General features: G+C 43.2%; 1 protein-coding gene across 3 annotated transcripts; it reads left to right on the forward strand.

Annotated features, from left to right (window-relative positions):
* The first annotated feature begins 25,683 nt into the window (after positions 1 to 25,683).
* LOC118374014 (scavenger receptor class F member 2-like) lies at positions 25,684 to 59,436 on the forward strand. 3 transcript variants are annotated; one of them, XM_052479154.1, is made up of 12 exons: positions 25,684 to 26,191; positions 26,452 to 26,533; positions 34,815 to 34,873; positions 35,033 to 35,134; positions 35,402 to 35,921; positions 38,927 to 39,145; positions 39,800 to 39,928; positions 40,537 to 40,640; positions 47,168 to 47,282; positions 47,902 to 48,026; positions 52,422 to 52,580; positions 54,048 to 59,436. In XM_052479154.1, the coding sequence occupies exons 1-12, from the start codon at positions 26,074 to 26,076 to the stop codon at positions 55,280 to 55,282; spliced, it is 2,967 nt and encodes a 988-aa protein (XP_052335114.1). In that variant the 5' UTR covers positions 25,684 to 26,073; the 3' UTR covers positions 55,283 to 59,436. The 3 variants fall into 3 exon arrangements, with proteins under 3 accessions (XP_052335114.1, XP_052335115.1, XP_052335116.1); XM_052479155.1 differs by having other exon boundaries at positions 52,425 to 52,580; XM_052479156.1 differs by having other exon boundaries at positions 47,929 to 48,026.
* The last annotated feature ends 12,653 nt before the right edge of the window (positions 59,437 to 72,089 follow it).

Consider the following 72,089-nt stretch of genomic DNA (forward strand, 5'->3'; position numbering starts at 1 on the left):
GCCATTTAAATCAAGCCTGTTATGTTTTTATTATTGCTGTCCTTCTCCAGGATAAATAGAGAGATAAAGCAGCGAGCGGCGGGTGGACTGTGCCAGCCCAACATTTTAGGGAGTCCTTTTGGAATAGTAAAGATGCCTGTATGATGTATGCGGGGCTCTGAGGTTGCTGAGAGGACACAAAGAGGAACGCTTACAGAGAGAAAATTAAAAGGAGTGGGAGAGAGACGAAGAGAGAGACAGAGGGAGGGAGAAAGATAGCTAAGGGGAAGAGGGTGAGATAAACAGTGGAAGAGGCTTAGACCGAGACGAAGCGAGAGACAGTTAGCTAGCTGTGATTTCATAGTGCCGGCTCAAGTTGAGGCCTGTAGAAGACCTGTCCAAAGGCCAACCTGCGTTTCAGCTTTATCCACAGCAGCTCTCTCTCCCTCTGGGAACCCTTCATGAAGCCCCTGTTGTCCTCGGCTAGACGGCACAGGTATGGGATCACTACGTTCACAGGCCCATAGCGAGCACACTTATACACAGAGAAACCTGCCTGGCCTGGAGGGAGGAGACGGGTAGGATAATAGAGAACAGACACAAAGGTCACAGGGACATTTTGTAGAGTAACACAAAGCTATACGATGCAGTAGTAACAGGGATTTCACTAGCTAGAACAAAAAGAAGAAGACAACAATAAACATGTCGTCCCCCCTAAATGATGCAGTGCCCCCTTTGGGCCAATTGAGATATTGCATGTAACTTACAGATTTCAGTTAATTACTATAGCTCCCGCATTGGGCAAATCAGAGTAATTTTGTAGATGCCAGATCTCTATGGCAAGACTCATTCACCCAGGTTTCGTCAAAATCGTCACAGTGCTGTCTCAGATATTGTGTGTGACTAACGCATGACAGAACGAACGTACGGATGGAGACAGATCCAGTCCCCTCTCCGATTTCATCGTGGGGGACAATTAAAGAAATATTGAGGAGTTCAGAAGTGGAAAGTTATGGACAAAATGTGCTGTTTCTGTGATGCGTTGGAACAAAAGCCTGCATACCATGTGGAGTTGAACAAGTTTGATTGACAAACTTGTGTCTGTGAGAAGAATTCCAAAAATGTGTCATTTTTTTTGTCATTTTGTGATGTGTTATTGTTCAGAAAGAAAACACTGCATAGAAATATGTTTAATCCTTTATTGAGCAATGAATTATGCAAGTCTTGGCAATATGGAATCAGGCCCAACTGCGTGTCAATGTTCACAAACAAGAAAAGTAAAAATAGGTTAAAAGCACTTATAGTTTGAGAAAATCAATATTTTTATAGAAATGTAATGTCCATGTGCTGGTATGTGTGAGCAGTCAGTGTAGAGCAGTCAGTGTAGGGAGCCATCATCTTCAGAGCAGTCAGGGTAGGGAGCCATCCTCCTCAGAGCAGTCAGGGTAGGGAGCCATCCCCCTCAGAGCAGTCAGGGTAGGGAGCCATCCTCTTCAGAGCAGTCAGGGTAGGGAGCCATCCTCCTCAGAGCAGTCAGGGTAGGGAGCCATCCTCCTCAGAGCAGTCAGGGTAGGAGCCATCCTCCTCAGAGCAGTCAGGGTAGGGAGCCATCCTCCTCAGAGCAGTCAGGGTAGGGAGCCATCCTCTTCAGAGCAGTCAGGGTAGGGAGCCATCCTCCTCAGAGCAGTCAGGGTAGGGAGCCATCCTCCTCAGAGCAGTCAGGGTAGGGAGCCATCCTCCTCAGAGCAGTCAGGGTAGGGAGCCATCCCCCTCAGAGCAGTCAGGGTAGGGAGCCATCCTCCTCAGAGCAGTCAGGGTAGGGAGCCATCCTCCTCAGAGCAGTCAGGGTAGGGAGCCATCCTCCTCAGAGCAGTCAGGGTAGGGAGCCATCCTCCTCAGAGCAGTCAGGGTAGGGAGCCATCCTCCTCAGAGCAGTCAGGGTAGGGAGCCATCCCCTCAGAGCAGTCAGGGTAGGGAGCCATCCTCCTCAGAGCAGTCAGGGTAGGGAGCCATCCTCCTCAGAGCAGTCAGGGTAGGGAGCCATCCTCTTCAGAGCAGTCAGGGTAGGGAGCCATCCTCCTCAGAGCAGTCAGGGTAGGGAGCCATCCTCCTCAGAGCAGTCAGGGTAGGGAGCCATCCTCCTCAGAGCAATCAATGTATGGAGCCATCCTCCTCAGAGCAGTCAGGGTATGGAGCCATCCTCCTCAGAGCAGTCATGGTATGGAGCCATCCTCCTCAGAGCAGTCAGGGTAGGGAGCCATCCTCCTCAGAGCAGTCAGGGTATGGAGCCATCCTCCTCAGAGCAGTCAGGGTATGGAGCCATCCTCCTCAGAGCAGTCAGGGTATGGAGCCATCCTCCTCAGAGCAGTCAGGGTAGGGAGCCATCCTCCTCAGAGCAGTCAGGGTAGGGAGCCATCCTCCTCAGAGCAGTCAGGGTAGGGAGCCATCCTCCTCAGAGCAGTCAGTGATCTATGCCAGGCCTTGGCAGAGCAGTCAGGGTATGGAGCCATCCTTGAGCAGTCAGGGTAGGGAGCCATCCTGATGGTGCCATGCTTCACTGTGTCCTCGAGCAGTCAGGGAAGCCATCCTCCTGAGCAGTCAAGGTATTTCTGAGCAGTCAGGGGTAAGCCATCCTCCTCAATGAGCAGTCAAGGTAGGAGCATCCTCCTCAGAGCAGTCAGGGTAGACATGACAGACAATGTAAACCATCCTCCTCAGAGCAGTCAGTTACACAGCCATCCTCCTCAAGCAGCAATGTCTGGAATGTCACCCTAGAGCATCCTATAAGGCCAGTCCTTTTGTGTCAGAAGAGCTATGCCAGGCTGCAGTAGATTAGATTATGGAGATTTGCCTCTGATAAGTGTGCACTGTGTCCTTTGGTCAGAACAGAGCTATAAGTGGTACTTTTGGTCAGATCAGATCATAAGAATGGAGTCAGACACCTTGTAGTCAGATGACAGAGCAATTAAACCAGTACTTTTGGTCCCTGACAGAGTTATAAGCTGCAAAGTAATGTTTATCACCCTACATCCTATAAGTGCAGTACTTTTGGTCAGAAGAGCTATAACTGCAGTACTTTTGGTCAGATCAGAGCTATAACTGCAGTACTTTTGGTCAGATCAGAGCTATAACTGCAGTACTTTTGGTCAGATCAGAGCTATAAGTGCAGTACTTTGGTCAGAACAGAGCTATAAGTGCAGTACTTTTGGTCAGATCAGAGCTGTAAGTGCAGTACTTTTGGTCAGATCAGAGCTGTAAGTGCAGTACTTTTGGTCAGATCAGAGCTATAAGTGCAGTACTTTTGGTCAGATCAGAGCTGTAAGTGCAGTACTTTTGGTCAGATCAGAGCTGTAAGTGCAGTACTTTTGGTCAGATCAGAGCTATAAGTACTTTTGGTCAGATCAGAGCTATAAGCAGTACTTTTGGTCAGATCAGAGCTATAAGTGCAGTACTTTTGGTCAGATCAGAGCTGTAAGTGCAGTACTTTTGGTCAGATCAGAGCTGTAAGTGCAGTACTTTTGGTCAGATCAGAGCTGTAAGTGCAGTACTTTTGGTCAGATCAGAGCTATAAGTGCAGTACTTTTGGTCAGATCAGAGCTGTAAGTGCAGTACTTTTGGTCAGATCAGAGCTATAAGTGCAGTACTTTTGGTCAGATCAGAGCTATAAGTGCAGTACTTTTGGTCAGATCAGAGCTATAAGTGCAGTACTTTTGGTCAGATCAGAGCTATAAGTGCAGTACTTTTGGTCAGATCAGAGCTATAAGTGCAGTACTTTTGGTCAGATCAGAGCTATAAGTGCAGTACTTTTGGTCAGATCAGAGCTATAAGTGCAGTACTTTTGGTCAGATCAGAGCTATAAGTGCTGTACTGGTGGTCAGATCGGAGATACAGTTTAGTTATTCAACACTATTTAAACTTTTTTTCAACTATAACTATGTGTTAAGTATGTTTTCATGTATTCAGTGTCTGTTAGTATAAATAGATTCATCCTTTACCTGTGGTACATCATTTTAGTGGTCCCACAGTCAGGGTCAACAAGGTCCTCGTATCCAATCTCTTCCCCCTGCTACATGTAGGCTCCATGCACAAGCCCTCCCTTCTCGACAACTCAACATCTATGGTCATGTTATTATAGGCCTCCTATAATGGAAGAGAGAGGAGAGGATGACAACTCAACATCTATGGTCATGTCATTATAGGCCTCCTACAATGGAAGAGAGAGGAGAGGATGACAACTCAACATCTATGGTCATGTCATTATAGGCCTCCTACAATGGAAGAGAGAGGAGAGGATGACAACTCAACATCTATGGTCATGTTATTATAGGCCTCCTACAATGGAAGAGAGAGGAGAGGATGACAACTCAACATCTATGGTCATGTTATTATAGGCCTCCTACAATGGAAGAGAGAGGAGAGGATGACAACTCAACATCTATGGTCACGTTATTATAGGCCTCCTACAATGGAAGAGAGAGGAGAGGATGACAACTCAACATCCATGGTCACGTTATTATAGGCCTCCTACAATGGAAGAGAGAGGAGAGGATGACAACTCAACATCCATGGTCACGTTATTATAGGCCTCCTACAATGGAAGAGAGAGGAGAGGATGACAACTCAACATCCATGGTCACGTTATTATAGGCCTCCTACAATGGAAGAGAGAGGAGAGGATGACAACTCAACATCTATGGTCATGTTATTATAGGCCTCCTACAATGGAAGAGAGAGGAGAGGATGACAACTCAACATCCATGGTCACGTTATTATAGGCCTCCTACAATGGAAGAGAGAGGAGAGGATGACAACTCAACATCTATGGTCACGTTATTATAGGCCTCCTACAATGGAAGAGAGAGGAGAGGATGACAACTCAACATCCATGGTCACGTTATTATAGGCCTCCTACAATGGAAGAGAGAGGAGAGGATGACAACTCAACATCCATGGTCACGTTATTATAGGCCTCCTACAATGGAAGAGAGAGGAGAGGATGACAACTCAACATCTATGGTCACGTCATTATAGGCCTCCTACAATGGAAGAGAGAGGAGAGGATGACAACTCAACATCCATGGTCATGTTATTATAGGCCTCCTACAATGGAAGAGAGAGGAGAGGATGACAACTCAACATCTATGGTCATGTTATTATAGGCCTCCTACAATGGAAGAGAGAGGAGAGGATGACAACTCAACATCCATGGTCACGTTATTATAGGCCTCCTACAATGGAAGAGAGAGGAGAGGATGACAACTCAACATCTATGGTCATGTTATTATAGGCCTCCTACAATGGAAGAGAGAGGAGAGGATGACAACTCAACATCCATGGTCACGTTATTATAGGCCTCCTACAATGGAAGAGAGAGGAGAGGATGACAACTCAACATCTATGGTCACGTTATTATAGGCCTCCTACAATGGAAGAGAGAGGAGAGGATGACAACTCAACATCTATGGTCACGTCATTATAGGCCTCCTATGGCAATGTGTGACTACGGGGTCACTAACCTTGAGGTAACACTGGAAGGAGGGCAACGCGTGACTACAGGGTCACTAACCTTGAGGTAACACTGGAAGGAGGGCAACGCGTGACTACAGGGTCACTAACCTTGAGGTAACACTGGAAGGAAGGCAACGCGTGACTACAGGGTCTCTAACCTTGAGGTAACACTGGAAGGAAGGCAACGCGTGACTACAGGGTCACTAACCTTGAGGTAACACTGGAAGGAAGGCAATGCGTGACTACAGGCTCACTGAGGTAACACTGGAAGGAGGGCAACGCGTGACTACAGGGTCACTAACCTTGAGGTAACACTGGAAGGAAGGCAATGCGTGACTACAGGCTCACTAACCTTGAGGTAACACTGGAAGGAAGGCAACGCGTGACTACAGGGTCTCTAACCTTGAGGTAACACTGGAAGGAAGGCAACGCGTGACTACAGGGTCACTAACCTTGAGGTAACACTGGAAGGAAGGCAACGCGTGACTACAGGGTCACTAACCTTGAGGTAACACTGGAAGGAGGGCAACGCGTGACTACAGGGTCACTAACCTTGAGGTAACACTGGAAGGAAGGCAACGCGTGACTACAGGGTCTCTAACCTTGAGGTAACACTGGAAGGAAGGCAACGCGTGACTACAGGGTCTCTAACCTTGAGGTAACACTGGAAGGAAGGCAACGCGTGACTACAGGGTCTCTAACCTTGAGGTAACACTGGAAGGAAGGCAACGCGTGACTACAGGGTCAACCTTGAGGTAACACTGGAAGGAGGGCAACACGTGACTACAGGGTCACTAACCTTGAGGTAACACTGGAAGGAGGGCAACGCGTGACTACAGGGTCACTAACCTTGAGGTAACACTGAAGGAGGGCAACGCGTGACTACAGGGTCTCTAACCTGAGGTAACACTGGAAGGAAGGCAACGTGTGACTACAGGGTCACTAACCTTGAGGTAACACTGGAAGGAGGGCAACGCGTGACTACAGGGTCTCTAACCTTGAGGTAACACTGGAAGGAAGGCAACGCGTGACTACAGGGTCTCTAACCTTGAGGTAACACTGGAAGGTGATGAAGATGGGAGGTTTCAGACGAACACTGTGCTCCTCTGCATGCTGCAACACAGAGGAACCAGGTTCTAGTCAACAACGATTAGTTCTACTTCAATACAGACACATAAGCTACATGCTTTTCTCAAGAATCAAAGGAAACATAACTTTTAGAAAGCAGTAGTGTGATTACATTACATCACATAGCATAGCATAGCATAGCATAGTATAGCTATGGCTGTGTCCACAGCAGGCATTTTGGATATGCGCAAATATAACGTTTTTTAGTATATTACATGAAGTATGCTTTAAATGCCAGCATGTCATACTCATTGTGACTTTTCACATAGTAAAATTCGTTGCACACTATTGAGGAAGGGAATCATTTGTTTGACAACAGAAGGTAATGCACTGTACCAAAATTAACAATGGCGGGAATCAATGGAATTCTGCATTAAATGCCGCGTTCTCAGTAGGATGAGCCTAGTATGTTGATAGTAGTTGCCATACTGCATTAGTGTTTACTAAACAGTGCGTTCTTAATAATAAAGTATATAGTATGATTAGTACACAGTATGTAGTTTTAGTAAGTAGCAGGCAAGACTGATTTCGGCCAATGACTTTATATAGCCCTTTAACGTGTTTACCTTGGCCAGGTCAACCTCTGCAGCATTCTGTTAATCTGTTTCTCCCCCCTCCTCAGTGAAGTCACTGAGCAGCTGTTCCAGCTGACCTGTCTAAGCAAACAGAATATGTTTACCTGTCTGTGGCACAGTGAATCACGCTGTCTCAGCAAACACAGGAGACAGGGCCCTCTCAACCATTAAATCTTGTTAAGTCTGGCACTGGAGATAGTGTGTCACACAGCCAGAGAGGACAAGAAAGACTTTATCTGAGGCCCACCGAGACACTTTCCAATTGATGCAACTCCTTTCAAGCACCCATTATTTTCTAAATCCTGGGATCAACTCAAAAATGTCAATCTTACCAATTTAATAGTGCAAACAATTGAACAAGTCAATTGAAACGTACTGCAGGGTTTGGCAGTGTTTTCAGAATGACTTGAGTGTGATACAAATTCATATTGTGTCTGTCTAGGCTTATCTCCTACAGTATTTCCATTGGCTTGCATTGCTTACCTCTATCAGTCTATGCAAATCCCTGACTGTCACTCAGAAACTTATTCCAGTGTCTGCCTGCCAGTGTGTGTGTAAACTCTCCTCCCCCTCTGAAGTATAGTCTACTGATGTAATGTAACAGAATAACTTTAAACCGTCCCCTCGCCGGGCGCGAACCAGGGACCTTCTGCACACATCAACAACAGTCACCCACGAAGCATCGTTACCCATCGCTCCACAAAAGCCACGGCCCTTGCAGAGCAAGGGGAACTACTACTTCAAGGTCTCAGAGCAAGTGACGTAACCGATTGAAACGATATTTAGCGCACACCGCTAACTAAGCTAGCCGTTTCACATCCGTTACAGTAACAAGCATGATTCAGAAATTAGGAAGAGAATGGATTCACTTTTTCAAAGCTAGTAAATTATACTATAGATATGATGTTTCACATTGGATTTATTAACTACAAAATATAAATAAAACTAAACTAAACTATAAAATAAAGATTTTTTAAAAAAAAAGTTGAGTAACTGGAGCATCAAGTGAACATGATTGGAGCATCCAAGTGAACATGATTATATTATGCTACAGTGTATGTTGTATATACCTGTAGAAGATCCATCTCTAGCCTTCTCTCTGATGCCTCCATGCCCTCCTTCCCCTGCTGTGCCTCCAGGAAGCTGAAGAAACACCTCTATTTCATCAGAACCTCAGAGAACCGGAGCTATAGAGAGAGAAGTAGAGAGTAATAACAAGCACTAGAGCACTTTACGAGAGAGTCAAACCCCTCGGCTTAGTGGGTGCAACATTTGGTGGTGGATAAGGTGAGTTTCCCCCTTAATAAGTAAAGCACTTTGATCATCTTGAAAAAGCTTTATATAAATCCAATCAACTATTATAAATGGATATTCTGATCCCTTCCTAACCCAACCTACCAGGAACTGAGGTCGGTCCAGTGCAGTCATCTTGATAGCAGAGAAGCCATCCATTGAGCTCCCACCAAGACAGGTCAAATGTGCTTAGTGTGTAAGCCACAGTAATATCAATCCAAAATGTAGTACAAATATAAACATTTCACTCAGTGTTCATTCCATGACATAGATTGACCAGGTGAATTAATGTGAAAGCTATGATTCCTTATTGACGTCTCCTGTTAAATTCGTTTCAATCAGAGTAGATGAATGGGAGGAGAAAGGTTAAAGAAGGATTTTTAAGCCTCGACACAATTGAGACGTGGATTGTGTATGTGTGCTGTTCAGAAGGTGAATGGACAAGAAAAAAAGATTTAAGTGCCTTTGAACAGGGTATGGTAGTAGGTGCCAGGCGCACCGGTTTGAGTGTGTCAAGAATTGCAACGCTGCTGGGTTTTTCACGCTCAACAGTTTCCCGTGTGTATTAAGAATGGTCCACCACCCAAAGGACATCCAGCCAACTTGATACAACTGTGGGAAGTATTGGAGGCAACATGGGCCAGCATCTCTGTTTCAAGCTTTCGACACCTTGTAGAGCCCATGCCCTGACGAATTGAGGCAAAAGGGTGTACAAACCTATTCCCCCTCAGGAGACTTGATTTGGCTAGAGTCCTCAGATCCTCAAAAGGTTTTACAGCTGCACCATCGAGAGCATCCTGACAGGTTGCATCACTGCCTGTTATGGCAACTGCTCGGCCTCCGACCGCAAGGCACTACAGAGAGTAGTGCGTACGGCCCTGTGCATAAGGTTACGTAAAGGAGTATTTTCCTAAGTATTGTAATAATTATGGTCTTGAAGTTGTGAGTGAGACTATCATAATCCCAAGAAACTACAAAAAAGTACATGATAATTACTGTTATACTGCACAGAAAAAGTACTGTAACTGAACTGTAACTGAATTTAAAAAGACTCTCTAACCCCACAACCACCCAGTCTTCCTCTCTGTATTGTGTCTTTCTGCAGGCATACCAGATGCTTTGATACACTTGAGGAAGGACTCCATGTTTTGATCACATTTAGCCTCGTCTGCTTTGAAATATGTCTTGGCTCCGGCCCCTCCCCCTTGGGCGGTCCGCGAACTGTCGGTGAGCATTGTACTTATTTTCTCTGCGGTCATCGCCTACGGGGGAGGGGAGGGGGCAACAAACACACCAGCATCCCTCCCTATTGCAACCATTTGCATCATACACTACCGGTCAAAGGTTTTAGAACATTGACTCATTCAAGGGTTCTTCTTCATTTTTGCTATTTTCTACATTGTAAAATAATAGTGAAGACATCAAAACTATGAAACAACACATATAGAATCATGTAGTAACCAAAAAAGTGTTAAACAAATCAAAATATATGTTATATTCTTCAAATAGCAACTCCAAATGTATTATTTCATAGTTTTGATGTCTTCACTATTATTCTACAATGTAGAAAATAGTACAAATAAAGAAAAAACCTTGAATGAGTAGGCGTGTCCAAACTTTTGACTGGTAGTGTGTACAGTGGCTAGTGAAAGTATTCACCCCCTTGGCTTTTTTCCTATTTTGTTGCCTTACAACCTGGAATTAAAAAAGATTTTGGGGGTTTGTATCATTTGATTTACACAACATGCCTATCACTTAGATGATGCAAAATATTTGTTCTAATGAAACAAACAAGAAATAAAACAAAAAAAACAGAACTTGAGCATGTATAACTATTCACCCCCCAAAGTCAATACTTTGTAGAGCCACCTTTTCCAGCAATTACAGCTGCAAGTCTCTTGGGGTATGTCTCTATAAACTTGGCACATCTAGCCACTGTGATATTTGGCAATTATTCAAGGAAAAACTGCTCCAGCTCCTTCAAGTTGGATGTGTTCTGCAATCTTTTTTTAAGTGGTGGATCAGCTTAAAACCTCTCTGGGATATGTGGGACATGTCCCACCTGGCCAAAAGCCAGGGAAAATGCAGAGCGCCAAATTCAAATAAATTACTATAAAAATCTGACTTTCATTAAATCACAAATGCAAGATAGCAAATTAAAGCTACACGTGTTGTGAATCCAGCCAACATGTCAGATTACAAAAAGGCTATTCGGCGAAAGCAAAAGATGCTATTATCTGAGGATAGCACCCCAGTAAACAAAGAGAGAGAAGCATATTTCAACCCTGCAGGCGCGACACAAAACACAGAAATAAAAATATAATTCATGCCTTACTTTTGAGAAGCTTTTGTTGGCACTCCAATATGTCCCATAAACATCAGAAATTGCCCTTTTGTTCGATGAATTCCGGCAATATATATCCAAAATATCAATTTATTTGGCGCTTTTGATCCAGAAAAACACTGGTTCCAACTTGTGCAAAATATCTCAAAAGTTTCCTGTAAACTTTGTCAAAACATTTCAAACTACTTTTGTAATACAACTTTAGGTATTTTGTAACGTACATAATCGATAAAATTGAAGACAGGATGTTCTGTGTTCAATACAGGAGGAAAACAAACTGCAGCTAGCTTTCTGGTCACGCGCCTCTATCTAACAGTACACTTCAAGTGACCCTCGTTCAAGATGGCCGTACTTCTTCATTACACAAAGGAATAACCTCAACCAATTTCTAAAGACTGTTGACATCCAGTGGAAGTGGTAGTTACTGCAAGAAGGTCCCTTAAAAAGCTGGATTCCCAATGAAACCTCATTGAAAGGAGAGTGACCTCAAAAAAATTGGAATGGTTTGTCAAATCAAATCAAATCAAATGTTATTTGTCACATACACATGGTTAGCAGATGTTAATGCGAGTGTAGCGAAATGCTTGTGCTGCTAGTTCCGACAATGCAGTAATAACCAACGAGTAATCTAGCTAACAATTCCCAAAACTATAAGTGTAAAGGGATAAAGTAATATGTACATAAAGATATATGAATGAGTGATGGTACAGAGCGGCATAGGCAAGATGCAGTAGATGGTATCGAGTACAGTATATACATATGAGGTGAGTATGTAAACAAAGTGGCATAGTTTAAAGTGGCTAGTGATACAGTAGATGCAGTAGATGATATAGAGTACAGTATATACGTATACATATGAGATAAATAATGTAGGGTATGTAAACATATTAAGTAGCATTGTTTAAAGTGGCCTTGAGATAGAAGCTGTTTTTCAGTCTCTCGGTCCCAGCTTTGATGCACCTGTACCGACCTCGCCTTCTGGACGATAGCGGGGTGAACAGGCAGTGGCTCGGGTGGTTGTTGTCCTTGATGATCTAAATGGCCTACCTGTGACATCGGGTGGTGTAGGTGTCCTGGAGGGCAGGTAGTTTGCCCCCGGTGATGCGTTGTGCAGACCTCACTACCCTCTGGAGAGCCTTACGATTGTGGGCAGAGCAGTTGCCGTACCAGGCGGTGATACAGCCCAACAGGATGCTCTCGATTGTGCATCTGTAGAAGCTTGTGAGTGCTTTTGGTGACAAGCCAAATTTCTTCAGCCTCCTGAGGTTGAAGAGGCGCTGCTGCGCCTTCTTCACGATGCTGTCTGTGTGGGTGGACCAATTCAGTTTGTCTGTGATGTGTACGCCGAGGAACTTAAAACTTACTACCCTCTCCACTACAGTTCCATCGATGTGGATAAGGGGGTGTTCCCTCTGCTGTTTCCTGAAGTCCACAATCATCTCCTTAGTTTTGTTGATGTTGAGTGTGAGGTTATTTTCCTGACACCACACTCTGAGGGCCCTCACCTCCTCCCTGTAGGCCGTCTCGTCGTTGTTGGTAATCAAGCCTACCACTGTTGTGTCGTCCGCAAACTTGATGATTGAGTTGGAGGCGTGCGTGGCCACGCAGTCGTGGGTGAACAGGGAGTACAGGAGAGGGCTCAGCACCTGGGGGCGGCCCATCAGGAAGTACAGTACCCAGTTGCACAGGGCGGGGTCGAGACCCAGGGTCTCGAGCTTGATGACGAGTTTGGAGGGTACTATGGTATTAAATGCTGAGCTGTAGTCGATGAACAGCATTCTCACATAGGTATTCCTCTTGTCCAGATAGGGCAGTGTGCAGTGTGGTTGAGATTGCATTGTCTGTGGACCTATTTGGACGATAAGCAAATTGGAGTGGGTCTAGGGTGTCAGGTAGGGTGGAGGTGATATGGTCCTTGACTAGTCTCTCAAAGCACTTCATGATGACGGAAATGAGTGCTACGGGGCGGTAGTAGTTTGTCCTTGTCCTTGTCCAGGGTTTCGCCTGATAAATAAGTTCTGTTATACTCACAGACATGATTCAAACAGTTTTAGAAACTTCAGAGTGTTTTCTATCCATGAGTAGCAGGCAGTTGAATTTGGGCATGCATTTCATCCGATGTGAAAATACTGCCCCTTGTCACCAATAACTTTTTATATTGTGGAAAGATTGTTGCTTCCATCAATGTAATTGTCTGCATAATTTCCAATCCCCAAAATATTTTGGGGGGTAAATATATATATCCATATACAGTGCCTTGCGAAAGTATTCAGCCCCCTTGAACTTTGCGACCTTTTGCCACATTTCAGGCTTCAAACATAAAGATATAAAACTGTATTTTTTTGTGAAGAATCAACAACAAGTGGGACACAATCATGAAGTGGAATGGCATAGCTGGATTTCTTGTAAGCTTCCAGGTTAGAGTCCCGCAACCTTGAAAGCGGCAGCTCTGCCCTTTAGCTCAGTGCGAATGTTGCCTGTAATCCATGGCTTCTGATTAGGGTATGTACTTACAGTCACTGCGGGGACGACGTCCTCAATGCACGTATTGATAAAGCCAGTGACTGATGTGGTTTATTCCTCAATGTCATCGGAAGAATCCCGGAACATGTTCCAGTCTGTGATAGGAAAACAGTCCTGTAGTTTAGCATCTGCTTCATAAGACCATTTTTTATAGACCAAGTCACTGGTGCTTACTGCTTTAATTTTTGCTTGTAAGCAGGAATCAGGAGGATAGAGTTGTGGTCGGATTTACCAAATGGAGGGCGAGGGAGAGCCCTGTACGTATCTCTGTGTGTGGAGTACAGGTGATCTAGAATTTTGGTTGCAATAATGGTTGCAATAATCAATAATCAGTATTGCTATCTGCAGCGTTAGTTCTAGGCAAATGTTGCAATTCTTCAGCAATTCCTGGTCCTGTGACCAAAAACGAGCTACATATGGACAATACCAAAATAAATTATCTGATGACTCTGCCTCCTCACAGCAGAATCTGCAGAGCTGGGAAGATTGTATCATCCATATATTTAACATTTTTTTGGATGCAAGAATTTAGTAATAGAAAAATGTAGTAATAGTAATATTAATTTACATAGAAACATTTTGAAGTTTTGAATCCGTCGTTGTTTTGCGTGTCAATTCATAAACCATGTGCCATGGAATAGGTACATTGAAAATCTCTTCCCAACTATTTTGCAATTTATATGGCACAGCTGTCAGTTTTTTGGTCCTTAAATGAAATTGGTATATGTTTTTATTTATCACACTTTTCTTTAACCATTTATGTTCTTTAATACAGGGCCGACATACAAGTTATTTTTTCCACTTTTACTTGCCTCTTCCATTTTTGTGGTAATGCTGCAATTAATTGGTTGTAATTTTGGGTAGAACAGACATTTCCTTATGTCTGTGTTAGCTGTATGTGTGACATAACTCCGCCAGTCCTATTTATGATATAATTCACTACAATTATACCTTTTTTTTAAATTTCATTGAAAAATATGTTTTTTTTATCAATTAGTATTTTTGAGTTTAACCACAATATTTGTTATATTATATTAATATTATTATATTATTTGTTCTGTCTTTCAGGTGGATTAAACTGAAATTGCAACCACCTTTCTAAGGCTTGTTTAAAAAATAACGATATTTTGCAGATTGTAATGTAATCTGAATAAAGGGGAAAAGGCCCTTCTTGAACATAGGATGAGACATTCTTACCAATTTACTAGAGAACCAGTTTGGATTTAAGTATAACTTTTGCATGACTGATGCCTTTAGTGAGAGGTCTAATGCTTTAATATTTAATCATTTCTGCCCTTCGAATTCATATTCATTATAAAAATTGGCCCTCTTAATTTTGTCTGGCTTGCCGTTCCAAATAAAATGTAATATTTTTTGTTCATATAATTTAAAACGCAGGTCACTAGGTGTAGGCAAAGCCATAAGCAAATAGGTCAACTGATATGACTAAAGAGTCAACCAGGGCGATTTTTCCACAAATAGACAGATATTTTCCTTTCCATGGTAGCAAGATCTTATCTATTTTTGCTAACTTTCTATAAAGATTTATTGGAGTGAGATCAAGTCTTTCTTTGGGGATATGTATACCGAGTATGTCCACATCCCCTTCAGACCATTTAATTGGTAAGCTACACAGTCATGTAAAATTAGCATTTTTTTAGTGATCCAACACGTAATATAGTACACATATCATCATTTGGTTTTAATCCAGTTAGGATAGCAAAAACATCTAGATCCTCTATGAGGCCATGAAGAGATTGTAACTGTGGTTTTAAAAGAAAACATGAATCATCAGCGTACAATGACACATTAGTTTTTAAACCACGGATTTCTAATCCCTTAATATTAATATTTTATCTAATTTTAATAGCTAACATTTCGATGTCAATAATGAATAGATATGCCGATAGTGGACAACCTTGTTTTACTCCTCTAGATAGTTTTAAACTTTCTGAGATGTAGCCATTATTTACTATTTTACACCTACGGCTCCTATACATAGTTTTAACCCATTTTTTAAGACATTCCCCAAAATTGAAATATTCTAGGCATTTATATATATAAACTCTAGTCATACTTTATCAAAAGCCTTTTCAAAATCAGATATGAAAACCAGGCCTGGTGTCCCCAATATTTCATAGTATTCTATTGTTTCCAGTGCTTGTCTTAGATTATCTCCAATGTATCGTCCATGTAAAAAACCTGTCTGATTAGGATGAATAATATCTGACAAATCTTTCTTAATTCTATGCGCCAAGCATTTTGCTAGAATTTTTGCATCACAACACAGAAGTGTAAGCGGTGTCAAATTCTTTAAATGGACTTGATCTTTATATACCAGTTCCTGTTTTCCTGTTTTCCTGTTTCAGGAATAATGATATCAGACCTTCTTGTTGCGTGTCTGATAATCTACCATTTATATAGGAGTGGTTAAAATATGCTAATGGTCCTCTGAGTATATCAAAACATGTTTGGTTATACTTCCACTGATATGCCATCCATCCCTGGAGTTTTCCCAGCCTTAAAGGCCCCAATTGCCTCAAGAAGTTCCTCCTCTGTAATTTGGCCTTCACATGTACAGATGTTAATATTACATTATTATTAGGAAAAAAATCCATACAATTAGTTTCAGTTAGTGGAGATGGAGGAGACTGAAACGAAAACATATTCTTAAAGTACTTTACTTCCTCTTTCAAAACATCATTCAGTGAATCATGCATGACTCCATCATTTGTAAAACGTTTTATAACATTTTTTGTTATAATTTCTACATTTAAGATTGAAAGGGAGTTTGCTGCATTACTCCCCATATTCCATCCATTTCGCTTTATTTTTATAATATATTACACAGGATCTTTCTTGAATACGTTCTTCCATTTCTTTTGGTTTTTCCTCTAACTTATTCTGTGCCTCTATAGTACTGTTTTTATTGCTATCTAACTGTACTGTTAGTCTTTCAATTTCCTTTGTTAATAATGACTCTTTTGATCTAAATTGCTTTTGTTTTATAGATGAGTACTCATCTGCTAAATTACTTAAATGTAAATGTAAATGAGTACTGAATTGCATGGCCTCTAAAGGCACACTTAAAAGTATCCCATACAATAAGGGAATCTGCTGTACCTATGTTATGTCTGAAAAAGTCGGTTATACATTTACATTTAAGTCATTTAGCAGACGCTCTTATCCAGAGCGACTTACAAATTGGTGCATTCACCTTATGACATCCAGTGGAACAGCCACTTTACAATAGTGCATCTAAATCTTTTAGGGGGGTGAGAAGGATTACTTATCCTATCCTAGGTATTCCTTAAAGAGGTGGGGTTTCAGGTGTCTCCGGAAGGTGGTGATTGACTCCGCTGCCCTGGCGTCGTGAGGGAGTTTGTTCCACCATTGGGGGGCCAGAGCAGCGAACAGTTTTGACTGGGCTGAGCGGGAACTGTACTTCCTCAGTGGTAGGGAGGCGAGCAGGCCAGAGGTGGATGAACGCAGTGCCCTTGTTTGGGTGTAGGGCCTGATCAGAGCCTGGAGGTATAATTATTATAAATTATTCTGTCCTATTTCTAAACTATTTCTAATCTAGTAGGCTTTGATTACATTTCCAATATCCTCGCCCAGGTGGAAATTCTGTAAGATAAATATATATACCAATTATGTGATGATCTGATCGTATTCTGTCCCCTATCAACACTTTTTAAACTTTTGGTGCCAGAGATAATGGCATAAGAAAGTAGTTAAGACGACTAGCTTGATTAAGCCTCCGCCATGTATATCTCACTAGGTCAGGTTATTTAAGTCTCCATATATCAACTAATTCCAATATATGCACGACATTCTTGATTTCCTTAAGTGCCTGAGGGTGATAGTTTGTAGTGCGATTTCCTTTCCAGTCTATAGAGGTATTTAAGACCGTATTAAAATCTCCCACCATAATGATAGAGTCTAGTGTTGCTTGTAGAGTTGATAAATTCTTATATATATTTTCAAAGAATCTTGGATCATCATTATAATAAGCCATATGTGGTTTATTGTCCAAAAGCATATTTATAGTAATCCATCTACCTTGATGATCTGTTTGGACAATTTGCACATTTGGATCAAAATGACTGTTAATTAAAACCATCACCCCTTTTGAATTTCTTTGCCCATGGGATAAATATACCCCCCCCGGTCCTTTTTCCACAAAACTACATCTAAAATAGTTGAATGGGTTCCCTGTAAACAATAGGTATAATATTCCTTCTGTCTATATAGCTGTACCATGATATTTGCATTGCTATTAAGTAAATACCTCCAATTGGTTCCCACTATTCCACCCTCTAAAAGCCCTCCTCATCCCGAGTTGGGTTGTCATCCCAATGCCCGGCAGACCACCCCCGACCTCCCGTATCCCATAGCCCTGAAATGACTGGGATCCATCCTTTGAAAAGAGCACACAGTGCCATTTACAGAACAGAAGTAGATCAACTGCCAAATGCATTTCCATTGCCCTCACCTCAATTTGTATTATATTTATCCATCGAAAAAAAATATATATATAAGAATCCTATTTCTAATTTTCCAAAATGATCTATTAATATTTGTAGTAGTGTAGGCACTTAATGAAAAGGATTTTACCTCTCACCAGTCGCCATTATCAAAATTACATCATTACAAGCCATTATTATTTTAGCAAACAATTGTTGTGAATCATCCTCTATTGTCCCTAACATCTTTTACTCCATACGCACTCAACGATTTCATCCCACACAACCATAGGCTCACATTCTCAACAGTTGCACCATCCCAGAGCCCAACTCAAGAAAGGTCTTGATTTACAAATGCATTTACAGTTGCAGCTGTATGAGGTCTGCAAGACCGTGCAAAACAAATGGGCAGAAATTGAGAGATTTTATTAACCATTGTCACGTCCTAGATGAGGAAGGTCAAATGTACACCTTTTCCCTGAAACACCCACAACACGGTCCCCCATATTGACCATATTCCCAAGCATCTCCATGCAGTCAGAATTTTGATTTTGTGCCACCAGGGCCACAATAATATACCCCCTCTATGAATGTCCGAGTGTGACCCCCTCCCCATGGGTTACCGCAGCAAGTGTTGCCCACACTGCCACTGCCTGGGTGGGGACACCCCACCGGAATCCCCACCGGCTAGGTACAAGGTCGTCAAGGTTCTCATTAGCAGCTTTGAGAATTTCCTTGTATATTATGCTCTCCCTTTAGGGGGCTTTGGCTTTGCAGGACCAACCCTGCCAAGCAGGCTCAGAATCTTGAGGGGGCAGTGCTGCTCTTGGTCTCTGACCATCATTTTGGCTGCATATATACCGCTTACAGCAGGCCCATAAAACAGTTAGGGACTTCTCCTTAGTATCTGGGTCATTCAGGTGGGTGTCTAGGGCATAGGGTTGTGGACCGTTCCATCAATATAGGATCATAAATAAAGAAATTAGAAATAAAACCCCATGATAGGACAATAAATAAATTAAATGTATAATTTATTTTAAAACTGTTCCAACATGATAGGACAATAAATAAATAAGACGTATAATTCATTATAAAAAAGTCTATCCATCATCTGAATAACATTGAAAGCTCTCTCACACAGCAATACATTGGTTCTGGGATATGCAACCATTTCATTTCTCACTCAACGCCACACTTTCCCAAACATAACAAATAAAATAACAAATAAACACACACCACATCTTCACCATGTTGGATTAGTGCTTGTGATTTCCAATTGGTTATATTTGAAGATATATAGAAAATATATATTTTTTTATTGTATTGTTACAATCCATAACAGGGCGAAAATTGTGTTTCAATATTTTCCTCGTCTATGAGAACTTTGTAATTTCTAAAATAACCATGGAGTGGTCTTTGTGTCTCTGAACAACGGGTTATCAATATATAGTTAGTATTGACGAAGAGAGCTACCTGTTTCCCTTTTAAATCTATTTTCTTTGAAATTGGACACAGAACTTTACGCCGTTCTGCAATTTCCTTCGGGAACTGATCATTCATGCCAATTTTGATCCCAGCAAGTCTTTTACCCAGGATTTTAGTCATTATTTTATCTTTAAAGGAAGCAAATTCGGCAACGATTGGGTGGTCATACCTTTGCCCTCTCTGTCCGAAGCGGTGTACATGTTCCAGTTGTATTTTGTCGATAGCTTCGCATGGAATCTGAAGCGCTGTAAGGAGGAACTCTAACTATAGATTCAGGAACTTCTCCTTCTTTCTCTTGGATACCTGTAAGTACCAGATTCTCTATCATGGATCTTGTCTGCATGTCAAGTAAGGCTTCTCTCAGAACAGTGTTCTCCTTTTTAAGTTAATTCACTTCGGTTTCAATCTTATTGACTGTCCCTTTTAGCCTGTGTGTTTCCTTCTCCAGTGTCGCAGCTTTTTCATCACTCATCTCGAGGCTTGCCTTCAACTCTTTTATATCCTTACTGACTAATTCTAGTATACCCAGTTTGTCATTTATTGATTTTAACAGATCGGTTTCGACCTTCGCCAGTGGTGATGAAAATATTAAAATGTAGAACAGTCAAGTTTTTGTCTAGAAATCGGTTCCCCTGTCTTACTCTCCGTCATGTCTGGGTTTCTGCTTGTTTTCGTAATATTTGTCGATAAATGTCGCTAGTCTTAAGATTTGTTTTGTGTTATTATCCAGATTGAAAGTTATCACCTACCAAATTGTGTAGTGCTAATATTTACTCTAACTTGCTGATATTTAATATTATGTTTTTATCTTAAAGTGCTCTACATAACTTAGTTCAGTCCACCATTACCTGTCTCAGTCCCGCCTCCAGCCTTGTGTACAGTAATCTTTAAGTCATACCACAGATTCTCAATTGGATTGAGGTCTGGCCATTCCAGTACCTTTAAAATGTTTCCCCCGAAACCACCTGAGTGTTGCTTTAGCAGTATGCTTAGGGTCATTATCCTGCTGGAAGGTAAACCTCAGTCCCAGTCTCAAAACTCCGGAAGACTGAAACAGGTTTCCCTCAAGAATTTCCTTGTATTTAGCACCATCCACCATTCCTTCAATTCTGACCAATTTCCCAGTCCCTGCCGGTGAAAAACATCCCCACAGCATGATGCTGCCACCACCATGCTCACTGTGGGGATGGTATTCTCGGGGTGATGAGAGGAGTTGGGTTTGCGCCAGACCTAGCATTTTCCTTGATGGCCAAAAATCGCAATTTTAGTCTCATCTGACCAGAGTACCTTCTTCGATATGTTTGGGGAGTCTCCCACATGCCTTTCGGTGAACACCAAACGTGTTTGCTTATTTTTTTCTTTAATTAATAAGCAATGGATTTTTTCTGACCACTCTTCCGTAAAGCCCAGCTCTGTGGAGTGTACGGCTTAAAGTGGTCCTATGGACAGATACTCCCATCTCCGCTGTGGATCTTTGCAGCTCCTTCAAGGTTATCTTTGGTCTCTTTGTTGCCTCTCTGATTAATGCCCTCCTTGCCTGGTCCATGAGATTTGGAGGGCGGCCCGTTCGTGGCAGGTTTGTTGTGGTGCCATATTCTTTACATTTTTAATAATGGATTTAATGGTGTTCCGTGGGATGTTGAAAGTTTCTGATATTTTTTTACAACCCAACCCTGATCTGTACTTCTCCACAACTTTGTCCCTGACCTGTTTGGAGAGCTCCTTGGTCTTCATGGTGCTGTTTGCTTGGTGGTGCCCCTTGCCTAGTGGTGTTGCAGACTCTGGGGCCTTTCAGAACATGTGTATATACAGTGGGGCAAAAAAGTATTTAGTCAGCCACCAATTGTGCAAGTTCTCCCACTTAAAAAGATGAGAGAGGCCTGTAATTTTCATCATAGGTACACTTCAACTATGACAGACAAAATGAGAGAAAAACAATCCAGAAAATCACATTGTAGGATTTTTAATGAATTTATTTGCAAATGATGGTGCAAAATAAGTATTTGGTCAATAACAAAAGTTAATTTCAATACTTTGTTACATACCCTTTGTTGGCAATGACAGAGGTCAAACCTTTTCTGTAAGTCTTCACATGGTCTCTATTGCATTCCACACTTTATTTAACTCATTCTGTGACTTCTGAAGGTAATTGGTTGCACCAGATCTTATTTAGGGGCTTCATAGCAAAGGGGGTGAATACATATGCATGCACCACTTTTCTGTTTTACATTTATTTTATTTTATTGAAACAAGTAATTTTTTTCATGCCCATTACATGAAATCCAAATAAAAATCTATTTCAATTACAGGTTGTAATGCAACAAAAATAAGAAAAATGCCAAGGGGGATGAATACTTTTGCAAGGCAATGTAGTTAGTCCCTCAAATGTAAGCTTAACACCCCAACAGACGGACTTGCTTAAGCTTTCTTTCTCTGCAGCGGACACGCGTGATCTGTCAACAAAAAGGAGAGAAAAGACATCTGAATGATTCACTCGTTATGGATGTGAACAGTATTATAGTGTCCATTATGTTGGAGCTCGCCACAGTCCACACACACAAACATTGACATTAAATTCCTTGGTGAACATGAGCCTGGCACATCAAATCCCATTCCATTTGTTTAAATAACCACAATTCCATGAACTGTATTGCCCTTGAGGCACCAGCCGGTGGATATAGGACACATCTCACCACAGGTGGCCCCAGATAGACTGATTGAGCTATCCCTGCCCTTGTTTAAATTGGACCTTCACGAAGGGCACTCAGACACACTATACAGCTGGACCTATCTCCATACCATTACAGATCACAGAAATGAGGTCTGACTCATGTGACCACTCAGGGGCCAGTAAGCTTGATGGCTATTCAGCCTGGTCACACCAGATCCAGTGCAGTATTCGACATTCATCCTGGTCCACAGAATGTTGGGAGATGCCTTCAATACCGGGCCACTAGGGGCAATGGTGAGCACTATTACCATCAAGTGAGCGTTGTGGATGGGGATGGACGTAAGCTATGAGCTCCGGCCGGCTCCAAGGATTGCAGGTTCAATTTTTTTTTCTTCTTGTTTTTCTTTTATTCCCAAACCTTAACCCTTAACCAATAGGAATCAATGCCTAAACGTAACCATCAAACTTTATCTCCCATTTGGACCATGTCAGTCCGTGAGATATTGTTGGGGTATTTGGACGTAAGAAAGTTTAGTAACGGGGTAGATGGTATAATGGCATGTATGGACTGTAAGTGGAATACATTCATCATACATGAGATGGAAATGTAAATATCTAGGGGGTGGGTTGTTGGTTGGTTATTTGTGAGTAAATGTATGAGCTTGTTGTGAAAAATGTTTTTTTTTCTTCTCGGGAACGATTCTATTCTATGATTTTATATTCCATTCCATTCCATTGCCCTCTTGTTCATAATGTCTCTCACTCACATGCTGCTGAGATGCTGCCTGGTGCAAGTGTATTTGATAAGTGACATGAGTACATGTCAAGCACAATTGTATCAGAAAGTGGTCTTGCATCAAAGTGGACAAGCTAACTCTTCCTGGCTTATGCCTTGCAAGTCTGTTTTTTTACCAACACAAAGGTCTGACTGTCTTCTGATGGCAGACAAAGTCCAGACTAAGCCGAAAACTAAACAACAGAAGTAACTGGGGTGTCCTGTCCTAATATTATTTTCATGGTAGAGTTAGGAGATTTTTCAAACAGGAGTAAAAGCCACACTGTCTTACATCTGTTTTTGCATATTAAACAAGATCTCAGGCAGCCATTGATCTGAGTCAACAGAGCTGATCGCTTGCTGATTCTGAAATGTACCTGAACAGAGTGACCTCTTTCAGAGAGAGACAGACACAGAGAAACACGCAGTCCTTTGGCATTATATCCCTATTGCTCTCTCTCTCTCGCTCACACTCTCCCTCTCTTTCTTTCTCTCTCTCTTTCTCACTCGCTCTCTCGCACTGGATGCAATTCAGACCAATTTACTTATTTTTTAGGCGTGTAATCTCAAAGTTAAAGTTATCCTCCAAAGAGGGGCTAATGAAGGTGAGTTCAAAAGAAAAACTTAGCATAACTCAGTGTGACTACATAGCTGCATGATCTAACCCATATGAAGCCAAGCTCTCAAGCTCTTTTCAGGGAGAACGGTTGTGTAAGTTTTTCCTGGCCTGTCATACAGGTTTATATCAGAGCAGGGATCCGACTGTCTCTACTGACTCTGTCTTGTGCTGCTGCAGCTTGCCTCATGTGACAGAATTCCTGAAGAGTGAGAGTTCCGAGAGGACAGCCAATCAGGCGAGGAGGGCCTTGACCCAACCGACCAATGGGGTCTGGACAGACTAGTGTTTACATCCTGAGATGGATATCAAATTATAGCCTGTCCCTGGCTTCAAACGAGGGGAAAATCATACTGTGGTCGTTCACCCCGGTTAGATCTGGATGCCTTTCATTCAGAATAAGGAAATAACCTTTGTTTGCGGAAACATTTTTGATGTGTGAAAAATAAAAACTGGTTTGCTTAACAAGACGTCTGTGTGCTCTCAGAAGTATATAGTAATTTGAATTCATGCACAAAACAATCCCCTATTTTCATTCTGAAAAAGGGACACACACACACACACCTGTTTTCTTATAAGCCAACATTAACATGTGATGTTGTTCTACGAACGATGGCTGCTGGGACCCCACCAGAACATATAGTAAAACCTGAAGTTCTAGCAACATTATGGTTTTTGGTCTATGAAATAGGTTAGGAAGAGCATTTAAAGTAATAAGCAAATCTCTTCAGACACTGCCTCCTGTGTGAGGTCCTCCTTTACATTGGGTGGAAGGGTAGCCTAGTGGTTAGAGTGTTGGACTAGTAACTGAAAGGTTGCAAGTTCAAATCCCTGAGCTGACAAGGTACAAATCTGTTGTCATTGAAAATAAGAATTTGTTCTTAACTGGCCTAGTTAAATAAAGGTAAAATAACACTGTGGTCCAGGATGGAGCCCTGTTCTTCTGAATCAGGGACTTGAAGGGCCTAATCAATGTATTTCAACTGACTGATTTCCTTGCATAAACAGTAACTTAGTAAAATCTTTGAAAGTGTTGCAGAAATGCAACATATTTTTGTTCAGTATAATTAAAGTCAGCATCGCAGGACAGACATCAGAAAGTGAAACCACAGAAGGAAACCTTTGATGTAAACAGAGAAGATAGCATGATGTGCCTATTTTTTATTTAACTAGGCAAGAGAAATCGTCATTAAGCAAAATTTATTATTTTCAATGACAAAGTGTGTTAACTGCCTTGTTCAGGGGCAGAACGAGATATTTTTACCTTGTCAGCTCAGGGTTTTGATCTGGCAAACTTTTGGTTACTTGTCCAACACTATACCCACTAGGCTACCTGTCGCCCCCCTAATTTTGATTTATATGCACTTCGCCAGTTTGAGCTTTACAACAGGGGGAGGAAAACAAAAAGGCTTGATTAGTATAGGCCTACCAAACCTCCTTATCAATCAAAAGGTCATAAGAGCATAGTGTGAAAACCACCAAACTTCTGAACAGTTCTAAATTGTCTTTACTCTTGTATGTTTCCTGTGTATGCTCAAAATCAATAGAGTTCTTTGGAGAGGGATATCATTTCTGCTTTTCCGGGGAGTCCAACTGTGTGCTCGCGTCCTACTCCGCTTAGAAAGGACATTGTCTTCAGATGTTTATATCCGCGCCTGCCCGTGCAAGGGCGGATACAGTTTTGACGTAAAACACGTGTGTATTCCTCCTTGGTAAAGACTTTCAGGTGGATTCCAGCTCGGAAATTGAAAACACCTGTCCCAATAAATTATCCCATCAAATCGTCGTTTTTATTTTCCAAATTAATGTAACAAGTTGATGAACATAACTATTGTATTAATCGCACAGTAAACTATTGAAAACTATGGTGAAATGGTAATTAATCCATAGTTATGTCATGCGGTTATTTTGTCAGTTCATTCAATGAAACAAACGGGGGCGCCATTGCCTTGCGGAAGGTAGCTGTAGTAAGGGTCCTGCCAAGAGTTTTTCTTTCTGTTAAATTTCGATCCAATGAAGTTGGCTTTGAATAATGACTGATTGGGATTAATATTAATGTTACAAACATTTGAATAAATAAATACAGTTTAGGTACCTCATTGCCTAAATTTAATTACTCCTATTATTTTACTATAAATAAAACCACTTTTTTTATCAAAATTATTATTATTATTAAAGTATTTTCTTATATTTTGAGGAAATGTGGACATTGAAGAACCAGACATAGGCCTATATCATAATATTGTCTATTGGTCCACTTGTGGCACACCCACTTTTTTTAGTTGCTTATGGCTTCTTTTCTCAGAACAAGAAATCAACTGTGGCGCACGAAAAGTAAATCCACTTGACCCTGTGTAACGACAGCGAAGCATAGACTAAGCTAAATCGGGAATTTTCCCGACACACGTGAGAGCCCAAGAAAGAGAAGACAATAACGGAATAAAACGTTATTAATCTTCGATTTAAAGACATTTTGACTCGGCCTGTTGACATATTTAGTTTTCTACTCGTTTGCTGCTAGTTTAGTTATTCCGCTGGGCACAAAACAAGATTTGTGGCCAAATTATGGTTGGTGGCAATAAACGCCTGCTTATATTGTCGAAGGAGGATGCCTGTTGTTGGCTTCCGCTACTTTCCTGATACCTCTTTCCTGCTTGCTTAGTCTTTTGAAAATGTATGGAATAACGAATAGTTCTGTTACAAATCTGCAATGAACGAAAGTCATCATTCGAGGAGATCGAATTGCGTGCACATCTTTGGGTTTTATAATTTATTTGGAACAGTACTCTGTGTGGTTTGGTGTCGCTACACTTTCTTTCGACTCTTGGGTACGTGGTTGGCGTAGATAGCGCAGTGGTAAACATTTTCTCCTCAACTGGAACCTGTATTATACCATACTTGGATAACGTTTCTGAAGTTCCCACAATAACAAATAAACACATTTTTGCCGCCGTGGATTATAAAGAAACCCTGGATAACACAATAGTAGGATAAAGTGTTGTTTTCTGGAGAGGAGGAACGCAGAGTGTAAGATGTGTCTAGAAGGATGCTGTTTCTTGTAAAATGGAATTGAATATTTTTTTTGCAGTTGTTGTGGTGGTTTGTTCATTTTTTTCGAGTTTCAGCCAAGAACTCAATCCCAAAGGCAGGAATGTATGCAAACTACCAGGGTAAGTAGAATAACGGTACTGTCGAGTAAAAAAGGAGTTGCCTGCCTCTATCGCTCTCCATATCGTGCAGCTAACCTACTTCTTGATGCATTGTGCTTTTATTTCTTGATTGCTCACATTACAAAATACTTTTTTTGACGTTGTCTTTCCCTCCACTAACACTTTACATCTTTGATATTGCGTACTAGTTGGTCGTATTTACTTTCATATGTACAACGTCTCCTTACACAAGAAGGAGTCCATCTGAACAGCCATCCCATCCAGATGCGATATGCATCTGGAACCGTAGATAATTTTCCATATTTTCTTATAGGGGGCGCTATATATTGAGTGACACTGGCCTGAAGTCGTGGCATCAGATAGTTCAGTGTTTCCCAACTCCAGTCCTTGAGTACCCCAACAGCACAGATTTTTGTTGTTGTAGCCCGAACAAGCACAACTGATTCAACTTGTCAACAAATCATCAAGCCCTGAATGAGTTGAATCAGGGGAGTTTGTCTGGGGCTACAACAAAAACGTTTTCTGTCGGAGGTGCTGAAGGACTGGAGCTGGAAACATTAAGCTAAATGACTGAAAATAACCACACAAAATGTTATGGCTTCAGCTGCCAGACACAAAGGAAAGTTATAGACTGAACGTAAACAGCTCAGTCTTCCAATGTTTTCATTCGATTCTGAACACCCATGAAGTGTGTGTGTGTGTGTGTGTGTGTGTGTGTGTGTGTGTGTGTGTGTGTGTGTGTGTGTGTGTGTGTGTGTGTGTGTGTGTGTGTGTGTGTGTGTGTGTGTGTGTGTCATTGCTGTGCACGCACGCACACAATCTATTAGCTGAAGCATTCATTTCTTACTCTCCAGTAAGCACCTTTACTATGCAAGCATGTCAAAGAAGGGTCAGGTGCAAGAGAAGAGTGTATGGGATCCAAAGTAGAAGTCATAGCCCGTCTGTGTTCTGCCCTTCAACACACTCTGACATTAGAAAGTAGACCCCATCTTCTATCCTTACCTTTCCTGTTAGAATGTCTCCTGACAATACAACTCCAATAGCCAATGGTGAGCATTTACAGTACCTCATGTAGCCTGTATAAAACATGTTTCTTTATTGTCGTAGTTGTTGCCCAGGTCTATATAGTTGGTTTGATGGTCAATACTTAGACTTTTAGCATCCCCATGGAGTGTTTTTGTTTAGGGTATAGTAAACTCTCCATTCTTCATCCTCACCACATACACATTTGGCATTGGCCCAAATCTCAATCACAATCATATCCTTAGTTTTTGTTTTTTACAAGCTTGAGTGCTTGCTTAATGGCAGTGCACCATCCCTATCATTTTCTTTCACTTGTGCCTTTTGTTTTATATTTTTACTGGGTTCAGTCACAGGATGAATTGAGGGAAGTTGTTTTTAATTTATCATTGCTGCCCAGCATTTCTTATGTCTGTCCTCAGGGTTTCTATATTAGCTCTACTGTAGCTGGGCGTTGGTAAATCAGCTCTACTGTAGCTGGGCGTTGGTAAATCAGCTCTACTGTAGCTGGGCGTTGGTAAATCAGTTCTACTGTAGCTGGGCGTTGCTAAATCAGCTCTACTGTAGCTGGGCGTTGGTAAATTAGCTCTACTGTAGCTGGGTGTTGGTAAATCAGCTCTACTGTAGCTGGGCGTTGGTAAATCAGCTCTACTGTAACTGGGCGTTGGTAAATCAGCTCTACTGTAACTGGGCAGTGGTAAATCCGCTCTACTGTAGCTGGGCATTTCCTAATTAGCTCTACTGTAGCTGGGTGTTGGTAAATTAGCTCTACTGTAGCTGGGCGTTTCCTAATTAGCTCTACTGTAGCTGGGTGTTGGTAAATCAGCTCTACTGTAACTGGGCGTTGGTAAATTAGCTCTACTGTAGCTGGGCGTTGGTAAATCAGCTCTACTGTAGCTGGGCGTTGGTAAATCAGCTCTACTGTACCTGGGCGTTGGTAAATCAGCTCTACTGTAGCTGGGCGTTTCCTAATTAGCTCTACTGTAGCTGGGCGTTGGTAAATCAGCTCTACTGTAGCTGGGCGTTGGTAAATCAGCTCTACTGTACCTGGGCGTTGGTAAATCAGCTCTACTGTAGCTGGGCGTTTCCTAATTAGCTCTACTGTAGCTGGGCGTTTCCTAATCAGCTCTACTGTAGCTGGGCGTTTCCTAATCAGCTCTACTGTAGCTGGGCGTTGGTAAATCAGCTCTACTGTAACTGGGCAGTGGTAAATCCGCTCTACTGTAGCTGGGTGTTGGTAAATTAGCTCTACTGTAGCTGGGCGTTTCCTAATCAGCTCTACTGTAGCTGGGCGTTTCCTAATCAGCTCTACTGTAGCTGGGCGTTTCCTAATCAGCTCTACTGTAGCTGGGTGTTGCTAAATCAGCTCTACTGTAACTGGGTGTGATTAAATCAGCTCTACTGTAGCTGGGCGTTTCCTAATCAGCTCTACTGTAGCTGGGCGTTTCCTAATCAGCTCTACTGTAGCTGGGCGTTGCTACATCAGCTCTACTGTAGCTGGGCGTTGGTGAATCAGCTCTACTGTAACTGGGTGTGACTAAATCAGCTCTACTGTAACTGGGCATTGGTAAATCAGCTCTACTGTAGCTGGGAGTTTCCTAATCAGCTCTACTGTAGCTGGGCATTGGTAAATCAGCTCTACTGTAGCTGGGCGTTGGTAAATGAGCTCTACTGTAGCTGGGCGTTGGTAAATCAGCTCTACTGTAGCTGGGCGTTGGTAAATCAGCTCTACTGTAGCTGGGTGTTGCTAAATCAGTTCTACTGTAGATGGGTGTTTACTTAATCAGCTCTACTGTAGCTGGGCGTTGCTAAATCAGATCTACTGTAACTGGGTGTCACTAAACCAGCTCTACTGTAGCTGGGCGTTTCCTAATTAGCTCTACTGTAGCTGGGCGTTTCCTAATCAGCTCAACTGTAGCTGGGCGTTTCCTAATCAGCTCTACTGTAGCTGGGCGTTTCCTAATCAGCTCTACTGTAGCTGGGCGTTTCCTAATCAGCTCTACTGTAGCTGGGCGTTTCCTAATCAGCTCTACTGTAGCTGGGCGTTTCCTAATCAGCTCTACTGTAGCTGGGCGTTTCCTAATCAGCTCTACTGTGGCTGGGCGTTTCCTAATCAGCTCTACTGTAGCTGGGCGTTTCCTAATCAGCTCTACTGTAGCTGGGCGTTTCCTAATCAGCTCTACTATAGCGGGGTGTGACTAAATCAGCTCTACTGTAGCGGGGCGTTTCCTAATCAGCTCTACTGTAGCTGGGCGTTTCCTAATCAGCTCTACTGTAGCTGGGTGTTTTCTAATCAGCTCTACTGTAGCTGGGTGTTGCTACATCAGCTCTACTGTGGCTGGGCGTTGGTAAATCAGCTCTACTGTAACTGGGTGTGACTAAATCAGCTCTACTGTAACTGGGCATTGGTAAATCAGCTCTACTGTAGCTGGGAGTTTCCTAATCAGCTCTACTGTAGCTGGGCGTTTCCTAATCAGCTCTACTGTAGCTGGGCGTTGCTACATCAGCTCTACTGTAGCTGGGCGTTGGTAAATCGGCTCTACTGTAACTGGGTGTGACTAAATCAGCTCTACTGTAACTGGGTGTGACTAAATCAGCTCTACTGTAACTGGGCGTTGGTAAATCAGCTCTACTGTAACTGGGCGTGGCTAAATCAGCTCTACTGTAGCTGGGCGTTGGTAAATCAGCTCTACTGTAGCTTGGCCTTGTTAAATCAGCTCTACTGTAACTGGGCGTTGCTAAATCAGCTCTACTGTAACTGGGCGTTGCTAAATCAGCTCTACTGTAGCTGGGCGTTTCCTAATTAGCTCTACTGTAGCTGGGCGTTTCCTAATCAGCTCTACTGTAGCTGGGCGTTTCCTAATCAGCTCTACTGTAGCTGGGCGTTTCCTAATCAGCTCTACTGTAGCTGGGCGTTTCCTAATCAGCTCTACTGTAGCTGGGCGTTTCCTAATCAGCTCTACTGTAGCTGGGTGTTGCTAAATCAGCTCTACTGTAACTGGGTGTGACTAAATCAGCTCTACTGTAGCTGGGCATTTCCTAATCAGCTCTACTGTAGCTGGGCTTTTCCTAATCAGCTCTACTGTAGCTGGGCGTTGGTAAATCAGCTCTACTGTAACTGGGTGTGACTAAATCAGCTCTACTGTAACTGGGCATTGGTAAATCAGCTCTACTGTAGCTGGGCGTTTCCTAATCAGCTCTACTGTAGCTGGGCGTTTCCTAATCAGCTCTACTGTAGCTGGGCGTTGGTAAATCGGCTCTACTGTAACTGGGTGTGACTAAATCAGCTCTACTGTAACTGGGTGTGACTAAATCAGCTCTACTGTAACTGGGCGTTGGTAAATCAGCTCTACTGTAACTGGGTGTGACTAAATCAGCTCTACTGTAACTGGCCGTTGGTAAATCAGCTCTACTGTAGCTGGGCGTTGGTAAATCAGCTCTACTGTAGCTGGGCGTTGGTAAATCAGCTCTACTGTAGCTTGGCCTTGTTAAATCAGCTCTACTGTAACTGGGCGTTGCTAAATCAGCTCTACTGTAACTGGGCGTTGCTAAATCAGCTCTACTGTAGCTGGGCGTTTCCTAATTAGCTCTACTGTAGCTGGGCGTTTCCTAATCAGCTCTACTGTAGCTGGGCGTTTCCTAATCAGCTCTACTGTAGCTGGGCGTTTCCTAATCAGCTCTACTGTAGCTGGGCGTTTCCTAATCAGCTCTACTGTAGCTGGGCGTTGCTACATCAGCTCTACTGTAGCTGGGTGTTGCTAAATCAGCTCTACTGTAGCTGGGTGTTGCTAAATCAGCTCTACTGTAGCTGGGCATTTCCTAATCAGCTCTACTGTAGCTGGGCTTTTCCTAATCAGCCCTACTGTAGCTGGGCGTTGCTACATCAGCTCTACTGTAACTGGGTGTGACTAAATCAGCTCTACTGTAACTGGGCATTGGTAAATCAGCTCTACTGTAGCTGGGAGTTTCCTAATCAGCTCTATTGTAGCTGGGCGTTGGTAAATCAGCTCTACTGTAGCTGGGCGTTGGTAAATCAGCTCTACTGTAGCTGGGCGTTGGTAAATCAGCTTTACTGTAGGTGGGCGTTGGTAAATGAGCTCTACTGTAGCTGGGCGTTGGTAAATCAGCTCTACTGTAGGTGGGCGTTGGTAAATCAGCTCTACTGTAGCTGTGCGTTGGTAAATCCGCTCTACTGTAGCTGGGCATTGGTAAATCAGCTCTACTGTAGCTGGGTGTTGCTAAATCAGTTCTACTGTAGATGGGTGTTTGCTTAATCAGCTCTACTGTAGCTGGGCGTTGCTAAATCAGCTCTACTGTAACTGGGTGTCACTAAACCAGCTCTACTGTAGCTGGGCGTTTCCTAATTAGCTCTACTGTAGCTGGGCGTTTCATAATCAGCTCAACTGTAGCTGGGCGTTTCCTAATCAGCTCTACTGTAGCTGGGCGTTTCCTAATCAGCTCTACTGTAGCTGGGCGTTTCCTAATCAGCTCTACTGTAGCTGGGCGTTTCCTAATCAGCTCTACTGTAGCTGGGCGTTTCCTAATCAGCTCTACTGTAGCTGGGCGTTTCCTAATCAGCTCTACTGTAGCTAGGCGTTTCCTAATCAGCTCTACTGTAGCTGGGTGTGACTAAATCAGCTCTACTGTAGCTGGGCGTTTCCTAATCAGCTCTACTGTAGCTGGGCGTTTCCTAATCAGCTCTACTGTAGCTGGGTGTTTTCTAATCAGCTCTACTGTAGCTGGGCGTTGCTACATCAGCTCTACTGTAGCTGGGCGTTGGTAAATCAGCTCTACTGTAAATGGGTGTGACTAAATCAGCTCTACTGTAACTGGGCATTGGTAAATCAGCTCTACTGTAGCTGGGCGTTGGTAAATCAGCTCTACTGTAGCTGGGCGTTGGTAAATCAGCTCTACTGTAGCTGGGCGTTGGTAAATCAGCTCTACTGTAGCTGGGCGTTGGTAAATCAGCTCTACTGTAGCTGGGCGTTGCTAAATCAGTTCTACTGTAGCTGGGTGTTGCTAAATCAGCTCTACTGTAGCTGGGCGTTTCCTAATCAGCTCTACTGTAGCTGGGCGTTTCCTAATCAGCTCTACTGTCGCTGGGCGTTGCTACATCAGCTCTACTGTAGCTGGGTGTTGCTAAATCAGCTCTACTGTAACTGGGTGTGACTAAATCAGCTCTACTGTAGCTGGGCGTTTCCTAATCAGCTCTACTGTAGCTGGGCGTTTCCTAATCAGCTCTACTGTAGCTGGGCGTTTCCCAATCAGCTCTACTGTAGCTGGGCGTTGCTACATCAGCTCTACTGTAGCTGGGTGTTGCTAAATCAGCTCTACTGTAACTGGGTGTGACTAAATCAGCTCTACTGTAGCTAGGCGTTTCCTAATCATCTCTACTGTAGCTGGGCGTTTCCTAATCAGCTCTACTGTAGCTGGGCGTTGCTAAATCAGCTCTACTGTAGCTGGGCGTTTCCTAATCAGCCCTACTGTAGCTTTGCATAGGTAAATCAGCTCTACTGTAGCTGGGCGTTTCCTAATCAGCTCTACTGTAGCTGGGCGTTTCCTAATCGGCTCTACTGTAGCTTGGCGTTGGTAAATCAGCTCTACTGTAGCTGGGCGTTTCCTAATCAGCTCTAGTGTAGCTTGGCGTTGGTAAATCAGCTCTACTGTAGCTGGGATAAATCAGTTCGCTGACTGTAAATGGGCCATTGACAACATCAACAATGTCTGTTCACACGTCATTGTTTGTCAGTATTCAGTGCATCATAAAGTACCATGGGAAAGTGAGAAATGCAAAGCAAACACATAAAATAGTGGGAAAGCTGCTATCTGATTTTGTCTCAAGAAACAAATATAATGTTGAATGAGGTGTTCAGTACTAGACGCCCTTCGAAGTGGCAAATAACAAATGTAGGAGTTACGAAATACAAATGTGGATCCTACTTTATTTCAAAACCACATCTTTCACACAAAGAAAAAAAATTGGTCTTCTCCAGAGCTGTGATTGATTGAACTGTGTGTCGAAGGTCAGATGGGTTCAACCCCGTACATGAACAAAAAAAATTGATTTATCTACATTACACAGATACCATTGACCACCTTGGAAACACCTCACTGAGAGTGGACCTGGTTCATAGTTTACAAAGGTTCATGGCATTAAAGTAAACTGCACAGCTTTTGAGACATGTTTGCATACCTTTAAATCCAGAATTGTAAAGAATCTCTCAAACTCAGCCTACCCCCGTGTCACAGGAGTAGCTTTGAGACATAACAGAGGAGATAAGCTGGTGTAGTTTTAGAGTAAAAAAAGTTTGTCTCTCTCTATTGGTGAGTGTGTGTATGCGTGCACTCCCTGTGTCTGACTGAAGGCAGAATGCCATCCCCAACCCTTCAGAGGAAGGAAAAGTGTGGATGGGTCCTCTGGGAGGTCAGTGGTGTGGAAGCAAAAGGAGAGATTAGATCAGTGCAGTGCACGGTGTTGCTGCCACCAACTTGACCGCCATGTCTCTCTAAACTCACATTCCCCACTACTTTCTGGCTAGACGTGGGGTCATCTTAAAACAGTATTTGTTTTCTTTAAGATATTTTAGCTGTAGCTTGCCTGGCGCAATGGAACCAATAGATTAGTGCCAAATCAAATCAAATCAAATTTATTTATATAGCCCTTCGTACATCAGCTGATATCTCAAAGTGCTGTACAGAAACCCAGCCTAAAACCCCAAACAGCAAGCAATGCAGGTGTAGAAGCACAGTGGCTAGCTAGGAAAAACTCCCTAGAAAGGCCAAAACCTAGGAAGAAACCTAGAGAGGAACATCTGACACTCCAGGCTCAATGAAACATTGAACGTTTTTAAAAGAAAACAAATACTATTTTGAGGTGGTGGTAGTAGTGATGGTAGTAGTAGTGATGGTAGTAGTAGTGTTGGTGGTATTAGTGTTGGTGGTGTTGGGGGTGGTGATAGTGGTGATGGTAGTATTGGTAGGGGGAATGGTAGTGATGGTAATTGATGCTAGTGGGGGTGGTGGTGGGGATTTTAGTGGTGGTGATAGTTGTGGTGGTGGTATCAGTGGTGGTGGTGGTGGTGGTGGTAGTGATGGTAGCAGTTGTGGTATCAGTGGTGGTAGTAGTTGTGGTGTTGGTATCAGTGGTGGTAGTGGTGTTGGAGATGGTATTGGAAGTGGTGATGGTGGCGGTTCAGGGCTGTGGCGTGTTGTTGTGCTACACTGAGTGTTTCCTGTCTTATCTTCTTCCCCTCTGTTTCAGGTCACCAGGCTTGGTATGCTGCAGCGGGTGGGGGCAGCTAGGCAATGAATGTTTGACACGTATGTATACATATCAACATCAAAACACAGTATTTCCATACCTCTTCATATTCACATTTGTAATGTATCAGTAACATCACAACAAAGTAGTACAACATGGTAGGTTTTCATGTTGTGGATATTGCTAATAATAATTCAATATTCACCTCCTCCCACCAGCTCTTTGTGTAGGGAACTTTACCTGTAAGGAGAATGAGGTGTGTGTCAGGCCCAATGAATGTCGCTGTCGCCATGGATATTTCGGAGCCAGTTGTGATACAAGTAAGCAACTTGCTTTTGTGATACTATATTTGATGCGTATATATTCAAATCACTTTCATGGCCTTGACTTGTACTTTCATTGTCAAGGGAACCATTATGTTACAGTTAATAGTTGATATTAAACTGAACTGTCAGCTCTGAATAAATGGTGTTGAATATGCTGTCCTAAACCAACAGAAGGGACATGTTGAAGCCATTCTACATTATATTCCTTGACTTGTGAAGTTCCGGTGATCATCTGAAAAGGTCTCTATCCTTCTTCCCCAGAGTGCCCAACCCAATTCTGGGGCCCCGACTGCAAGGGCAAGTGCCAGTGCTTCCCCAACGGCCACTGTGACGACATGACGGGCAAGTGCACGTGCAACGCCAACCGCTGGGGGCCCAACTGCGAGAAGCCCTGCCTCTGCCAGAAGGGCAAGTGTGACCAGGACACGGGCTCGTGCACATGCCACCATGGCTTCTGGGGCCCTCAGTGTGCTAACAACTGCTACTGCAGTCTCAACTCTGTTTGTGACCAAAACACAGGAAGGTGTAACTGTAGTCTTGGTTGGTCGGGGAGGAACTGTGCCATCCAGTGTAACTGCAATAACTCACCATGCGAGCAGTTTACGAGTCGGTGCCAGTGCCAGGAGAGACATTGGGGCCAACGGTGCGAGAGGTATTGTCAGTGTGTCCATGGGAAGTGCAACCAGGCGGACGGCTCGTGTACCTGTACCCCGGGGTACCGAGGGAAGTTCTGCAGGGAACCGTGTCCCGCTGGATTCTATGGACAGAACTGCAAGAACAGGTGAGGACCCAAAACACTGGAGGGAAACATTTGAGTTCACTGGAGAGGGAGTATTATTCCAACAGAATAGGGAACATACATTTTTAAGGAAAATGTAACAGATGTGAAACATAAAAAGCCAATGATCCTAATTCACAAGTTTCTCTTTATTTTTGCTAAGGATTTTAACGTTCAAATCCATATTATAGTCTATCTATATTATACAGTGTTTAAAAAAAAATATGAATTGACATAAGCTCCAGCTGATAACTTCTAACATATCTTCAACATGTTAGGTCATGGAGCAACAGTTTAATAGGGAAATACTGGGGAATTTGTGTTCACATTATCTCATAATAATCATCCAATATGCTGAAGCTATTCAATTGAAGTGGATAACCTTGTTCAGGGTCTGCAGAACTGGTGTTATGCAGTTGTGGCCAAAAATATTGGCACCCGTGTACTTTTTTCAGGTAACTCACAATTTTCCCTAAAAATAAGTTGAAATTGGACTGCATCGCAGTGCTAGCTGTGCCACTAGAGATTCTGGGTTCGAGTCCATGCTCTGTCGCAGCCGGCCGCAACTGGGAGACCCATGGGGTGGCGCACAATTGGCCCAGGGTCGTCCGGGTTAGGTGAGGGTTTGGCCGGAAGGGATGTCCTTGTCCTATCACACGCTAGCGACTCCTGTGGCGGACCGGGCGTAGTGCATGCTGACATGGTCACCAGGTGTACGGTGTTTCCTCCGACACTTTGGTGTAGCTGGCTTCCGGGTTACGTGGGCATTGTGTCAAGAAGCAGTGCGACTTGGTTGGGTTGTGTTTCGGATGACGCACGGCTCTCGACCTTCGCCTCTCCCGAGTCCGTACGGGAGTTGCAGTGATGAGACAAGGCTGTAACTACCAATTGGACACCACGAAAAAATAAGTTGAAATTGACAAGTATTTGGTCTCCACATTTCTTTATTTCACCGTTAATATTACAAAACCTTTTGTTTTGATTCATAACTTAATATATCAATTTAAATCAGAAAATAAACAGAAATGGCACATTTTTTGACAACCTAGACTTAATATCTGGTAGCACAGCCTTGGGTAAAAATAACTGCAATCAAGTGCTTCCTACAGCCATTGATGAGCTTCCTGCACCTCTGTACTGGCAGTTTGGCCCACTCTTCTTGTGCAAACGGCTCTAGCTTTCCCATATTAGAAGGGTGCCTTCTCCTAACTACTGTTTTCAGATCCCTCCACAAGTTTTCAATGGGATTTAGATCTGGACTCATTGCTGGCCACTTCAGAACAGCGTTTGTCTTGAATCATTCCTGAGTGCTGTTTGAAGTGTGTTTGGGGTCTTTAGCTGGAAGAACCATGGCCTTTGACGGAGACCCAGCTTTCTTGACACAGGGTCCGACATTGCGCTCAAAAATGCCTTGGTATTTCCATGATGCCATGAACATGAGTCAGCAAAGCAACCCCAAATCATCACTGAACCTCCATGTTTGACTGTAGGGAAGGTGTTCTTTTTTTGTATTGCTTCGTTTTGTTTTCTGTAAACAGAGAGATGGTGTGCTTTACCATAAAGCTCTAATTTGGTCTCATCTGTCCACAGGACATTCTCCCAGAAGGATTTGGGCATGTTCAAGTGTGTTTTGGAAAATTGAATTCAGGCTTTGTTATGTCTTTCTCACAGCAGTGGGGTCCTCCTGGGTCTCCTACCATATAACCCCCTTTCATTGAGTTGGCAACGATGGTGTGCATTGAAACTGTCCTACCTTGCGTCTGAGCGTCAGCTTGAATCTGTGGGACAGTTGACCGAGGTGCTTTCTACACCATTCAAACAATCCTTCACTGCAATCTTCCATCAAGTTTTCTCTTGTGGCCACGTCCAGGGAGGTTGGCTACAATGGCATGGGCCTTAAACTTCTAGATACATACAGTCGAAAAGTAACTTCAATGTCTCTGGAGGTGGACTTGTAGCCTTCAGATTGTCCATGCTTGGCTACAATCTTGTGTCTGACCTCCTATTTTAATGATTTATATATTGCAGGCGCCTGCAACTCACCACAGGTGAGCTCATTTCCAAAGTAAAGGAGAATCACATGCTTGAAATTTAATTATTTCTAACTACTTCTAGAAGGTTCAAATATTATTGTCCGGGATATTTTAGGATTTCTTTGTGGAATAAGCTTACTATATTATTCCGATTTTAGTTTTTTTGTTTTTGTTTTGTTCAACTGCACACCAAACGCATACATACAGTATGTGGATACCAAAATGTGTTTTAATTTCAATGGTTTTCTGGAAGAAATGGTGCATTATTTTACTAAAGTACAAAGGTGCCAATATTTTTGGCCACGACTGTACAACCGCAATGTTGCAACTTTCCCACACCTCTCTAACCTCAGTGTTGTTGATATTCTAAGGATAGGTACATGTGTAGAATCTTAATTTGAGCCAGTTTGCTGCAACAGGACATGTGAATTATTATGTGGATTATAATTCATGGACAATTTTGGAGGAGTTGATACATTTTTCTTAAGGGAAAATCAGGTGTAAAAGTGGAAATTACAAAGTTCAGAAGCCTTTTTAAAACCTCAAATATATGAAAAGTTCTGCAACAGGGTGATCAAATTAAGATCCTACATCTGTACTACACACATTGAATATGTATACAGGTCCCAAATGTAGCAAATCATCAAGTGTTGTCTTACACATAAGGCATTGTTTTGAGAGCACTAAACCTATGAGATATTACCAAAACTGACCAAAATGTCATCCAGTAGTCATGTTGCTCCCAAATTGTGATGAGACTCGGCTTCGTCCAAAAAGCTCCCTATTTCCATATAGTGCAATACTTTCTCTCTGCACTACATAAGGAATATGGTGCCATTTTTCACACAACCAATGTTTCCACTTCTATTCTAATGTCTCCCCCTCTTTCGGCCTCTCTCCCCCAGGTGTTCTAATGTCTCCCTCTCTCCCCCCCAGGTGTTCTAATGTCTCTCTCTCTCTCCCCCTCCCCCCCAGGTGTGGGCACTGTAAGGGGCAGCAGCCCTGTAAGATAACTGAGGGCAGGTGTGTAACCTGTGAGAGGGGCTGGAACGGGACCAAGTGTGACCAGATGTGCCTGTCAGGCTTCTTCGGAGAGAACTGCCTGGACGTGTGTCCTCTGTGTAAAGATGGCCACTTCTGCAACCGCATCGACGGAAAGTGCTCCCACTGCAACCCCGGTTGGATCGGGGACAGGTGAGAGAGGCCTCTTGTATACACCTGGAACCACGGACAGGGGTACACAAACGTGTGTGTGTGTGTGTGTGTGTGTGTGTGTGTGTGTGTGTGTGTGTGTGTGTGCAACACACACACACAGACAAGCACACACACACAGCACACACACAGACAAGCACACACACAGACACACATGTTCACATTCCATTAGGGTTCATTGTAGTTGTTTAGTAGGAGACTAAATATTTATTGCCCTAATGGGTATTTAACTTTGTAGAATTTCAAATAACATTTCATGTCGACAGATGATGTGTAAAAACACATTATCTTTATTGTTTAGTGCAGTCATGTTGTCCACTTGTTCTCATACCAACATATCATTCACAGACTTTTTGTATTTCCGTTTCAAGCACTTGAAAGAATAATTTCTAAGATTTGAACTTGTACTAACCAATGCGCTCGTCCTGTGCTAATGTTCTGAGTGTACACAGTACTTTTCAGTATGTGATTTGCGTAGATTCTGTCTTATAGTCACTACATCAGAGGTTTGAACTTGTGCTTGCATGCATCGCTTATGTCTCTGAGACTCACTGTTTTCATTGTTATGGTTTTATCGTTACAATGACTATAATCAATATTGCTTCTTGTTGTGTCCCATCCTGTCCTGTCCTCTAGGTGCGAGGTGCGTTGTCCCAACGGGACTTATGGGGATAACTGTGAGAATGACTGCAGCCACTGTTTTAACGGCGTTTGTCACGTTGCCACCGGACAGTGCCTGTGTGACCCAGGATTTTACGGGACATAGTAAGTCATGAGAATGAAACTCGCATCAAAGCATCCTGTTTACGCCTCCCCTCATGTCTACAATACTCAGACAGAATGTTCAACTTTTTTTATTTTTTTGTACGCACTCATGCTTCACGCCTAGAGGTTTCCTGATTACATGGCCGAACCAGGAAACCCTTTAGACCCTAACATATTTCTAGTGCCCAGGTCACTAGTGGTTGGGAAAAACTCCTGTTTGTACGTACAGATGTCGGATCTTAATTCGACCCTTTTTGTCACAGTAAAATAATCCTGCAGCACAGGATTTTGAAAGTTAAGTCCATAATGTCGCTTGATCGGTGGTTAGGCTATTATTTGGCAAAAAGTAGGCTACATTACATTTTTAATATAAACTTGTTTGTGTGGGTTTTCTGTGAATCTGCATTCCAGGAAAATTCTCATCAACAAAAGAGTGATCAAATTAAGATCCTATACATGAAAGCATTATTCAGTCAGTGCCAGTAGAAGTAGTTAGTCAGTGCAGAGGGAGCTTCATATAGTCATTGTAGTACATTACTAGTTTATTGCCTGTCTATTTCAATGCACCTGTCTCAGTCACTAAGATGTTGTATCTGTCTGTCTTCTAGCTGCAACATGACGTGTCAGATGGGTCAGTATGGAGTGAACTGTGCCCAGACCTGCACCTGTCACGACAACAACTGTAACCCAGTGTCTGGGGCCTGCAACCTACGTAAGGAAACCACTCTCTATTTCTTAATTCACTTTTCCAGATCTGGGAGAACGTTATGTTGTTGTTTTTGAAGGCAGTCACGCCGCTGAATATTAAGATGTAAAAAAGGTGTTCTTAGCGGAGTACTAAGGGCATCAAACCCTGGTGCTTCTAGTGTTAAAAAACCCTGGTGCTTCGAGTGTTAAACCCTGGTCCTTCTAGTGTTAAAAACCCTGGTCCTTCTAGTGTTAAAAAACCCTGGTTCTTCTAGTGTTAAAAAACCCTGGTCCTTCGAGTGTTAAACCCTGGTCCTTCTAGTGTTAAAAAACCCTGGTCCTTCTAGTGTTAAAAAACCCTGGTCCTTCGAGTGTTAAACCCTGGTCCTTCTAGTGTTAAACCCTGGTCCTTCGAGTGTTAAACCCTGGTCCTTCGAGTGTTAAAAACCCTGGTCCTTCTAGTGTTAAAAAACCCTGGTCCTTCTTGTGTTAAACCCTGGTTCTTCTAGTGTTAAAAAACCCCGGTCCTTCGAGTGTTAAAAACCCTGGTTCTTCTAGTGTTAAAAAACCCTGGTCCTTCGAGTGTTATAAACCCCGGTCCTTCTAGTGTTAAAAAACCACGGTCCTTCTAGTGTTAAAAAACCCCAGTGCTTTTAGTGTTAAAAAACCTCAGTGCTTTTAGTGTTAAAAAACCTCAGTGCTTCTAGTGTTAAAAAACCCTGGTCCTTCTAATGTTAAAAAACCCCGGTCCTTCTAGTGTTATAAACCCCGGTCCTTCTAGTGTTAAAAAACCCCGGTCCTTCTAGTGTTAAAAAACCCCAGTGCTTTTAGTGTTAAAAAAACCCAGTGCTTTTAGTGTTAAAAAACCCCAGTGCTTTTAGTGTTAAAAAACCTCAGTGCTTCTAGTGTTAAAAAACACCCAGTGCTTTTAGTGTTAAAAAACCCCAGTGCTTTTAGTGTTAAAAAACCCCAGTGCTTTTAGTGTTAAAAACCCCAGTCCTTCTAGTGTTAAAAAACCCCAGTGCTTTTAGTGTTAAAAACACCCAGTGCTTTTAGTGTTAAAAACCCCAGTGCTTTTAGTGTTAAAAAACCTCAGTGCTTCTAGTGTTATAAACCCCGGTCCTTCTAGTGTTAAAAACCCCAGTGCTTTTAGTGTTAAAAAACCCCAGTGCTTTTAGTGTTAAAAACCCTCAGTGCTTTTAGTGTTATAAACCCCGGTCCTTCTAGTGTTATAAACCCCGGTCCTTCTAGTGTTAAAAAACCCCGGTCCTTCTAGTGTTAAAAAAACCCAGTGCTTTTAGTGTTAAAAAACCCCAGTGCTTTTAGTGTTAAAAAACCTCAGTGCTTCTAGTGTTAAAAAACTCTGGTCCTTCTAGTGTTAAAAAACCCTGGTCCTTCTAGTGTTAATAAACCCCGGTCCTTCTAGTGTTAAAAAACCCTGGTCCTTCTAGTGTTAAAAAACCCCGGTCCTTCTAGTGTTAAAAAACCCCAGTGCTTTTAGTGTTAAAAACCCCCAGTGCTTTTAGTGTTAAAAACCCCCAGTGCTTTTAGTGTTAAAAAACCCCAGTGCTTTTAGTGTTAAAAAACCCCAGTGCTTTTAGTGTTAAAAAACCCCAGTGCTTTTAGTGTTAAAAAACCCCAGTGCTTTTAGTGTTAAAAAACCCCAGTGCTTTTAGTGTTAAAAAACCCCAGTGCTTTTAGTGTTAAAAAACCCCAGTGCTTTTAGTGTTAAAAACCCCAGTGCTTTTAGTGTTAAAAAACCCCAGTGCTTTTAGTGTTAAAAAACCCCAGTGCTTTTAGTGTTAAAAAACCCCAGTGCTTTTAGTGTTAAAAAACCCCAGTGCTTTTAGTGTTAAAAAAAACCAGTGCTTTTAGTGTTAAAAAAAACCAGTGCTTTTAGTGTTAAAAAAACCCAGTGCTTTTAGTGTTAAAAAAAACCAGTGCTTTTAGTGTTAAAAAAACCCAGTGCTTTTAGTGTTAAAAAAACCCAGTGCTTTTAGTGTTAAAAAAACCCAGTGCTTTTAGTGTTAAAAAAACCCAGTGCTTCTAGTGTTAAAAAACCCCAGTGCTTTTAGTGTTAAAAAACCCCAGTGCTTTTAGTGTTAAAAAACCCCAGTGCTTTTAGTGTTAAAAAGCCCCAGTGCTTCTAGTGTTAAAAAAACCCGGTCCTTCGAGTGTTAAACCCTGGTTCTTCTAGTGTTTAAAAAACCCTGGTCCTTCGAGTGTTAAACCCTGGTTCTTCGAGTGTTAAACCCTGGTTCTTCTAGTGTTAAAAAACCCTGGTCCTTCTAGTGTTAAAAACCTGGTCCTTCTAGTGTTAAAAAACCCTGGTCCTTCTAGTGTTAAAAACCCTGGTCCTTCTAGTGTTAAAAAACCCTGGTCCTTCTAGTGTTAAAAAACCTGGTCCTTCTAGTGTTAAAAACCCTGGTCCTTCTAGTGTTAAAAACCCCTGGTCCTTCTAGTGTTAAAAACCCTGGTCCTTCTAGTGTTAGTGTTAAAAAACCCTGGTCCTTCTAGTGTTAAAAAACCTGGTCCTTCTAGTGTTAAAAACCCTGGTCCTTCTAGTGTTAAAAAACCCTGGTCCTTCTAGTGTTAAAAAACCCTGGTCCTTCTAGTGTTAAAAAACCCTGGTCCTTCTAGTGTTAAAAAACCCTGGTCCTTCTAGTGTTAAAAACCCTGGTCCTTCTAGTGTTAAAAAACCCTGGTCCTTCTAGTGTTAAAAAACCCTGGTCCTTCTAGTGTTAAAAAACCCTGGTCCTTCTAGTGTTAAAAAACCCTGGTCCTTCTAGTGTTAAAAACCCTGGTCCTTCTAGTGTTAAAAAACCCTGGTCCTTCTAGTGTTAAAAAACCCTGGTCCTTCTAGTGTTAAAAACCCTGGTCCTTCTAGTGTTAAAAAACCCTGGTCCTTCTAGTGTTAAAAACCCTGGTCCTTCTAGTGTTAAAAAACCCTGGTCCTTCTAGTGTTAAAAACCCTGGTCCTTCTAGTGTTAAAAAACCCTGGTCCTTCTAGTGTTAAAAACCCTGGTCCTTCTAGTGTTAAAAACCCTGGTCCTTCTAGTGTTAAAAAACCCTGGTCCTTCTAGTGTTAAAAACCCTGGTCCTTCTAGTGTTAAAAACCCTGGTCCTTCTAGTGTTAAAAACCCTGGTCCTTCTAGTGTTAAAAACCCCTTCTAGTGTTAAAAAAACCTGGTCCTTCTAGTGTTAAAAAACCCTGGTCCTTCTAGTGTTAAAAAACCCTGGTCCTTCTAGTGTTAAAAAACCCTGGTCCTTCTAGTGTTAAAAAACCCTGGTCCTTCTAGTGTTAAAAAACCCTGGTCCTTCTAGTGTTAAAAAACCTCAGTGCTTCTAGTTTTAAAAAACTCTGGTCCTTCTAGTGTTAAAAAACCCCAGTGCTTTTAGTGTTAAAAAACCTCAGTGCTTCTAGTTTAAAAAACCTCAGTGCTTCTAGTTTTAAAAAACCCTGGTGCTTCTAGTGTTAAAAAACCCTGGTGCTTCTAGTGTTAAAAAACCTCAGTGCTTCTAGTGTTAAAAACCCCAGTGCTTTTAGTGTTAAAAACCCCAGTGCTTTTAGTGTTAAAAAACCTCAGTGCTTCTAGTTTAAAAAACCTCAGTGCTTCTAGTTTTAAAAAACCCTGGTGCTTCTAGTGTTAAAAAACCCTGGTGCTTCTAGTGTTGAAAAACGTATAGTAGATTTTTTGTTTTAAGGAATGCAGGATGTAAAGAAAGCTCACCCCTGCCTACACACGACCATAGAGATCATATAAAATGTGTGCAATCTACATGAAGGTCCCAAATGTCTAAATAGCCAGTTGCTAACAGTGACGCAGCACATGTATGGCTTGTCTCTCTGTGCGTTGGACGGAGACAGCAAGCACTAACACACGTTTATTCAGGTTACTGTAGTAGAGTTAACATGAAGGAGGCCTGATGGCCTTTCCAGAATGCCTGGTGTCCTTTTTTACGACTGTGTTTGTTGGCCTTGTTCCTATCCAGCCGGAGAGAGAGAGAGTCAGAGGGTGGGGGGGTGGTAGGAGGGAGAGACAAAGGAAGGTGAGAGAGAGAGAGTCAGAGGGTGGGGGGTGGTAGGAGGGAGAGACAAAGGAAGGTGAGAGAGAGAGAGTCAGAGGGTGGGGGGGTGGTAGGAGGGAGAGACAAAGGAAGGTGAGAGAGAGAGAGTCAGAGGGTGGGGGGGTGGAGGAGGGAGAGACAAAGGAAGGTGAGAGAGAGAGAGTCAGAGGGTGGGGGGTGGTAGGAGGGAGAGACAAAGGAAGGTGAGAGAGTCAGAGGGTGGGGGGGTGGTAGGAGGGAGAGACAAAGGAAGGTGAGAGAGAGAGAGTCAGAGGGTGGGGGGGTGGTAGGAGGGAGAGACAAAGGAAGGTGAGAGAGAGTCAGAGGGTGGGGGGTGGTAGGAGGGAGAGACAAAGGAAGGTGAGAGAGAGAGAGAGTCAGAGGGTGGGGGGTGGTAGGAGGGAGAGACAAAGGAAGGTGAGAGAGAAGGAAAGTAAGGGGAAAGAAAGGGAGAGCGAGAGTTAAGATACATAGTGAGGGAGGATGGGAGAGGGAGAGTAAGGGAGGATGGGAGAGAGAGAGAGAGGGAGAGTGAGGGAGGATGGGAGAAAGAGGGAGAGAGTTAGGGAGGATGTTACAGAGAGAGAGAGAGAGAGAGAGAGAGAGAGAGAGAGAGAGAGAGAGAAAGAGTGAGGGAGGATGGGAGAGCGAGTTAGAGGATGGTAGAGAGAGAGAGAGAGAGAGGGAGAGTGAGGGAGGATGGGAGAGGGAGAGTGAGGGAGGATGGTGGAGAGAGAAAGAGGGTGAGTGAGGGATGATGGTAGAGAGAGAAAGAGGGAGAGAGTTAGGGAGGATGGTAGAGAGAGAGAGAGAGAGAGAGAGAGAGAGAGGAGAGGATGGGAGAGAGAGTGGGAGGATGGTAGAGAGAGAGAGAGAAATGAAGAGCGAGTGAGGGAAGATGGTAGAGATAATAAAGCAAAGAGAGTGATAAAGATTGACTAGAGAGTAAGAGAGAGAGAGAACTGGAGGAGGAAAAGAGATGGGATAGCGGGAGGAGAGGAAACGAGGTCACCAGAGGTTTCGGCAAATGGGCATGTTGGGAAGCAGCGAGGATGTCACTGGGTCAGTGTGCCAGGCCAGTCCCTTCCTTTATCCAGCTGTGAACACGCCACACCAAGGACACACAACCATTTTCTCTCTATGAAAGCAGAGGGGCATAGAGGGCCAAGGGCCACCAGTATTTATCTAACTGCTAGGTTAGTGACGGTGCCATCTGGCTGCAGTGTGTCTGTGGTGATTAAGGCTGCGTCTGAAATTGCTCTCCTTTTACAGTGCACCACTTTTGATCAGGGCTCCATAGGCCTAGAGATGCTTGCCAATCAAATGTATTTATAAAGCCCTTCTTACATCAGCTGATGTCACAAAGTGCTGTACAGAAACCCAGTCTAAAACCCCAAACAGCAAGAAATGCAGGTGTAGAAGCATGGTGGCTAGGAAAAACTCCCTAGAAAGGCCAGAACCTAGGAAGAAACCTATAGGGGACCCAGGCTATGAGGGGTGGCCAGTCGTCTTCTGGTTGTGCCTGGAGGAGATCATAACAGAACATGGCCAAGATGTTCAAATGTTCATAGATGACCAGCAGGGTCAAATAATAATAATCCCCATGGTTGTAGAGGGTGCAACAGGTCAGCACCTCAGGGGTAAATGTCAGTTGGCTTTTCATAGCCGATCATTCAGAGTATCTCTACCGCTCCTGCTGTCTCTAGAGAGTTGAAAACAGCAGGTCTGGGACAGGTAGCACGTCCGGTGAACAGGTCAGGGTTCCATAGTCTCAGGCAGAACAGTTGAAACTGGAGCAGCAGCACGGCCAGGTGGACTGGGGACAGCAAGGAGTCATCAGGCGAGGTAGTCCTGAGGCATGGTCCTAGGGCTCAGGTCCTCCAAGAGAGAAAGAGAGAGAATTAGAGAGAGCATACTTAAATTCACACAGGACACCTGATAAGACAAGAGAAATACTCCAGATATAACAGACTGACCCTAGCCGCCCGACACATATAAACTACTGCAGCATAAATACTGGAGGCTGAGACTGGAGGGGTCAGGAGAGTTTTATATGTAACCAGCCTAGAAAGGGAGAGTGCTTCTAAATCATGAAGGAATTATGGGAGTAAAGGGAATCATAGCAGAGGGGTAATAGAGTGAGTGAAGGATAGGGTTCAGTGGATTCTTCTAGAAGTCAGTTAAGTGGATCCACAACAGGAGATGGATAAAGAGACTGGTGATTTATATAGAGGAGGGTTGTTGCATGCATGGCTGAATTTAACATCTATTACTTAACTCTATTGGATATCTCTTCAATGCCCACATCATGGTACAGAAGCTTGAGTTTCAGCTCCAGAGTCTTGGTTCTGGGAGTTCAGGGAGTTCTGACAGAACGTCAGTTGGCACCAGATATATACAGATGGCTCTGGTTGGCGCTGGCAATCTGTACCAGTGTGTCACACCCATAAACCCCTGCTTGTGTCTGTCTGTCTGCTGTTTCAGAGCCTAACCAGAGGATGGGTGTGATCGCGGCGGGAACCCTGGTCTTCTTTCTGCTCATTGTCCTCCTCTCACTCCTCTGCTGCTGCTGCCTCTGCAGTAATAAACACCACCAGAAGTGAGTGACAGACACAGGCCTGGTGTAGGGTGAGGCCGCGTGATGGGATGGAGGGCCATTCCTTGTTAAATAGCAGAGGGCTACATCCTTTAAAGAGTTTTTCCCCTTTTATATTTTATCGTCCCTGTCGGGGGAAAAAAAGGCACAAATGGAGTTACAATATTTTTATTTTGACAGCAATGATATATATAGTATTACAGTATATACAGTATAGTTAGGGCCATGAGTATTTTGATATATAGTATATACAGTATAGTTAGGGCCATGAGTATTTTGATATAGTATTACGGGTTTTTTGATATACAGTATTACAGTACATACAGTATAGTTAGGGCCATGAGTTTTTTCTGGTCGTGATACCTGATCAGGAAAGACTGTGGGTCCTTGTTATAGGTTACAACCGAGTTACAACCGATCCTGCACAGTATATCTTTTGTTGCCAAATCCAAAATGGGTCATTATGATAGTGTGTGTGGTCTTTTTCTTCAAGTGGCCCATGGCATGTAGCTCGTACTGCAAGCGTGTCAATGTAGATGAACCTCACCCACATTTGAATCGGTTTGTATGGTTTAGTAATTTAGTATGTTTTCCATGGCGTCACCCTCCCTCTTTCCCTCAGTCCTGACCAAGACAACTCTACCAACAGTAAAAAAGCCAGGCGGATCCTGTGTGGACGATTTAGCCGAATCAGCACCAAACTCCCCCGGATCCCACTGAGACGGCAGAAGCTGCCTAAAGTAGTCGGTAAGCCATAATCCCTCCTCCCTGATAGGCTACTGCCTTCACCATGCCAAGACAGAGGCTGCTTTGGTGTCCCAAATGGCACCCTATTTCTTAAGGGCTCTAGTGAAAAGAAGTGCCATTTTGGACACAAACAGAGCCACTGTTGCTGTCCTTATACCTCCTTAGTTCATGTCTCTTGATGACCTAATAGTTTCTGTGTCTCTAGTCATTACAAACCTCGATCTCTTCAGCAAAAGAGAGAGAGAGCATTTTAATTTCCCCTTTGCTCTGTGACCTGTCTCTGTGCCTATGTTGAGTGGTTTTCAGACAATAAATAGGGTTGAAAAGTGTACTGCAGCTGCCAAATGGGTTTGGGGTTACATCTGAGAGGAATGCAATGGTTGTGGGCCTTATTATTCTTGGCACCTCTTTAAATACCAAGTGTTCATATTATTACAACCCCTCACTTCCTCTCTCCTGAGCTCCTCTTCTAGTGGGATGAAGGCTGAGACAGAAAGGGTCAGTGTAGTGGTGTGGTGCTCCGGTACGTCTGATTGGTGTTGAGTGATACCTTATCAAAGGCTGCTGTGTTATTCGTAATGTGGAGAGTAGCTCCTGTCTGTCTGTCTGTCTGTCTGTCTGTGTGTCTGTGTGTGTGTGTGTGGAGGGAGGGAGGGAGGTTTGGATTGTCTGTCTGTCAGGACCCATCTCAGGTCAGCTTTAAGGACATTACACATGGCTTACATACTGAATAACTCTTCCCTTTCTACCCAGATGCCTTCTGGAATATTAAGACAGTCCATGTTCTGAATTGGCGTTGGCCAGGATGCATTGGCTCTGCTATGTAGGAGATCAATTGAATCATGGACATCTGCCTCTGAATGTGTGGATGGTCTGAGTATAGTACATTTTGAAGGGCTGGAGAAGTGCCCTATTTGTGGACATCATTGTAGTCACTCTACGGAGTAATATTACACCTTTTAAAGGCCTTTAAAACACCAGTGGTGATGAAGGAGTTAAACAGTGGTGACCTTGTTTCACTTCTCCTCGCTTTCACAATGAGTAGCATGTGCTTCTTCTCTTCTTCAGCGGACTAGTTCAGCTAACAGCTGTCTTCATCACGCCTGCATAGAAACACACACTGGAACAGTATTGTCTTTGTCAGAGACTTGTCTTGTGTCATGGCACATTAACAGTATTTTTTTTAAACACCCTCAAAGTTTACTGTAACTTATAAACAATCGGCCCTAGGCTTTAGAAATTGCATTTGTTAAAAGTCAGAGCGTCCGACCTCCTTTCAAACAAACAAGCCCTTTCATTCTTGTATACACAAAGCATATGCCATGCCTGGGTTGCAATCAACTAGAACAAACTACCACTTTGGGAATTTCAGAGAGTAGAATAGAGTTTTTGGTCCAAGCCAAAACCAATTCTCTCTTAAGTTTCCTCCCTCGCATTCAAGAATACATGACAACACAGAGATATTAAACGACAACCCAATTCATTTTACAGTCATTCTCCCACTGAAGCTTATAGATTCTCCTCTTGTTCATAAGGGGGATAAACTGGTCAGCCTCTCCCTCCCTCTCCAGAGCCAGGCTACTCTGCTCTGCTTTCCTCGTTGCCTGCCTACAGAAGCGTGGCCTGCCTGCCAGCGTTTTGAAACTCTACCCTCCCAGGGGCTCCTTCAGTCCCTGCAACATTCCGCAGGAGGCCCACTGGATTCAAAACAGGAAGTGGCCAAATTTACCCCAACCTGTGTCAGACCTATGATTTATCCACACTGGGGTCAACACACTACAACAGATGTGGAAAAGGAAAGAGGAACAGGGGAGAAATAGGAAGAAATCATGTGTGCTGTTTTTGCATAGGTAATTTAGCTCCTTCATACACAAACTCTCACCCATCCCAAGATAAAAGGAAAGAGAAACAGAGGGAGGATGACGAGGAAGAAAATGTTTGCTTTGTCGTTTGCATAGCTCCTCTGCTTCTCAATATGTAAACGTTCCCCCATCCCACTCCTCTACTTATTAAACCTCCAAACTGCTTAGACTTTGTCATTCCATGCCCTATACTATAGCTAGCTATCTGATGCTCAGCTGGCTTCCCCCATTCCCATTCCGTGGCACTCTGTGTGTGGGCTCTGGTAAAAAATGGTGTACCTTATAGGGGATAGGGTGCCGTTTGGGATGCAGTTACATGTCCGAATGCTTCCCTGTGAAAAGTGATGTAGAGTGGGACCACCTGCTCCAGTGTTGTTGGCCTCACAGGCAGCTATTATAGGACTGTGCAGCTGGGGTACGGTTGTCCAACGTTGGCCTCTGTGTAGGCAGGGCTTTGGGCTTTCAGTGGCGTCCTGTCTCTCTATCAAGAATGAATGCGGCTCTGGACATTTAGTCTGGTGTGAACATCCAAGGACAGCAGTTGTTTGTTTACTGTTGCGTTAATATAACGGATGCTTAGTTACTTTACAATAGACCCTAGACTCATAGAAAAAATATAATTAAAAATAGCCTAAAACGGTTCTACTGCTGTCCCCTTAGGAGAACTCTTTGAAGAACCGTGTATTATTTCTACAGAGGGTTCTACTCGGAACCAAAAAGGGTTCTACTTATCGGTTCATACGTTATCCCAACGGGACAGCCGAAAAACCCTTTTGGAACCCTTTTTTCTAAGAGTGTATACCAGGGGTCGGCAACAGGCGACACCCCCAAAGTTTTTAGTAAAACTATGATTTTAGTTTTTGTAAAAAAGAAAAAAAAGAAGACTGTAAAATCACCAGGAATTCAGATTTTTTTTAAACATTTTTTTAGAAAAGTATTCCCGATAATAAAATAGATATATGTGATCGCGTCTCAATGTAACCAGGGTAGGAAATTACTTATTTTTAAATGCAACCTCTTTTTGGGCTTAGTTGTGGTAAATTTGCAATGTACAAATTATAATTATGTTCCGACCCCCCCCGACCACCTCGTTGCCTCCCCCCGTCCTATGCTATACCAAATGGCCTCTGCACCAGTACTGTCTGTCTGCTATAGTCTAGTACAGCATTTGGTTAGTTAGTCAATGAGTTTAGGGCCACTCTGCTACCCACATTGGATGGGTATTGTCTGTTCTCTTTAGTATATCACAGAAGGGCTGCTACAATAGAGAAAGTGCAAACCACTCATAAAGACAGTCAGATGTATGTATGGCCTTCATTGAATTTGAGCAAAATATTTTTTTGTCTTGAAGAAAAGCAGCTATGAAGTTATTTTCCTGGATAAATATCTGGGTGGGTATTGTTTACAGTATATTGTTTTGTAACTTACTGCCATTGCTACAATCCAACCAATGTAATCTACATCAAGTCACGTTCCTTTAATATGATCATACAGTCACCATTGTACAGTAGTATTGCAATTTTTCCAGGAACAATATCCGAAGTATTCAAACCTAGACTGTGCAGTCTGCTGGATATCCTTATAATAAGCTCAGCTGTCAGTGGAAATTCCCACCAATAAAGTCCCCTGATTTCACTAGCGTTGTGATAGTAATAGAATTCTGCTGCCCTTGTGTTGACACATCTCCTGCTAGTCATTTAGTTGTAGCTGTACTACACCTGGCCATGTTGTTGTTACTAGAAGTCAGTTGTTTTACAGTTTGAAAGATGACGTCCATGCCACAACCATATCTTATACCACAATAAGGACCAAAATGGAAATATGTTGTAAAACTTTATTGGTTCTTCCTCGATGATTTTACATGCAGTAAATCTGCTTGTGTGGCGGAATTGTGTTTCAAACTGTCAAATAAATCAAATCCAATACATAGAGACTCAGGGTAGTTAGTGGGGATCTTTCAGCCGAAACATGGTTTAGGGTTAGCTTAGCGTCAGCGGAGAACAAATGGATGGGCTCATGTGTCATCGGGTGGAGGGGGGCTGTATGTAGACGAATCTGATGTGGTCAGTGTCCAGTTAACGCCCAGTCACACACAGTCAGTTAGTCCACTGCCAGATGGGGATAGGAGAAGAGCAACCACAGGCGTCCCAAACAGATCACAGCTGTCCTCAGACTGAAGGGTCAACAGAACACACCAACATGGAGGGAGGGAGGGAGGGAGGGAGGGAGGGAGGGAGGGGGAGGGAGGGACTACATTTAGGAAAAATCGCTAGCTAATTTCTCAGTAAATGCTTTTGTTCAAATAATAGATATTAAAATGTCCAATGCACATCCACAAATCAAAGACTTGATCATTTACGTCATCACACAACAGTTTTATATCTTTTCAAACATAACTGTGTCTCAAGCCATCCTTTATCTTTCATTACAACCCCAACAAACCCCACATCTCCATCTGTTGTTCTTGTTAGGTAGTCCCATTCCCTTCCCCCTCCTTCTCTGACCCTGTTTCTCTGTGTCCTAACCCCTCCAGTAGCCCACCACCCTGAGAACACATTCAACTGCAGCTTCATCGAGCCCCCCTCTGTAGCCGAGCTGCCCAGCCCCTCCTCCTGGTCCTCCCAGGAGTCCTTTGATTCTTTCGAAGAGGAACCCAGTGATGATGGCCCTGTGTACTGTGTTCCCCATGAAGGTGAGTAATTACGCACGCACAAGCAAACACTCCCTCACGAGCACGGACGCATGCACACACACACAGTGAAGGTGGCCCCGTCTAAACAATGTGAAACCCCATGAAGTGATCTGGACAGAAAAACAAACACTGTGATTTGATTGGACACGTCAACTTCACAAATAAACACATGTAGGCACGGACGGATGCATGCACACTCACACGTACTAACACTCTCTTGGAGTGGGATTTGTTTGTCACAAGGGCACTGTGAGTCACACACCTCTGGAAAGCTAATTAGATGAATAGGATAGTAAGTTCTCCTTATCGTGTGCCATTAAATGACTTAAATGTAAATGATTGAGCCCAGTTCCTTCCCCCATGTGTCATTTTTTTAATAATAAAAAAATAAAGTTCAAATTATTACCTACAATAGAGAATGCTGGAAAATATGATGATGGAAGTGGTTTTGAGCAAACATACATTTGTAAATTTACTCAACAAGCTTGTTTAAATTCAGCTCACTTCGGGTAGTATGTGTTGGTTTAATGTACAATTGTAAGGCAACCAGCTGCAATAGGATTGTGAGTTTGCTCAACATTTCAGCATAGCTGATCCGAAGTACAGTGTAACCTTCCAAAGGGAAACATACGTTTTTTATTTTATTCTTATAGTTCTTATACAAGTGAGAAAATTTGTTGACTGAACAAACGTTCATACATTAGCTCAATTTCTTTTCCTGACAGAATAATGCTCAAGGAATTAGTTATATTTGTTTTTTACAGTGTGGGTGCAAAAGCATGAACAGGAAATGTAATGGTAAATTTAGAAAATGGCACATGTGCAATTCATGACTCACTCCTTGCAGTTTGTTGGAAAATTTCCATGCCCACCAGTTTTTTGTATTGTTTGGAAAGTTAGATTTCCCAGAAACAATTTTAGTTAAAGACCGGTACTCTGGTACTTTGGCGACCAAGTAAGTATTTAAACCTCCCGCTTTGGGCTGGATGTGTCAATGTGTAATTCATACATGTGTAATGTATGAGCAGAATTACTGTCTTACCTCAATTAGCTTTGAATGCCTAGCTTGAAAGTGACTGTTTTTTTTTGAGAGAGAGAGAGAGAGAGAGAGAGAGAGAGAGAGAGAGAGAGAGAGAGAGAGAGAGAGAGAGAGAGAGAGAGAGAGAGAGAGAGAGAGAGAGAGAGAGAGAGAGAGAGAGAGAGAGAGAGAGAGAGAGAGAGAGAGAGATTAATAAGAGGTCTCAATATCGAGAGAGATTTTCAAATGAGTAATAAGAGATACTGTATCATACAGTATGTTCTAGAGTATTTATAATGACCACACATTCTAAATACTGTAAACATGCCTCACATCCTTTATCCCTGATGATGCAGTCATACTGTATTTCCTGACCACCTATGTATGACCACCATTACCATCCAATCTAAACCTGACTCTCATCCATGTTCTCTCTTCCTGTCCTATAGAGTCGCTGAATGAGAATAAGGTGAAGGGCAGTCCCCCTCTTGCTGAGATGCCAGCAGCAGCCTTCCACAGTGAGGATGATACAGGTGGGTATACCTCCCTAAAAGACACCAGCGCCACCACCTACAAACCCCAGGAGGGGAGTGAAGCGCCCCTCAAGTCCTCAGACAGCGAGGGCTCCACCAGCAGTTCTGAGTCAGCCATTGGGGCCCTTTATGCCCGCATTGCACACCTCTCCAAGAATTCCAAGGAGGAAGAAGATGGGGGCGACAGCATGGTCACCATCGAGGTCAAGGGTAAAAGGAAACCACCATCCCCGGGGGGAAAGACCAGGACCAAACCACGCCCGCCGGACCCCTCCACCAAACCCAAGGTGTCGTGGATCCATGGGAACAACGGGGGTACCACTCTCCAGGTGGAGAAGCCAAACCAGGGGGACAAGGGGCTAACATTTCCCAAGGTGAAGACAACCAGGAGCTCCAGCAACAGCTCAGCCAAGAGCGAAGAGAGGCAGAGGCTGAAGGAGAATTCCAAGGAGAAGAGCAAGCGAGAGGAAAAGGGGACGGTGGTCAATGGCTCCCAGAGCAAACACAAGGCCCACTGGGTGGGGAGGTCCAGAGAGAACATGAACCACATGGAGCACATCAATGGGGTGGTGCAAAACGCTCTAAAGAAGATCGGCAACTTCCACAACTCCGATAAGAAGGCAGCCGCTGTGGAGATCCCCAAGGAGGCGCCCAAGAGCCCCAAAGTAATCCACCCACACATGAACTCAGAGGCCGCCACACTCCTGGCCGCACAGCTCAAGGAGAAGACTCAGAGCATCACCCGGAACGAGGGCACAGGCCTGGTAAAGACCAACGGCCTGTCCACCCCGATCCTCCGGGGCCGAGGAGACCGGGAAAAGCCCACCCCTCCGCAAAAGGCCAAACGGACCACCGCTCCCACACCAGGCCACCAGGGCTCCAACAAGCCTCTGCTGCCTACCACCACCAGCCTCCAGAAGATGGTGGGTGTTGAGGACCCAGCTACCCCCGAGGTCGCCCCCAAGAGCCCGGACAAGCAGGACTTGAACGGCTCTAGAGTGGTAGAGGGTTGTGCGGGGGACCCCACGCTAAAGAAGACCCCCATCAAAAAGCCTCCCCGAAAGAAAGGCAAGGACGGGACTTTGGATACTACTCTGGAAACTAAGACACCGACAAAGACAGCGATTATGCCACCGCAGATCGTCAAATAGAACGTTTTTTAAAATTGTTTCTCACAGACAGGACAATGGTGACAATGGTGAATGAATGACTTCTTCCAAAGGAGACATGCAAAAGGACATGGTGGTTGTTCATCAAAGGAGTGTATTATTTTTGCGAGTGTGTGTGCTGTGTGTCCAGAATCAGCGGAAAGTAAGTGGAACGTGTTTTTAAACTGTGGTTCTTCTCATTGGTGTGGGAGTGGGTTTGTAATCTATTGAACTGTATACCATACTAGTATTACATTGACTGAAGTTGAAAGTAAATTCATGGACTCTTTTCATAAACCTGCGATGTATCCGTTTTCCACTACAACGCCAAACATAACTGGGGGAGAGTGCTGACAGTGGCAAGCAATCGTATTTAATTTCCTCCATGTTTCTCCAATGCTCACAACTAAATATTCATGTAAGAATCTCATCATTGTATCATTATAATTTAAAACCTTTTTTACTCAATATTCTGTGTGATGCAATCAAATGTATGCAATGTAAGTGAGGTGAAGTAAGGCTAAGTTGAACCATGGTACTGAGAATACAAGTACATTATTTTTCAGTTTGATTTAAATTAGCCAGTTACACTCCATAACGGAGTTGTTGGCCTCTTTTTGTCGTCCTTTTTTGTTGTCAATATGTTGCGTAATACCGAATACAAACCATTTTAATTTTTTAGTGTCTTCAGAGAGTACATTCTTTCACAATTTTGTCAGTCATGGTTTGTTGGCAAACAAATTAGCTTTTTGAACTCAAGCGAACTGTTAAGGAAGCATTACGTTGTCATTCTTCTCCTAACAGAGCTATGGCCTCGTGAGACTGCAATTCTTTTTTGTCCTCTAATTGTTATTTGTTTTTTGGTCTGTATCTCTAAGGCCATACACTGTGTTAGGTCCTGTTGTCCCCTTTGAGAGGACATTCTGCAATTTTTCAATATCATCACATGTGTGGGGGTGTCATCTTCATAAAAAAACAAATCTGGTTCAAAATGTCTCTATTACAATTTCCATCACAATTAACACATTTTATTGTGTTATCATTTTTGTGAGTTTGATATTCAAATAGTTTCTAATAAGTAAATATCTCAGGAATAGTTTGGTGAGTTTTCAGAGCAGTGTAATACATTTTCCACATAAAATAAGAGCAACTTTTGGATATGCTCTCTTTTTAGAAGTAAAACCAGCAAAAAAAATGCTAAGCTATTTTTTCCTTGTGCTTATCGAATAGCTAGCTAGTGTAAATGCCATACTTTTAGGTTCTTTCCAAATCCTTCCTTCAATCTCACCCACATAGGGGTAAGCAACACTCCGTATCAAGAAGTAATAAAGAACATCCTTGCATAATGTTTCATAAAGGGCATGAAACAATGGCTACAGTGCTAGAGGCGTGACTACAGGCTGTATCACAACTGGCCGTGATTTAGAGTCCCATAGGGCGGTGCACAATTGGCCCAGCTTCGTCCGGGTTTGTCCGGTGTAGGCTGTCATTGTAAATAAGAATTTGTTCTTAACTGACTTGCCTAGTTCAATAAAACATTTAAAAAATGTAATGATGGATTAGTCATCTGGTCTTATCACAATGTTGTCTATTAAGGTTGAAGGCATTGTGGCATTGTGGAAGTTTCCCTATAAGTCAGTCTGGTCAGACAAACAACTTTTGGTTGTGAACTGATACCTCCCTTTTCTGCTGCTCAGATACATTAGTGCATTACTATTCTGTGGAAGGCCCTAAGTAGCTACATCTTCTCTGATTTATAAAGGCATGGTATAGTGGAACACTCGCTATAGCAAGTATTTCAATTGCGATAATAAATAGAAAAGCAATAAAGAACATCCTTGTCTTACACCTCAAGATAATTTAAGACTTTCAGAAGAATTACCATTATTTATCATTTCACATGCAACGTTGTTGTGCATGACTTTTCTGCTATTTTGCCAAGAGATTACACCACTAATGTCTGATGGTACCATTCATTATTACTGGGAAATATTACGTAGCAGAAGAAATACAACACAAACTGTTTGATACTTCAGTCATTAACTTCCTGTGGTTTAATTCACTATTGCATGACTTAGTCTAGACATGTTATATTGGTTTTATGCCAAGTTTACTTTGTCCCAACTTGAAGTGTGGTAAATTAGTTTATCAAAGCCAGCTAATTGGGGCGGCAGGTAGCCTAGTAGTTAGAGCATGGGGCCAGTAACCGAAAGGTTGCTGGATCAAATCCCAGAGCTGACAAGGGAAACATCTGTTGTTCTGCCCCTGAACAAGGCAGTTAACCCACTGACTTGCCTAGTTAAATAAAGGTAAACAAATATATATTTAATTGAAGCTAATTATCTAATTATCACCCTATCCTAGACCCAAAGGAATGTATTGTGTCTTACTGTAATCAGTCTAAGACATGGGAAATATGATGATGGGTGTGGTTTTGAGCAAATGTACATTTGTACATTTACTCAACAAGCTTGTTCAAATTCAGCTCACGAGTAGAATGTACAATTAGAAGGCAACCAGCTGCAATAGGATAAGTTGACATGGAATTGTTTTAATGGTCATACCATTTAGCTCATTTAGCTATTTGATTTAGAATTTTAGGTATTTGTATTTGATGAAAAATAGAATTTGGCCTTTAGTACCAAATCCCATAGAAACACATTCAATAACACATTCATAAATGGAAAAAATTGATTAAGGTTTTATAGTGTCTGTTCTATATCTTTGAGATGTAAGAAAGCTCAGGAAATATATAAAATATATATTTTTTACACATATTTAACCCCTTTTTTGGGTAGTCACACAACTACCTCCATACTTCCATTCATTAAAAACTGGTACCGGTTACATTCAGATGAGTCCCGTGGGGGTCGTAGAGCAAAACGGAGACCCCCATTGTGTTCGTAGAGCAAAACGGAGACCCCCATCGTGTTCGTAGAGCAAAACGGAGACCCCATCGTGTTCGTGGGAGTCTCATATATCCATAGAGTGGACTCTACAGCAGTTTTCATGAGAATTCCGATTTTCGGGATGTCTCATGGTCTGACAAACACCACTGTAGCCACCTGTAGCCACCTTCCACCACAGAAGAGGAAGGCCGCCATAGGCGGATGTGGTGGGCTGAGACACAGCCCATGCAAGAACGGATATCTCTAGCTTAAACTGAAGGATCTTGATGGAGATTTGTTTTACTGTGGTAATTAGATTGATGCACCGGTGCATCAATAGACTCTAGGGGGATAGCTACAGTAATATAGTTGTGTGTTTTTATGCATATGATAGTAACTACATTGCAAGAGGAAGCTCACAGAACTAGAGCGTATGGGATATGAATAAAACATATTCATATAAAATAACATGTGCATACTATAGTACATAAGTGACAGTGGTTTATGCTATGGATTCAAACTTACATTTCACTTTCACAGTTTGAAAAGCTATTTGAGTGCTTATGATTCCTACACATTTGTTATTGCTTGTTTCCATTTTTTTTAAATGTGGGTTTCAACGATACAACCAGTCTCCTCTTTTATCAGTTATTTTTTTCTTCATGTGAAAGTATAATTGTATATGTGTTTAAGCTGTGCTTATATAAATTGTTTTGCTACTTTACTCTGTATGTGTCAATGAACTGGCTTTCATGTTACGTTTGATGTCTTTAAGTCAGGGTCTCTGCAGCCACAGTATGAGTACTTCCTTGGCTTGACATTTCCCCTTTCTCTGTAAACTTTATGAAGCAGAGTGAAATTATATGGAAACCTATAGCCTTCTCTCTTTTATCTTATCAACTTTTCTTAATCCTTTTGTCCTTAGGAAATATCAAATATCAAAACTTCAAAGTATTGTACAGGACATGTATTATTGTGTCACCACTGTTATTAAGTAAATGTAACTGAAACCATACAAGTTGTGTGATTTATAAAGTGCCATTTTAAGCAAGCAGGAAACAAATATTTGTATATCTGACTGACTGGCCTTTGCCTGCTTTCACAGGCTACAGTACATATTTGTAAGCAGGGCCTCAACGCTGCAGAAACATTATCAGCGATACGGTTGTAACTCGTCATTCTGTTTGTCTGATTAGATTTTCAGTTGTTTGTCTTCAAAAATGTGTTTTTTGTTTAGTAATTTACTTTGAAATAAAAGCGATACATGTAGTGGCTATGTGTAAATTCTCACCTCTCACATTAATCTGTGAACATATACCTCAGTCAACCTTTTGTGTGTGAAAAGAGTATCACTTTCCATTCCCATGACACAAACATCTCACAGCTGCCCTCATGTGTTGATTTCAGAACCAGCCATATAGCTCCTTCCCCCATCTGTAGCCTAGAAACCATCCATCCCTGCAGCAATAAAGGATATTTTACAGTTTCCGGTGACTCCTGGCCACCGCTCGCCTGAAGACGAAGAGGATCCAGAGGCTTTTTCACACTGGATCATTAAAGAGCCGAAATAGCCATTAGGCCCACTGCTGCGCTCCTCCTGGGGGGGGGACAAGGGCCTCTTTCATGGGGATAACAGTGGGAACTCTGTGTTTAGGGCCTAGAGTTAATGAATCAAACGTTGCATATTTGTATTCTTTTGGAGGTGAGAGGGATTTTGCTGGGACTGAGGCAGAAGGCTGTGTAGAGGAGTGTATGGATGGATCATGCAGTCGTGTAATTGAATCCAGAAGACTGGGCTGTTGACTTGGGCCTGACATGTTGCTCCACTTACATGTTTTTTAACGTGTGTGTGTGTGTGTGTGTGTGTGTGTGAGTAACAGACTAAACAAAGCCCCCCCCAAAGCTCATAGACTGCGAACTAGGGCACAGTCAAGACATGACACAGAGGTCGACCGCAGCTTCAGACCACACTGTGACTTCAAAGAGAGAGTCTGATCCATTCATACCCCAGACGGAACCAAAAAAAACAGCAGTTTAATTTGTCTTGACTGACACATGGATTTTCTACACTGTTTTTTTAATGTAATGACCTTTCTAGAATAGGCCCTCTCTCCACAACCTACCACATACAAACCCTGTTCATACCTGCCACTAACATGTGTCCTTCATCCTGATCTTATCCTAATCTTAACCTAGTCTGATCTTGTCTGTTTACACTTATAAGATCTGATCACAATTTGTCTTTTAATCCTCTAAAAATGGGGGACAATAAGAATGTGGACAAGATCTGCATGTTAAAACCAGGTATAAACAGGGCTAAAGTCATACTAACTCACCACATCCCAAAGAGTTAACTCTCAACTGTCCCTCCACTCACAAGCACACAGTCATGAAGAAGGCACGACAGCGTATCCTCCCTCTCAGGAGTTGAAAAGATTTTCCTCAAATAGTTCTACAGCTTCACCATTGACAGCATCTTGACTGGCTGCATTACTGCTTGGTATGGCAACTTCATCGCCCTCAATGGAATGGTGCTACAGAGGCTGATGCGGACAGTCCAGTACATCAGAGCCGAGCTCCCTGCCATCCAGGAACTCTACAGTACGTCAGCTGGTGTGAAAGGAAGGCCCAGCCACCCATATTTTTTGTACTTACTCTATGCACACTCAGTCACTCACAAAGAAACTCAAACACACACACACAAACACTTCATTTGCTCACACACACACATAAGACGCACACACATTCATACTGACTACACACACTCACATATAATCACGTTATATACAGTGCCTTGCTAAAGTATTCATCCCCCTTGGTGTTATTCCTATTTTGTTGATGTTCTAACCAACTTGTCAAAACTGTAGTTTGTCAACAAGAAAGTTGTGGAGTGGTTGAAAAACGAGTTTTAATGTCTAAGTGTATGTAATCTTCTGACTTCAACTGTATATTATGGAGTTTGGTGTACAGTGCCTTGCAAAAGTATTCATCAACCTGCGTTTTAACTATTTTGTTGCATTACAACCTGTAATTTAAAAGGATTTTTATTTGGATTTTATGTAATGGACATACACAAAATGTTCCAAATTGGTGAAGTGAAATTTAAAAAAATTACTTGTTTCAAAAACTGTTAAAAAAAATGAAAAGTTGTGTGTGCGTTTGTATTGACCCCATTTGCTATGAAGCCCCCAAATAAGATCTGGTGCAACCAATTACCTTCAGAAGTTACTTAAATAAAGTCAACCTGTGTGCAATCTAAGTGTCACATGATCTCAGTATATACACTGCTCAAAAAAATAAAGGGAACACTAAAATAACACATACTAGATCTGAATGAATTAAATATTCTTATTAAATACTTTTTTCTTTACATAGTTGAATGTGCTGACAACAAAATAATACAAAAATTATCAAAGGAAATCAAATGTATCAACCCATGGAGGTCTGGATTTGGAGTCACACTCAAAATTAAAGTGGAAAACCACACTACAGGCTGATCCAACTTTGATGTAATGTCCTTAAAACAAGTCAAAATGAGGCTCAGTAGTGTGTGTGGCCTCCACGTGCCTGTATGACCTCCCTACAACGCCTGGGCATGCTCCTGATGAGGTGGCGGATGGTCTCCTGAGGGATCTTCTCCCAGACCTGGACTAAAGCATCCGCCAACTCCTGGACAGTCTGTGGTGCAACGTGGCATTGGTGGATGGAGCGAGACATGATGTCCCAGATGTGCTCAATTGGATTCAGATCTGGGGAACAGGCGGGTCAGTCCATAGCATCAATGCCTTCCTCTTGCAGGAACTGCTGACACACTCCAGCCACATGAGGTCTAGCATTGTCTTGCTTTAGGAGGAACCCAGGGCCAACCGCACCAGCATATGGTTTCACAAGGGGTCTGAGGATCTCATCTCGGTACCTAATGGCAGTCAGGCTACCTCTGGCGAGCACATGGAGGGCTGTGCGGCCCCCCAAAGAAATGCCACCCCACACCATGACTGACCCACTGCCAAACCGGTCATGCTGGAGAATGTTGCAGGCAGCAGAACGTTCTCCACGGCGTCTCCAGACTCTGTCACGTCTGTCACATGTGCTCAGTGTGAACCTGCTTTCATCTGTGAAGAGCACAGGGCGCCAGTGGCGAATTTGCCAATCTTGGTGTTCTCTGGCAAATGCCAAACATCCTGCACGGTGTTAGGCGGTAAGCACAACCCCCACCTGTGGACGTCGGGCCCTCATACCACCCTCATGGAGTCTGTTTCTGACCGTTTGAGCAAACACATGCACATTTGTGGCCTGCTGGAGGTCATTTTGCAGGGCTCTGGCAGTACTCCTCCTGCTCCTCCTTGCACAAAGGTGGAGGTAGCGGTCCTGCTGCTTGGTTTTGCCCTCCTACGGCCTCCTCCACGTCTCCTGGTAGCGCCTCCATGCTCTGGACACTACACTGACAGACACAGCAAACCTTCTTGCCACAGCTCGCATTGATGTATCATCCTGGATGAGCTGCACTACCTGAGCCACTTCTGTGGGTTGTCGACTCCGTCTCATGCTACCACTAGAGTGAAAGCACCGCCAGCATTCAAAAGTGACCAAAACATCAGCCAGGAAGCATAGGAACTGAGAAGTGGTCTGTGGTAATCACCTGCAGAACCACTCCTTTATTGGGGGTGTCTTCCTAATTGCCTATAATTTCCACCTGTTGTCTACTCCATTTGCACAACAGTGTGTGAAATTTATTGTCAATCAGTGTTGCTTCCTCAGTGGACAGTTTGATTTCACAGAAGTGTGATTGACTTGGAGTTACATTGTGTTGTTTAAGTTTTCCCTTTATTTTTTTGAGCAGTGTATATCTCAGTATATATATATACTTCTTCTGAAAGGCCCCAGAGTCTGCAACAACTCTAAGCAAGGGGCACCACCAAGCAAGCAGCACAATGAAGAGCAAGGAGCTCTCCAAATAAGTCAGGGATAAAGTTGTGGAGAAGTAAAATCCATTAAATCCATTATTAATAAAATGGAAATAATAGGGCACCACAACAAACCTGCCAAGAGAGGGCCGCCCATCAAAACTCACGGACCAAGCAAGGAGGGCATAAAGGGCATTAATCAGAGAGGCAACAAAGAGACCAAAGATAACCCTAAAGGAGATGCAAAGCTCCACGGCTGAGATTGGAGTATCTGTCCATAGGACCACTTTAAGCCATACACTCCACAGAGCTGGGCTTTACGGAAGAGTGGCCAGAAAAAAAGCCATTGCTTAAAAAAACCAATAATCAAACACATTTGGTGTTCACCAAAAGGCATGTGGGAGACTCCCAAACATATGGAAGAAGGTACTCTGGTCAGACGAGACTAAAATTGAGCTTTTTGGCCATCAAGGAAAACTTTATGTCTGGCACCAACTCAACACCTCGCATCACCCCAAAGACACCATCCCCATAGTGAAGCATGGTAGTGGCAGCATCACGCTGTAGGGATGTTTGGGAAACTGGTCAGAATTGAAGGAATGATGGATGGCACTAAATACAGGGAAATTCTTGAGGGAAACCTGTTTCAGTCTTCCAGAGACTTGAGAATGAACGGAGCTTCATCTTCCAGCAGGACAAGAACCCTAAGCATACCCAATCTCACTAATTATCTTATAGCTGAATGGAAGAATGTCCCCGCAGCAATGTTCCAACATCTAGTTGAAAACCTTCGCAGAAGAGTGGAGGCTGTTAAAGCAGCAAAGGGAGGACCAACTCTATATTAATGCCCATGATTTTGGAATGATCAAGCATGTGTCCACATACTTGTAGTGTATATTTTCTACTACTCCCGATGCTACTCCTCATGCCTAGTCACGTTAACTCTATACATATCTACCCCTACAACTCCAGTATCCCTGCACATTGTAAATGTGTTCTTGGAATTGACCCTGTATATTGATGCCATGTTTTTCTTATTTCGATGTGTGTTTTTGTTATACTTTATTTTAGAGTACTATATGTTGACATTGATTACTGCACTGTTGGGAAAAGAGCTTATAAGAAAGGCATTTCACTGTACCTGTCCATGTGGCAAGAAAACTCAAGTATTTACTGTCTGGCCATGGAACTGAAGGAGTAGAACGTTATAGAAAGGGCAAAGTAGAACGTTATAGAACTGAGACTAAACTGTTATAGAACTTACTGAGTAGAATGCGTTAGAACTGACCCTGTAGAATGTTATAGAACTGACCGAGTAGAATGTTATAGAACTGACCGAGCAGAATGTTATAGAACTGACCGAGTGGAATGTTATAGAACTGACAGTGTTGAATGTTATAGAACTGACAGTGTTGAATGTTATAGAACTGACAGTGTAGAATGTTATAGAACTGACAGTGTTGAATGTTATAGAACTGACAGAGTAGAATGTTATAGAACTGACAGTGTTGAATGTTATAGAACTGACAGTGTTGAATGTAAGTCGCTTTGGATAAAAGCGTCTGCTAAATGGCATATATTATTATTATTATTATTATTATTATAGAACTGACAGAGTAGAATGTTATAGAACTGACAGTGTTGAATGTTATAGAACTGACAGTGTAGAATGTTATAGAACTGACAGTGTTGAATGTTATAGAACTGACAGAGTAGAATGTTATAGAACTGACAGTGTTGAATGTTATAGAACTGACAGTGTTGAATGTTATAGAACTGACAGAGTAGAATGTTATAGAACTGACAGTGTTGAATGTTATAGAACTGACAGTGTTGAATGTTATAGAACTGACAGTGTTGAATGTTATAGAACTGACAGTGTTGAATGTTATAGAACTGACAGTGTAGAATGTTATAGAACTGACAGTGTTGAATGTTATAGAACTGACAGAGTAGAATGTTATAGAACTGACAGTGTTGAATGTTATAGAACTGACAGTGTTGAATGTTATAGAACTGACAGAGTAGAATGTTATAGAACTGACAGTGTTGAATGTTATAGAACTGACAGTGTAGAATGTTATAGAACTGACAGTGTAGAATGTTATAGAACTGACAGTGTAGAATGTTATAGAAATGACAGTGTAGAATGTTATAGAACTGACAGAGTGGAATGTTATAGAACTGACAGTGTAGAATGTTATAGAACTGACAGTGTAGAATGTTATAGAACTGACAGTGTAGAATGTTATAGAACTGACAGTGTAGAATGTTATAGAACTGACCGAGTAGAATGTTATAGAACTGACAGTGTTGAATGTTATAGAACTGACAGTGTAGAATGTTATAGAACTGAGAGTAGAACGTTATAGAACTGACAGTGTTGAATGTTATAAAACTGACAGTGTAGAATGTTATAGAACTGACCGAGTAGAATGTCATAGAACTGACCGAGTAGAATGTTGTAGAACTGACAGTGTAGAATGTTAAACTGACATTGTAGACTGCTATAGAACTGGCACAGTAGAGTGTTACAGAACTGACAGAATAGAACGTTACAGAACTGATAGAGTAGAACATTATAGAACTGACAAAGAAGAATGTTATTAAACTGACTGAGTAGGATGTTATTGAACACACAGCGTAGAATGTTATAGAACTGACTGAGTAGAATGTTATAGAACTGACAGACTAAAATGTTATAGATCTGGCCGAGTAGAATGTTATCAAACTGACAGAGTAGGATGTTATCTAGAACTGGCAGAGTGGAATGTTATTCAACTTACTGAACGTTAGAATGTTATAGAACTGAAAGAGTAGAATATTAAAGAACTGACAAAGTAGAATGTTATACAACTTAATGAACGTTAGAAAACTTACTGAATGTTGAAATGTTATACAATTTACTGAATGTTAGGTTATATAACTTACTGAATGTTAGAAGGTTATAGAACTGACCGAGTAGAATGTTATCTAGCACTTAATTAGTGTTAGAATGTTATAGAACTTACTGAACATTAGTAGACACAGGACAAGACCCAAATGTAGACACAGGAGGCAGGTGGTTAGAGTCTCTGATATTTATTAATAGACAAGGGCCAGGTCAAGGACAGATGGCAGAAGTTTGTAAACCAGGTCAGAGTCAGATGGGTGCAGGTCAGCAGGCAGGCTAGGGGTCAGGGCAGGCAAAATGATATGGCAGGTGGGCTCAGGGCAGACAGAAAAGGTTGGAACCGGGAGGACTAGACAAACAGGAGTATGGAAAAACATTCTGGTAGGCCTGACAAGACGAACTGGCAACAGACAAACAGAAACCACCGGTATAAATACACAGGGGATAATGGGAACAAATGGGAGACACCTGTTGGGGGGCGGAGACAAGCACGAGACAGGGGAAACAGATCAGGGTGTGACAGTAATACAGAACCCAAACCGGCTGCGCACGTGCGCCATCGTGCATGAATTAATTTTGTCCCCCGAAACCAAACGTGATCACAACACGCAGGTTAAATTATCAAAACAAACTCTGAACCAATTACATTAATTTGGGGACAGGTCGAAAAGCATTAAACATGTATGGCAATTTAGCTAGTTAGTGTCACGCCCTGTTCAAAGTATTTTGTGTTTTTCTTCATGTATTTGGTCAGGCCAGGGTGTGACATGGGTTTTTGTATGTGGTGTGTAGCTTAGTGGGGTGTTCTAGGAAAGTCTATGGCTGTCTGAAGTGGTTCTCAATCAGAGGCAGGTGTTTATCGTTGTCTCTGATTGGGAACCATATTTAGGCAGCCATATTCTTTGGTTGTATTGTGGGTGATTGTCCTGAGTGTCTTGATGTCCTTGTTCGATGTTAGTTGACACATGTATAGGCTGTTTTCGGTTTTCGTTTCGTTTATTGGTTTGTAGTGTTCGTGTTTAGTCGTGTTTACGTTTGTCTAAATAAACATGGACCGCAATCGACATGCTGCAGTTTGATCCGACTCTCCTTCACCATATGAAAACCGTGACAGAATCACCCACCACAAACGGACCAAGCAGCGTGTCAACAGGCAGGAGCCACAGGAGAGCTGCAGTGGGAGAGGCTGCAAAGAAATGGACTTGGGAGGAGATTCTAGGCGGGAAAGGACCCTGGGAACAGCCTGGAGATAATTGTCAACCCCAAAGCCGAGCTGGAGGCAGCAAAAGCAGAGAGGCGGCATTATGAGGAGCTAGCACGCCAGAGCGGATGGAAGCACAAGAGTCAGACCCAAAAATTTATTGGGGGGAGGCTCACAGGGAGTATGGCTACGCCAGGTAGGAGACCTGAGCCAACTTCCTGTGGTTACCAGGGGGCTAGAGAGACCGGGCAGGCATAGCCCGGTGCGGTATACTCCTACTCCTCGTATCGGCCGGGCTAGAGTGGGCATCGAGCCAGGTAAGGTTGGGCAGGCTCGGTGCTCAAGAGCTCCAGTGCGCCTGCACGATCCGGTCTATCCAGTACCACCTCCACACCCCAGCCCTCCGGTAGCAGCTCCCCGCACCAGGCTTCCTGTGCGTGTCCTCGGCGCAGTACCACTAGTGCCAGCACCACGCATCAGGCCTACAGTGCGCCTCGCCTCTCCTGCGCTGCCGGAGCCTCCCGCCTGTTCAGCGCTGCTGCCGGAGTCTCCCGCCTGTCCGGCGCTGCTGCCGGAGTCTCCTGCGCTGTCTGAGCCTTTCTCCTCTCCTGCGCTACCGGAGTCTCCCGCCTGTCTGGTGCTGCTGTTGCCGGAGTCTCCCGCCTGTCCGGTGCTGCTGTTGCCGGAGTCTCCCGCCTGTCCGGCGCTGCTGCCGGAGTCTCCTGTCTGTTCGGAGCAGTCAGAGCTGTCAGCCTGCAAGGAGCAGTCAGAGCTGTCAGCCTGCATGGCGCAGTCAGAGCTGTCAGTCTGCAAGGAGCTGCCAGTCTGCATGAAGCAGCCAGAGCTGTCAGTCTGCATGAAGCAGTCAGAGCTGCCAGCCTGCATGGAGCAGTCAGAGCTGTCAGTCTACATGGAGCAGCCAGAGCTGTCAGTCTGCATGAAGCAGCCAGAGCTGTCAGTCTGCAAGGAGCTGTCAGTCTGCAAGGAGCTGCCAGTCTGCAAGTCTCTGCAAGGAGCTGTCAGTCTGCAAGGAGCTGCCAGTCTGCAAGGAGCTGCCAGTCTGCAAGGAGCTGCCAGTCTGCAAGGAGCTGTCAGTCTGCATGAAGCAGCCAGAGCTGTCAGTCTGCAAGGAGCTGTCAGTCTGCAAGGAGCTGTCAGTCTGCAAGGAGCTGCCATTCTGCAAGGAGCTGTCAGTCTTCAAGGAGCTGTCAGTCTGCAAGGAGCTGCCAGTCTGCAAGGAGCTGCCAGTCTGCAAGGAGCTGTCAGTCTGCAAGGAGCTGTCAGTCTGTAAGGAGCTGTCAGCCTGCATAGAGCAGCCAGTCTACATGGAGCAGCCAGAGCTGTCAGCCTGCATAGAGCAGCCAGAGCTGTCAGTCTGTAAGGAGCTGTCAGTCTGCAAGGAGCTGCCAGTCTGTAAGAAGCCGCCAGAGCTGTCAGCCCACATGGAGCAGCCAGAGCCGCCAGTCAGCGTGGAGCAGCCAGAGCCGACAGTCAGCATGGAGCAGCCAGATCTTTCAGTCTGCCCAGCGCCACCAGTCTGCCCAGCGCCGCCAGTATGCCCAGCGCCGCCAGTCTGCCCAGCGCCACCAGTGCCGCCAGTCTGCCCAGCGCCGCCAGTCTGCTCAATGCCGCCAGAACTGCCAGTCGGCCAGGATCCGCCAGTCGGCCAGGATCCGCCAGTCTGCCAGGATCCGCCAGTCTGCCAGGATCCGCCAGTCTGCCAGGATCCGCCAGTCAGCCAGGATCCGCCAGAACTGCCAGTCGGCCAGGATCCGCCAGTCGGCCAGGATCCGCCAGTCTGCCAGAATTCGCCAGTCTGCCAGGATCCGCCAGAACTGCCAGTCAGCCAGGATCCACCAGTCAGCCAGGATCTGCCAGTCAGACAGGATCCGCCAGTCAGCCAGGATCCGCCAGTCAGCCAGGATCTGTCAGATCCGCTAGTCAGCCAGGATCCGCCAGTCAGCCAGGATCTGCCAGTCAGCCAGGATCTGCCGGAACCACCAGCCAGCCAGGATCTGGTAGATCCATCAACCTGCCTGAGCTTCCTCTCACTCCTGAGCTTCCTCTCACTCCTGAGCTTCCTCTCACTCCTGAGCTTCCTCTCACTCCCTCCCGAGCTTCACTCCCGAGCTCACTCCCGAGCTTTCTCTCACTCCCGAGCTTTCTCTCACTCCCGAGCTTTCCCTCAGTCCCGAGCTGCCCTTCAGTCCCGATCTGCTCCTCAGTCCAGTGGGGTTCTGGGTGAGGACTACTAGGCCATGGTCGGCGGCGAGGGTGGACAATCCAGGGACGCAAGGAGAAGGGACTGAGACATTGACTGAGTGGGGTCCACGTCCCGCCCCGGAGCCGCCACCATGGACAGACGCCCTCCCGGACCCTCCCTATTGTTTTGAGGTGCGTTCGGGAGTCCGCACCTTAGGGGGGTTCTGTCACGCCCTGGTCGATGTATTTTGTGTTTTTCTTCATGTATTTGGTCAGGCCAGGGTGTGACATGGGTTTTTGTATGTGGTGTGTAGCTTAGTGGGGTTGTAGCTTAGTGGGGTGTTCTAGGAAAGTCTATGGCTGTCTGAAGTGGTTCTCAATCAGAGGCAGGTGTTTATCGTTGTCTCTGATTGGGAACCATATTTAGGCAGCCATATTCTTTGGTTGTATTGTGGGTGATTGTCCTGTGTGTCTTGATGTCCTTGTTCGATGTTAGTTGACACATGTATAGGCTGTTTTCGGTTTTCGTTTTGTTTATTGTTTTGTAGTGTTCGTGTTTATTCGTGTTTACGTTTGTCTAAATAAACATGGATCGCAATCGACACGCTGCAGTTTGGTCCGACTCTCCTTCACCATATGAAAACCGTGACAGTTAGCTTGCACTTGCTAGCTAATTTGTCCTGGGATATAAACATTGAGTTGTTATTTTACCTGAAATGCACAAGGTCCTCTACTCCGACAATTAATCCACACATAAAACGGCCAACCGAATCGTTTCTAGTCATCTCTCCTCCTTCCAGGCTTTTTCATCTTTGAACTTATATGGTGATTGGCATCTAAGCTTTCATAGTATTACCACAACGACCGGCAAAACAGTTCGTCTTTCAATCACCCACGTGGGTATAACCAATTAGGAGATGGCACGTGGGTACCTGCTTCTATAAACCAATGAGGAGATGGGAGAGGCAGGACTTTCAGCGCGATCTGCGTCAGAAATAGAAAGGAGTTCTATTTTAGCCCTTGGCATCGCAGGCGCTCGTTGGCGCGGGTGCAATAATTGAATAACATGGATTTCTAAATGTATTTTACGACACTCGCGCACGCGACGTGTCCGGTCTGGTCAGCATGTTAGAACGTTATATAACTTACTGAATGTTAGAATGTTCTAAAACTTATTGAATAATTGAATGTTATAGAACTTACTGAATGTTAGAATGTTGTAGAACTGACTGAATGTTAAAGTGTTGTCGAACTTACTGAATGTTAGAATGTTGTCGAACTTACTGAATGTTAGCATGTTGTCGAACTTACTGAATGTTAGAATGTTGTAGAACTTACTGAATGTTAGAATGTTGTAGAACTTACTGAATGTTAGAATGTTGTAGAACTTACTGAATGTTATAATGCTATAGAACTGTCTGTCAGAGTAGAAACAGAGCCATGAAGTTACATGTAAATACATGGCCCTGAGTAGAACTTACTGTCGTGTAACTTGCAGATGGTGGAGGTTCTCAGCCTAGAATTGCAACATCTGTCGCACAGTTGCTCTCCCTCAACATGCCCTATGAGACAGAAAGGAATGAGAAGGCATATTGGCATGTTGTCAGTGGCTTTGAGAATGACATGCGCAATCTAACTTTCAACCACAATGTTTTTGTACTAGTAAGTGTGCAGATTGTGTTCTAAGTCTTTTCTTGTAATCAGCCAGTTAAAATACCATTCTTTAGTTGAAATTAGACAATGACTTTTTTTCTACGTACTGAAACATTCCTGTTTAAATTGTTGGGGTTTTGGACTGAGTTGTGATTCCATCCAAAGTGAAACATTGTTTAGAGAAATATGAAAATATTTGTTCTCTCTTTATTCAGATGATCAAAGCTTCTTGTGCAAATTGTCAGCAACAGCATTAAGAAAAACAAAAGAACCATGCAGAATATCTTCTAGGTTTGGCAGTTTAAACGTTTGGGGGCGAATAAAATACGTGGGAACTACAACCACAAGTTGACTGCCCGTCTAAACAGAACTTGGATCTTGGCCCATTTTACTCTTAGAAAAAACAATTCCAAAAGGGTTCTTCAGCTGTCATCATAGGATGACACTTTTTGGTTCTGATTAGAACCCTTTTTGATTCCATGTAGAATATTCTGTGGAAATGCTTCTAACTGGACCCAAAAGGGTTAAACATGGAACCAAAAGAGTTATCCTATGGGGACAGCCGAATAACCGTTTTAGATTGTAGATAGCACCTTTTCTAAGAGTGTTTATTGTACCAGGTCTATAGAAACAGCAACTAGGCCTTAACTAGAGCTGCAGTGAGTCAGCCAAGCTAACAGCCCTATAACCTGGATGTCTTATTCAGTAGCCTGCATTACCATGGTAACAGGAACAGATTGCATCCACATCTGGTAGCCATTTCAGCAAAAAAAGTGAAAGAAATACATTTATGGGTGAGGTAAAAAAAAATACAAATATTTTTGCAATGCAAAGCAGAAATGAAACTGGAGTAAGGTTACGTTACACTTGAAAGGAGTTGAAAATATAAATGTTTCTGGTGGCTAGAATGCATGTAGAACATGTTTTATATCTCCCCATAAGTTATCGGTATTAGAGTGAGCTCCACTGTTTGACATGTACTACTTGTAGGCTGACATATTGGACAAAGCAGAGTATTTCAACATTGAGGGGGCAGTACAGGTTAAGATATACACAAGGCCTCTAACCT

Source organism: Oncorhynchus keta, chromosome 25 (assembly GCF_023373465.1).
Source record: "Oncorhynchus keta strain PuntledgeMale-10-30-2019 chromosome 25, Oket_V2, whole genome shotgun sequence".
Lineage (NCBI taxonomy): Eukaryota > Metazoa > Chordata > Actinopteri > Salmoniformes > Salmonidae > Oncorhynchus > Oncorhynchus keta.

Bases quoted from the DNA above. Each gene is read 5' to 3' on its own strand.
- LOC118374014 (XM_052479154.1), top strand. From the start codon at position 26,074: ATGAACGAAAGTCATCATTCGAGGAGATCGAATTGCGTGCACATCTTT. The intron at 35,922-38,926 runs GTGAGGACCCAA...CCTCCCCCCCAG, and splicing joins GGACAGAACTGCAAGAACAG to GTGTGGGCACTGTAAGGGGC. The intron at 39,146-39,799 runs GTGAGAGAGGCC...CCTGTCCTCTAG, and splicing joins CCCGGTTGGATCGGGGACAG to GTGCGAGGTGCGTTGTCCCA.